At 33.5% G+C, this 72,089-nt stretch overlaps 1 protein-coding gene across 1 annotated transcript; it reads left to right on the top strand.

Annotated features, from left to right (window-relative positions):
* Window positions 1-66,558: 66,558 nt before the first annotated feature.
* LOC120263545 (phosphatidylinositol 4-phosphate 5-kinase 1-like) lies at window positions 66,559-71,039 on the top strand. The gene is made up of 8 exons (XM_039271495.1): window positions 66,559-67,931; window positions 68,016-68,183; window positions 68,256-68,421; window positions 68,759-68,869; window positions 68,976-69,169; window positions 69,263-69,393; window positions 69,482-69,569; window positions 70,347-71,039. Exons 1-8 carry the CDS (start codon window positions 66,979-66,981, stop codon window positions 70,660-70,662), a joined length of 2,127 nt encoding a protein of 708 aa, XP_039127429.1. The 5' UTR covers window positions 66,559-66,978; the 3' UTR covers window positions 70,663-71,039.
* Window positions 71,040-72,089: the final 1,050 nt, after the last annotated feature.

Below are 72,089 nucleotides of genomic sequence, written 5' to 3'. Positions count from 1 at the left end.
TAGAAATGCCTATGATAACATCTTAGCTGTGCAAGAAATTGTTCATTCGATGGAAGTTGATCGCTCTGCCCTCCCCTCCCCACAAGGATGTTAATAAAAATTGATATAGAAAAGGCCTATGATACCCTAAGATGGAGTGCTAATTCTTGCCACTTTAACTAGAATGAATTTTCCTTTGGTTTGGATTTCCTGGATCAGAACATGTCTCTCATCTAGTTCCTTCTCCTTTATTATTAATGGTACCCCCTCACCTTGTTTTTTTCCTCTTCGCGTGGAGTTCGCCAAGGTGATCCCTATCTCATCCTTCCTTTTTATCCTCGTTTCTCAAAATCTTATCTCTTTACTTAATTTCACCCTCTCTCATGATATGATTCCTGGGTTTGATTGTAATCTCAGCTCCAACTTTGACCATTTGATGTTTGCAGATGACCTCATTCTTATCAATCGAGCTACTTGTCTAGCTACTCGTAACATTAAACTCTACCTCTCAATCTATGCTCACCTTACTGGCCAACATCCCAACCCTTCCAAGTCCAAAATCTATACCCCTTTTTGGTTCAATAAAAGAGTTTCTTCTAAAATTTGCTCAATCATGAGCTTTTCAATTGCCTCATTCCTTTTGACCTACCTAGGCATTCCCATTTCTGCTAAATGACTTGCGGTTTCTATTTTCAATTCTATGATAGACAAAATTCACAAGCTCTGTGCTCGATGGAAAACTTATAATCTCTCGGATGCTGCCAAATCCATACTAATCAACTCTTCCATCTTCTCTATTCCCATCTACTACCTCTCAGTATATCGAATCCCTGATTCTGCCCTCCATGAGATTATTAAAATCGTTAGAGACTTCTTTTGGTTCAAAGGTGGCAATGGAAAGGGCACCCACGATGTCACTTGGAATTGTATTACCGATAATAAAACTGAGGGGGCCTGGTTTCCGTAATCTTGTGCATGCTAAACACTCTCTTATGGCCAAAAATGTTTTCAAATACTTAAATTCCGATAGTGCAATCTGGGTGGATATTATGCATCTTAAGTATAGTTCTTTAAAGGTTTGGTTGGACTCGGCTCCTCCTAATTGTTCCTGGCTTTTTCACGGTCTCAGGCGTACTGCTGTTGTCATAAAACCTTTCTGCTGGATCAAATCAATAAACCCTTCCTATACTTCTTTTCTTTATGATCCCTAGCTCTTCGATATCCCCATTGCCTTCAAGCCCACCTATATTAATGTTAATTCCAACTTTGAGAATGTCTTTATGACTAGCCTGGTCATGGCGGGCCATTGGAATTATATTGCTTTGCATGAGTTCTTCGGTGACACAGTGCTTCATTTGACTACCAGGTTGCCTTCCATTGATGCTGAAAATGTTAACCATTGGGTTTGGTTCCCTAAACCCTCGTCTCTTAAAATTACATCAACTGTTTATCTCCAACTCAATCTTAATGATCCCCTCACTGAGCATTGGTCAGGATGGAGTAAACTTTGGCACATCTCTGTGGCTTCCCGAGTCAAACATTTTTTTTGGCTCCTTCTCCATGGGAGAATTACAACTACTGATTATCTTCACAGTCTTAATCTGGGTCCTAGGAGTACCTGTATCTTTTGTAATATCAATCTGGAATCTGCTGAACACTTATTTTTTGGCTGCTTCAAAGCCCAGTTTGTCTGGAATTTCCTTCGTACTAACACTGGATTAAACTTTTTCTTTCCAGACAATATCTGCTCTGGTGCTTGGATTAGTGATTATGAGCTTCCCAATTATACTATCTCTATCATAGCTCTCACAATCTAGTTCATATGGAAAGCCCGTTGTGATGCTATCTTCATGAATATCTCCCGAATTTCACTCTTATTGCCATTAAAGCAATGTCCCATGTCACTAATTTTTTGCAGGGAGATGCTACAATGGTGGGCATAAGGCTTATTCTTAACAACTTTTTTGCTGCCGATGGCCCTTTCCTCTTCATTTCTACTCGCTGGAATCATGATCGCCAGTCTGGTTCTATGGGTTTTTTCATTGCAAATTCTAACTATTCTATTTTCAATTGCAGGGTGTAGTCCATTGTCTTCTGATTCTAGCTTTGCATTGAATCTACACGCTATGACCAAAGTCCTTCGTTTCCTGATCGAGAAATCAATTCATGTGCAATATATCTTCAGCAGCAATCCTAGGGATCCTCTCTATTCTCAATCAACTTGATAACAGAGTTATTTGGCACCTGACCCCTGTAACCCATGATCTTATTACTTTGCTGAAATTGGTTGCGTGACAGATTGTGTCCATCATTCCTTTGTCTTGGATGGAGCCTGTTTCTCACCTTTCTGTTCTTGGCGCCAACCTCCACACACTCTCTCTCTTTACTTGTCGGGTCGGCAATTACCATTCTAGGTCATGAAGACTTTTTCCACTGCTGGCTTTTCTTTCTAGTTGTTTTTCGTTTCTTTCAGTTTCTCTTCAGTCTTTTGAAACTTTGCTGTTGTTATTTTTTTCTTTCTTTCTTAATAAAATTAGCCTTCTGGTTCTTTCAAAAAAAAAAACTCACGGTTATTGTTTAATCATGCAAGTAGATTGCTTGTTGTGTTTGGCCTAGTGTTGATTTCATTACTTGCTTATAGGACCCTCCAAAGGGACTAATTCTGGGGCTCAAATTGGAAAATTTTTGTTGAGTTCTGACATTTCTCAGATAAGTAATCCACTTAAGCGCCTGTGTTTTTTTAAATTTCAGGTAAACTATACTCAGTTTTTCAACTTGGGCTATTTGTTTATTTACTTAATTTGGAAAAATAATTAGCCTCTTAATTAATTGTTCATTATTCATTATTGTTGTTATTTCTTTAAATATTGAATAATTTATTGGCAAATTTTGATCTCACAATATTTATTTATTTTATTATTCTTTTATTTAATTAATTTTTAATTGTGGTTGTGTTGTCTGCTTATCTTGGATTTCTCAACATTAAATTCCAAATTTTTCTTTATGATAATTAAATTGTCTATCTTTTTTATTTATCCTTAATCTATTCCCTTATTATTGTATGTATATCACATAATTTTGTGTCAATTTATGCACTACATAAATTGCTTTTGAAATTATTCACCTAGTTATTTGGAATATATGTATAATTTTGGATTCTGTCTGCAAAATTTTCTAATTATGATTTTTTGTTATCTCCAAGTGAACTGTACTTAACCCTTTCAAGTGGGGGTTAAACATTAACCTTGTCAACAAGAAATTCTAGAAAGATGAGACTGGTCCATTGGTGAAACAATAACAGCCTTTGATATTTAGTTTCGGGTCACTAAGGATAAATATATGACCTCTGTTATTTTGGCTTGAGTCACTATGGGTAAACAAATGACCTTTGACATCTATAGTGAATTTGGAGACATTCTTTTGATTGAAAATATGTGACTTTATGTTTTGCATTACTAGTTTAAGTATTCCCCGACTGTTATATTTGTAGGTTAATGATTACATTTGACCTGATTATGCTACCTACCTGCTTTCTTTTAAAAATGTTGGCAAACTGATGTTTTGGTCATAATTATTCTAGTATATTTCAAATTCGAGTTTTGTTTTCCAAATTTGGGTTACTTACCAGGCTAGTGAGCTCATGAAATTGTTTTTAAACCTTTTTCAAATCAGGAGTAATAGATCTAGGGACTTCTTAGCAACCTACCAGTAGTTGTATTTTTTTTCCTTTGGGAATTGTATCTTGAGTTGTTGTTTGTGTTATCGGGACATATGATCCTATATTTTGGACTCCTTTATTTTGGCTATTTCTTTATTTGAACCTATGATGTATTTCTTAAGTTGTACCTGTATTCAGTATTTCTGTTAGTTTGTTACATTGTTCACTCCGAGTTAGGTTCTGAGGCCTTACAGGCTTAATGGGTTCACGCCCTATGAAACTATGGTCGTTTATCCGTGTGTCGGGTACGGGGTGTGACAGAAGAGGAGAAACAGAATAGGATACCAACTGAGAACAATCATAAGGAATAAGCTATATCTAACCCCCATTGCCTTTTTTTTCTCCATCGAGAGCCTTATGGATCTTGCCATCCCTTCTTCTTTAGCCCGATGGAGATTAATGTTTTTGGAAGTTTAGTAGAGAGAGTGTATATAAAGGGGACTCCATGTCATCGATGATGTGGATGCCACAGTATTCATTATGCGATTTTGTTAAGGTTGCTAAGTTTGTTTAGGATTACTCTTTTAAGATTTATTATTACAAGGGATGCACCTTGAGTAACCATTTGTCCCTCATAGCTTTCTCAAAAACATATCTTGTGGTATCCACATCACAAATTATATGACATCCACGTGACATCTTTACCCTCTCTAAAAAAACCCTAGTGGTAAGGTCGCCTTCACCTCCATCACCAGCGGCTCCATGCTTGACGCCACCTACATAAAATCCATCAAACAAGTCCCCATACAATCTCTTTGTCATCTCTCTCTCTCTCTCTCTCTGATCATCTTCCTTGATCTCCTCATTACCCACAGTGCTTCTAGCATTAATCTTACCACCCTTCTCAAGAAAGTCGGTGACTATACCTCAGTCAAAAATTTGTTGAAGGCACTGGGGGTACCTTCAAGGTTGTCAAACTTGCTTTTTTTTTACTAGGATCAATAAGAGGTCCACAAAATCATATCGTAAGATCTAATCATAAAATCATAATATCTTACTTATACTAAAAATTGGTATTAATACGCGCGCGCACACACACAAATACTTATGAACTAAAATTACACATATTAAAATAAAACTAAAAATCAACCAGTTTGGAAATGATCTTCACAATTAAAATGGGCACAACTAAATTTATTAATAAATTCAAATTCTTCAAAAGGCATAGTATCAAAGAAAATAAAATTCAAATACTTACAATATGTAATGGCCCTACAAAGCCGAATGAATGAGGAAAGTACATGCTCTCCTCCTTGTGTCTACTAATATATAAATATAGAAATAACTTCTCTAGATATATGCAAAACCAAAAATTAGATATGATGCTTGCATATAAAATTAAATCACTAAACAAAATACATAACATTAATAAGACTAACACCACGAAAAAAAAATCAAAAATAACAACATTTAGTCATTTGAGAGTTCACAACATTAACAAGTTCCCAAAATTAACAAAAAAACATAAAAGACTAACAACAATCAAAATGATAAATGAAAAGTGAAACTTAAAAAAAATAATCATTAAACATAATGGTTGAGGGTTCATGGCTTGTCCAAATTAAGAAATACTTAAATAAAGAAAAATAGGGGTTAATTCATCATTAAACAAAGCTGTTTATAGAATTATTGGAAAAAGTTCAATGCACATCTTTGATTCACGAATACCTTAATCATTTTGTTTTCTATTATTTCTGTTTGCATGGGAGGGAGTTGCAATTCTACCCTCTCTAAGGCATTGAGAGTCAGCTATTTCTAATTTCAAGAGTTTAAACTACAAGCACCACACCTTTACAAGTTTTCAATAATTTTTTTAGTCTAAACATGATATTTTTATTTGCAACAAAATTGCCATGTTCTAGGCCTACGACAATTCCTTAGACTAATACGGTAATTTGACATGGAATGGGTTGTGGTGGTGGATGAGGAGGTGAGATAGAGCGTTGGTGGAAGCAGAGGGGAGGAATGTTGGCCGAGTTAGCTTCGGGGTAGGAGAACAAGGAGTTTGAAACCATAATCCTAGTCGGGGGCTTGGGTAGTGGGAGAGGAAAGCCAAAGAGGTTGATGAAGGTCGCAAGAAGGCCATGGTGTTGTATAAGAACGCAAAGTCTTCTCACTAGTTTTATCACATTTTTAGCTGAGTAATGCTAAATAAATCCAACAACCTTCCTAAAAACCACCTCTGAATGACACGACATCCATGTATTTCACATACACTCTCTCCTAGTCAGCTTCTAAAAAATAAAATACTAACAACCATCAAGATGCCTCTCCTCCTTCATCTCCCTTCTCCGATCACAATCATCTTTACATTTGAGTTTACTCACATGTTCAATAAATTTCTAAAATTAAAATAGAAAATTTTAGACTCATATAAGAGCAAAAGGAAAAAAACACATAATGTTAAGATCTCTTTCACCATGACAAATTTTAGCAATATAGTATGATTCACCACCAAATTCAAACATTTTTATAACAAAATCAAACAAAATGTGAATTATTAGAACCAATTTTTTGATGATTTCACTAATAAGCCATCCAACTACTCTATCTTTGCAAACCCCCATCAAAGATCATCAAAAACACTAAAAAAAACCTTTAATTCTACTACGAGAATCAAAACATGTTGAACAATCTCAAATCTCTTAGAGAGAGAGAGAGAGAGAGAGAAGGAGAAGGAGGAAGAGTAGAAGATGAGACAGAGTAGCATACAAACTGAGAGCAAGCGCAAGGAATGAGGTATATCTAACCTCCATCGCCCTTCTTTTCTTCATCGAGTGCCCTACGGTCATTATTTGCTAATATCTACCGATATAGAAAGTGATGTATTTTCTATTATAAACCGTGGCTTCTTTTTTATTTGATTTTATATTTTCTTACAAAGATCAAATTGCTTTCTATTTAGATTTTACTAACCTTGACTTACTTCTGTGGAAACCAGTGGGTTTCTTACATTGGTTGCTGAGCCTTCTGTGTCCCTAATTTCCCATCTATTAATCTACTTTCTTACAAACATCAGAAATGCTTTCTTTTTACTAACCTTGACTTACCTTTCTAGAGATTAGTGGGTTTCTTAGACTGGTTGTTGAGCCTTCTATGTCTTTAATTTCAAATTAATTAATCTATTATAAAAAAGGATCTTATCTACTGATGATGTAATCCACCTCTTGATAATAGTATTCAATGTCTCATGTCTTGTTTGTTGCTGCTAATGTTTGTACAAAGTAAAATCAACTATATTTTTTTTATATAAATATCCAGATTCCATTCTCTCTCATTACAACAATGTAACTTCATTTGATTGGCTTTCATTTATTGTGAATGCGAGAGCTTCACGTCTTTGCACATGTCTGATTTATTCTATACTTTTGACCTATTATCAGTGTTTTTTGGAGTCTGCTTGTAAATTACACTTTGTCTTTCTTCTTGTTTGTTTTAATATTTTTTTTAATTATTATCAAATAATAAGCGCTCTATAATTAATGGTGCATTCATGTAAGTTGAAGTGTCTGAATTTCTTTAGTATTACTATTGTATTTAGGTGTTTATATTTATTGGTTTTTCTTTTGTCAAAATTTTTTTAATCATCATTGGGGGGAGGGAATAATGAACTATATATATTCTTTCATAAATTTTAACGAACTATTTTTTAATAGGAGTGATAGATAAGTTCATTTGAAAAATAACATGTACAGTTTCGTTTGGTTGCAAGCTTTAGTGCAGCTTTTTTTTTAATCTCTCTACCTTGAAGTATTGTTCACTTTGGTCCTACTTTCAAAATGTTCATTATATTCCCCATCCTTTACCTTCTTTTTTCCTTTAATTTTAATTCTTATGTTTGACAATTTTTCCACTTACATTGTCAATACGCTTTCACAGAAAAAAGAAAGTGAAAAGAATGAAGAAAGGGATAGAATGAGAATTTGACTCCCTGTTAACATAGTGGTTGAGGGTTCATGGCTTGTCCAAATTATCAAAATAAACAAATAAAGAAAAAAATAGGGGTTAATTCATCATTAAACAAAAGTTGTTTATAGAATTATTGGAAAAAGTTCAACGCACATCTTTGATTCACGAACACCTTAATCATTTTATTTTCTATTATTTGGGTTTGCATAGGAGGGAGTTGCAATTCTACCCTCTTTAAGGGATTGAGAGTCAGTTATTTCTAATTTCAGGAGTTTAAACTACAAGTACCACACCTTTACATGTTTTCAATAATTTTTTTAGACTAAACAGGATATTTTTATGTGCAACAAAACTGCCATTTTCTAGGCCTACAACATTTTTTTAGACTAATAAGGTAATTTGGCATGGAATGGGTTGTGGTGGTGGATGAGGAGGTGAGATAGAGCGTTGGTGGAAGCGGAGGGAGGAATGTTGAGCGGAACGCAAGGTCTTCTCACTAGTCTTATCACATTTTTTTAGATGAGTAATGCTAAATAAATCCAACAACCTTCCCGAAAAACCACCTCTCGAATGACACGACATCCATGTCACCTAGACTCTATTTCACATACACTCTCTCCTTGTCGACTTCTCAAAAAAATTAAATAACTAAAATAAAAATAAAAATACTAACCACCATCAAGATGCCTCTCCTCCTTCATCTCCTTTCTCCTATCACAATCATCTTTACATTCGAGTTTACCCACATGTTCAATAAATTTCTAAAATTAAAATTGAAAATTTTAGACTCATATAAGAGTAGAAGAGAAAAAAAAACACAATGTTAAGATCTCTTTCACCATGACAAATTTTAGCAATATAGTATGATTCACCACCAAATTCAAACATTTTCATAACAAATCAAACAAAATGTGAATCATTAATACCAATTTTTTTTTTTTCCTGATTTCACTTATAAGCCATCCAACTTCTCTATCTTTGCAAACCCCCATCAAAGATCATCAAAAACACTAAAAAAAACCTTTAATTCTACTAAAGAATCAAAACATGTTGAATAATCTCAAATCCCTTATAGATAGAGAGAGAGAGAGAGAGAGAGAGAGAGAGAGAGAGAGAGAGAGAGAAGGAGAAGGAGGAAAACGAGAAGAAGAAATAAAGTAGCATACAAACTGAGAGCAAGCTTAAGGAATGAGGTATATCTAATCTCCATCGCCCTTCTTTTCTTCATCTAGTGCTTTCGGTCATTATTTGCTAATATCTACCCATATAGAAAGTGAGGTGTTTTCCACTACAGACCGTGGCTCCTTTTTATTTGATTTTATACTTTCTTACAAAGATCAAATGCTTTCTTTTTAGGTTTTACTAACCTTGACTTACCTTTGTGGAAACCAGTGGATTTCTTAGATTGGTTGTTGAGCCTGCTGTGTCTCCAATTTCCCATCTGTTAATCTACTTTCTTACAAGCATCAAAATGCTTTCTTTTTACTAACCTTGACTTACCTTTGTAGAAATCAGTGGATTTCTTAGACTGGTTGTTGTGTCTTCTGAGTCTTTCATTTCAAAGTAGTTAATCTATTATCAAAACGGTTTCTTATCTACTGATGATGTAATCCACCTCTTGATAATAGTATTCAATGTCTCATGTCTTGTTTGTACAAAGTAAAATCAACTATATTTATATAAATATCCAAATTCCAATATCTCTCATTACAACAATGTAACTTCATTTGATTGGCTTTCATTTATTGTGAATGCAAGAGCTTCACGTCTTTGCACATGTCTGATTTATTCTATACTTCTGACCTATTATCAGTGCTTTTTGGAATCTACTTGTAAATTACACTTTGTCTTTCTCCGTGTTTGTTTTAATATTTTTTTTATTGTTATCAAATAATAAGCGCTCTATAATTAATGTTGCATTCATGTAAGTTGAAGTGTGCCTGAATTTCTTTAGTATTACTATTGTATTTAGGTGTTTATATTTGTTGGTTTTTATTTTCTCAAAATTTTTTTAATCATAATTGTTGTTATTTTGCCCAAGCATAATATTAATGATATATTTCTCTCATGATATTTTGTATTTCAACATGCATTCACCTACTTCTATACTTTGACTACTATCTTTAGAGGTGAAATAAGGAATTGCTTATTGGTGCTAACCATCATTAGAGGGGAAAATAATGAACTATATGCATTTTTTCAAGAATTTTATTAGTTACTATACTTAACTTTATTTTTCTCTAACACACGCGTCAACAATCCAATGATCTTTAATAACATTTGATTAAGAGAGTCAAAATTCATTTTGAAAACTCAAATGCAATTGTTTGCAACCGAACAATGTTTGATGAAGGACAAAGTGCGGATCTTTTTATAATTTACAATGTCTTGAAAACTTCTTTATATGGTCTGCAATGTTCTACAAACTTGTCCATAACCGAACAAAATTGATAACAAGATTTTCGAGAATTATACACTGGTTGTAATTATTGACATTTTTATTTACAATTAAGTTTTAATTACTACTAGGTTAAATGAAAATCGGAGCGGAAAAAAAGAAAAGCTTGTACACCTTATTAACACTATGAATTGCTAATAAAATTTTATAAAAAAATTCATATTTACCTTATACCCTTACAAAAAATTTAAAGAAAAAAAATATTAAACAAATAACTAAATAGGTAAATAAGTAAAAATGATTAATAGGGGAATATATTGACAAAATATTATCTTCAGAGGAATACAGTCCAAATAACCCATTTTTAAAGGGGCTATTAAAAAAATCCAAAAATTTACAAATTAAAAAAAAAATGAAGATAACGTTTGACGGTTAAGATCATTTGGTGGGCCTCCTCGAGATATGAATACCGAAACCCGCCATCTATTTAAACCAATTCCTTCTCTCTCTCTCTCTCTCTCTCTCTCTCTTCTTCTCCGGCGAATGAATGATCGGAGCTCCGGCGATATCTCAACAAGTGTAGGCCAATACTGCGGAGGAGAGAGAGGTGGTGAAGATTTCCAACGAAGGAGACCAGAATCTTGAAGATAACGAAGCACTGGCGCTGGGTAGGCCAAAGTGAAGGAGAAAACACGTCGATCGTTATCGAACGGATGATTTACGGAAGAAGAAGAAGAAGAAGCCCCTTCACATCCCGGAGGTAAATTAGGGTTCTTGATGTTTTCTTTTCTATGTGAATCGCTTATGGTTTTCTTGTTATATGGTTCTCTATTGAAATTGGAATCTTTCTTGTGGTTTTTTAGGGCAAAGGAATTAAGCTGAGGGACATCAAGAAGGGTACATTGATCTTTGTGGATTAATTCTTTTTATTTTTTTTTAATTCGTGAATGTATGATTCATGGTATTTTGAATATTATCAAAATTATGTGATTGTTTATGCCCTGATGTTCGTTCTTAATTGTTGGATTCTTTAGTGTCTTTAAATTTGAAAAGGAGAAAGATTGATGCTGATCTTTGATCTTTTCAAGTTACTCTATTTTAATCGTTTCGCAAAGTTGATGATTCTTGGTAGTTTGAATATTAACAAAAAGATTTGATTTTTTATGCCCTGATGTTTGTTCATAATGTCGAATTCTTTAGTGTCTTGAAATTTGAAAAAGAGAGACTGATGCTTTTTCATGTTATTCTCTTTTTATCTTTTCATAGAATGTATGATTCATAATAGTTTGAATATTTGCAAAATGGTTCTGATTTTTCTTGGCTTGATGTTGTTCATATTATTGAATTCTTTAGTGTCTTCAAATTTGAGAAAGAGAGAGATTGATGCTGCTCTTAAAATTTTTCATGCTATTCTTTATGGGGTGAAGGTGAAGGTAGAGTTTCTATTATGATTGCGTTTCTTGTAAAATTGTTGCTTAATTTTTGTTCAAGTTTGCTATTGATCAATGGAATTATTTCTTTTTCAGGACAAAGATCTAAAGAGAAATATACTAGATTTCTCTGGGTTTTTTATGGGGTCCTCAAGAGGAGGTAATTTTTTTCTTCCTATTTGTGGTGATAGTTTTTGATTTTTCTTATCAGGCGAGTGTTATATATTCAGATGGTTGATTTACCTGCTAACAATGAGTTACCTGTTGTCAATGATATGGATGAGAATGCAGTTCTACAGATGCTAGAAGAACTTGGTGGCAATGATTTACCTGCTGTCAATGACATGGATGAGAATGCAATTTTTCAGATGATCTGGGGAATGCCATTTTGGAAGGTGATGCAAATCCTGGAAGGCAAGCTGGAGCTTCTAAATCTGAGGATTCCACCATTATTTGTTACCTTGTAAAACTATACAAACATAGAAATAGTCAAGCTTTTTTTCGATAGTAGTATGAGGCAGATTATGGCCTTCTTGTCTTTGACTTCTCTATATATATTGTAATGTTCTCCAGTAAAAGATGTACTCAAAAAATTATTGAATAAATAAAACAAGGGAGGGAAGGAATTGAGGGAGTCTGGTGTTCTTATGGTGATTCCTCTAAATTTCTTATTGCAAATATGAAGAACTTGGTGGCAATATGCCTGCTGAGATAAATAATGCAACTGATGATGACAACAATAATGAAAATATTGATCAGAATATGGCTGCTGAGGCAAATGATGCATCTGAGGATAGTGATCGTGATGGTGATGATGATGATGATTTTTATATTCAATGGAGATTATGAAGATGATGATTTTTCAAAGGATACAAAAACTGGTGTAGTTGAGGAAGATGATGGTTGAGAAGATGTCAGACCGAGAAAAAGGAGCTAACTCCAAATCTAATTTTCCTGCAAAGAAAAAGGTAAATTGTTTCTGGTTTGTAGATCATAATATGTGACTTTCTTTCTGAAAATAGTGTTCCCAATCATGATTTGCCAAAGTTGAATTTGGGTTCATAGGTTAACACATTCTTATGAAATTCTAAATATTCAAGGTTGTCGTAATAGCATCTCGATTTGAAATAGAATTTCCCTTCAGTGGTTTAAAATGAAACAATCATTATATCAATATCTTGTTTAGCCCTTTATGTTGACAACTATCAGGCACCTCTCCTTTCTGGCATTTTAGTACACACGCTGAATGTTAACCTTTTATCATCTATGGAAACCATTGTTCATGATTAATCTCTATATAAATCTTTAGAAATGAATTGTACCTTTTTAACATTTGTATGATTGAACTACAAAAGTAAGCCTGTTTGTTCCTTCTGCTAATTATGCCTTATATTCTAAAAATCTAATTACCATGCATCTTCAGGTGAATAAATGCATTTTCTCCTCTTGTGCTGGTATATCTTTGGCGGTATGTCAGTAAATCAATTTATAACTGAAATAGATCTGACACAAACTAAGGATATTATCTTCAAGAAAACAAGGTGTATAGCTGTAGACAGTGAACAGAGACCAGAGTGCAGAATCCAAGAACTCTTGTTTCATATTCAATCAATACAAGAACTCTTGTTTGTACTTCTTTTTTATCTCCAAAAAAAATAAACTTATGATTTAAAATCCAATGCAAGCATGGTAACAGGATTCATTGAAGGAAATAATACATACTGGCAATGCCAGAAGAGATGCTTCGTAAAAGAAAATGCACATAGTTACACAAGTGATGGAAAGAAATTATGGTAGGCATCTCTGATAGCTGTCACTCAAGCCTAAAAACAGTGTTCATATTTTTAATGTGCCAGTTATCTCTGATATCTACCCTTTGATCCACCTATAAACATTGCCATGGTCACCTTTATTAAAACTCTAGCGGTTGCGAGACTAATCCTGATGCTATTTTATACTAAAATGAATCCACAATGCAGCAGATTTATTCTGAAAAAAAAAATTTTGCAAGCCAAATTATCACAAGGATAATTCTTACTATTCAAATAGTTATTCCAATCTTTGGGTAGAATAAACTCTTTTCTAGGCCATTGAATTTCATGGATTCTATACATCAATTATAGGCATGGAAACAAAATAAAGTAAAATGCAATATACTTCAAGTTAGCTTTCAAATTAAATCTTATTTCTCATAAGGTGTTCCAGTGCCTAATGCAGCAAAGAAAGCAAAAACTTTTCCTTGAACAACAATAAATAATAAAGACAATCAGTTTATGCATAACAATGGTGTCATTAGGGCAACAATTTACATGTTTCAGTATATGCAAAACTGAACCAGAGAGCTTCAAAGTAATCAAAATTTATATAGACTTAACTCACTTGAGTGATAAACCAAACAATTCAAAGGCACAATATCACATAGTTCATCCAATGAATTAAACAAGAAAAATCAAATCCATGAAGACGAGACAATAATCACATACATTTGGGTTCATAGGTTAACACATTTTTATAAAATTCTAAATATTCAAGGTTGTTGTAATAGTTTCTCAATTTTGAAATATAATTTCCCTTCAGTGGTTTAAAATGAAACAATCATTATATCAATATCTTTTTTCGCCCTTCATGTTGAGAACTATAAGGCACCTCCTTTCTGGCATTTTAGTACACATGCTGAATGTTAACCATTTATCATCTATGGAAGCCATTGTTCATGATTAATCATCATAGATATCTTTAGAAATGAATTGTACTTTTTTAACATTTGTATGATTGAACTACAAATATAAGCCTTTTTGTTCCTTCTACTAATTATGCCTTAGATTCTCAAAATCTAACCTTGCATCTTCAGGTGAATAAATTCATTTTCTCCTCTTGTGCTGGTATATCTTTGACGATATGTCAGTAATCCAGTTTATAACTGAAATAGATCTGACACAAACTAAGGATATTCTCTTCTTCGCTCTAATTTGTATTTTGTAATTAACTGATCAACTATTCAAATTGCAGGTAACTTGCGTGATTTTTTTTTCTTTCTTTCTTTTCCTGCGCAATTGAGTGTGTGGCCTATAAACGCATAATTACGATGCGATATTGTACAAAGATTGATTTCAATTCCTTTGATTCAATTAATATCATTGCATTATTTTACTGAAATTCACTAGCTAAAATTTTAACATGCAGGTGCACACTTTGCTATATATCTGTCAGATAGAAAGAATGAGATACTGAACACAATCAAAGAGGTAGTAACCAAGATATATCATGATGCCAAATATCCTGGATAACGACTCAGAATCTGTAACTTGTACATTTCTTATATAGGCCTGAATGCAACAATATCTAACATTCAACAATTGCACCGTTACATTTATTGATGGGAGAATGGATCATAGACAACCATTTCTTCAGTTACATGTTCATTAGCATGTTTTTTGCACCCTAGGCCTTCAGCCTTCTTGTAATGTGCATTATATATAACACCTGATGCACACTAAGATCTTTATCTGAAAAACTAATTCTTGTAGACATTGAAATGAATTGCTCAAACAAATACTTGTATTCTTTGTGATTAGTTTGGTGCTTAGAGTTTGTTTTCTCTCTTGTGCATTTTTTATTTAAAAACTGTTATTTTGTTGCACCTCTGTTGTACCATTGTTTTTGTGTGGAAGATGGATGCCAAGGTTAACTTTAGTTATTTTTTTTTGTAATGAGTTATAAAGAAGTTGTCTGATGAAGAAGTGTGTTGTAATTTGTGTGCTGGCTGCCTTGTGTAAAACATATGTTTAGGTTATTGCAGGCTTGAGTTCTTAGAGGATATTTTGAAATACGAGTGATTGATACGTATAGATAATTTTAAAATATCTAACATGGAGATTAGAGTCATGTTTGGTTGTAGGCTTTAGGGTAGCTTTATTTATTTATTTATTTTGTCTCTCTACTTTGTAGTATTGTTCTCTTTGGTCCTACTTCCAAAATGTTTATTATAGTCCCCATACTTTGCCTTCTTTGTTTTCTTTAATTCTCATTTGTGTGTTTGACATTTTTCAACTTAGATTGTTGATACGCTCTCAAAAAGAAAGAGAGTGAAAGAATTGGAAAAAAAAAATGATAGGATGATTAAATGTAACTCGATAGTAAAACTCACAGCAAGCAATAACTATATGTTTGGATTTACAACACTTAGGAAAGAGTGATTAAAATTGATCAGTTTTGTAATAGAAGAGTGATAGTTCATTTTCTTCCCACTTGGAAGACTGAGAGTTTGACTCCCTTTTAACATAATGTTCGAGGGTTGTTGGCTTATCCAAATTATCAAATAAATAAATAAAAATAGGGGTTAATTCATCATAAGACCTAGCTGTCTACAGAATTCTGGGAAAGTATAATGCACAACTTAGAATAACAAACATCTTAATTATTTTGTTTTCTATCATTTGGATTTGCATAGGTGGTAGCCACAATTCTATCCTCTCTACCGCATAGAGTCAGTTATTTCAAATTTCTAGAGTTTTAACCCAAATTGCGACATCCTTACAAGTTTTTAATAATCTTTTTAGACTAAACATGATATTCTTATGTGCAATAAATTGATCATATTCTAAGCCTATGACAATTCCTTAGACTAAGATGGGTATTCTAGCATGGAATGGGTTGTGCAGCTGGATAAGGAGGCAAGCAAGGGCACCGACGAAAAGTGGAAGAGAGAAGTGGTGGCAGAGTTGGCTTCGAGGCAGCAGCAGGAGGAGCTTAAAACCCAAACCCTAGTTGGGGGCTTGGGTAGTCTGAGAGGAAACACAAAGAGGTTGAAGAAGGTCGCAAGAAGGCCATGGCGTCGCACAAGAACGCAGGATTTTTTTTTCACAAGTTTTATCACATTTTTAGAAGAGTAATGCTAAATAATTCCAACAACCTTCCTGAAACCACTCTCAAATGACATGGCATCCATGTCACTAATGACTTGGACCTCTATTTCACATGCACTCTCTCTTCTAGTTTGCTTCTCAAAAACATCGAGATGCCTCTCCCACTTCGTCTCCTTTCTTTCATTGTCGTCATGTGTCCAATAAATTTCTATAATTAAAACAGAATTGTTAGTGTCTATGTTTGGTCTCCTTGATTTGTTCAATCTTGTATATTTGTCATATTTATATTTGGTCATTTGTATATTTGCTATAATTGTATTTAGCCAACTGTACATATAAGGATCTAGGAATATGCTTAGGCATATACAATCTTGTATTCTTATATATATGTTCTCATTATACATGTAGGCTCATCAAGCCTTATTCCTCTTCATGGTACCAGAGCCTGGTTTTTAAATTTTTGCTCTTTTGTTTTTGTCTTGTCCTCTTTTTTCTCCAATGTCGACTGTTGGTTCTCCTTCACCCTCTGGCATTACTTCTATGTCCACAAGAGTTATGCCATCTTCTCCTCATCCTGCATTCTCTTTATCAAATATTCGTCAACATATTCTGGAAACACTGGATTTTTCTAATTATTTAGTTTGCCGTGAACTATTTATTCCTGTCTTGAAAGTTTATCAAGTTTATGATCATGTTGATGATTCTATCACTCCTCTTTCCATCGATGATCCAGGGTATGCACAATGGTTGCAAATTGATAATCTTGTTCTTTCCTGGATTCATTCCACTATTTCTCGTGATATTTTACGATCTATTATTACTCCTAGTAAGCCTCTTAGTGCTCAAAATGCTTGGTTGAAAATTGAAAAATTATTTAGAGACCATGTTGAGTCTCGCATTGTGTCTCTTCGTCAAGAGTTCTATTATTTAGAAAAACGAACTTTATCCATTAATGCTTTTCTTAATAAACTCAGAGTTGTTTGATTGTCGTACTGCTCTTGGAGATAATGTTTCCAATCATGATCTTATCATGCAAATTGTCATGGGCCTTGGTTTAGAATATAATCCTATCACATCTGTCCTTATCACTCAACAACCATTACCCACTTTTGAGGAATGTCGGTCTCTCTTACTTATGGAAGAATCCAAACTTCAAAAACAACAATCTCCTTCTTCTGTTTCTCAACAAGCCTTCCTTGCTTAGGCTCGATCCCTCCCTAATGGTGGTGGGCGTATTGGCAATCGCAATGGACGCGGTGGTCGTGTTGGCTATAGAGGTGGACGTGGTAACTTTCAACCCTTCAAACCAAGGACTAATAATACTTCTCCAAGTTCTTTTTTTACATGCATTCTTGGTCCTCCACCTACTTCAAATACTATAGGAACTCAACATTTTCAGCATTGCGTTCAATGTTACACCTGTGGAGGTTTTGGACATGTGGCTCGACTTTGTCCTTCGGTCCCAAAAGTTGATGTTGGTCCATAGGCATTTACTGTATTTCCTACTGATGAATCCAACACTTATAGTTGGGTCTTTGATTCTGGCGCTTCCACTCATATGACGAATGATCCTGGTAAGCTTTGCCATCTTTCGCCATACTATGGTCCTGACACGATTTGTGTTGGAAATGGTGCCGCGTTACCAATTAAATTCTTTGGGTCTTTTGTTATCCCGATTGGTTCTCGTAATCTTGTTTTGAATGATGTACTTGTTTCTCCTGCTCTTACTAAAAATTTAGTTTCTATTCGAAAACTTACCACTGATAACAATTGTGTTGTGGAATTTAGTCCTTCTGGTTTTTGTGTTAAGGACCTGAAAACGAAGCACAACATTCTTAGCTCCTTTAGCCAAGATGGCCTATATCCTCTTCGCAATTCCATCAACCCACCAAATGCATATGGTCTTGCTGTTGTACGTGTCACTGGTTCCACCTGGCATCGTCGCTTAGGGCATGTAAATTCTAAAGTGCTTTCTCATCTTTTTCAAAACTCTTTAATTTCTCGTAATAAATTTGAAACTTCAGATACATATGTTTGTCATGCCTGTCAATTAGGAAAGCATGTTCGCCTACCATTTAATCAATCTAAGTCACACACTTCTTCTTCTTTTGAATTAATACATTCTGATATATGGGTCTCACCAGTTTCTTCACATAGTGGTTATCGTTATTTTCTCACTTTTTTGGACGATTTTTCTCATTATTCTTGGGTCTATCACCTCAAACACAAACATGAGGTTTTCACCCATTTTCTCCAATTCCATGCTCTCATTAAAAATCAATTTCATGCCACCATAAAAATGTTTCAATGTGATAATGGTACTTAATATTCTAATTCTTCTTTTTGGGATTTTTTCCGAACTAATGGTATTCATTTTTGTTTTTCTTGTCCATACACTTCACAACAGAATGGGAAAGCTGAACGTCTTAATCGTACCATTGGTAATATGATTCGTACTCTCCTCATACAAGCCTCTATGCCTCCTTCTTTTTGTGTGGAAGCACTCCTCACAACTAACCATATTCTCAATCTCTTGCCTAGTTCTTTACTCAATTATAAAACTCCATATGAAACTCTTTACCATAAACAACCTTCCTATAATCATCTTCGGGTATTTGGTTGTACTTGTTATCCTAACCTTCTCTCTCAAGCTTCACATAAATTATCTCATCGATCCACTTTATGTGTCTTCTTGGGATATCCACAACATCATAAAGGATATAGGTGTTATGATCTACATTCTCTCAAAGTTATTGTGTCCCGGCATGTGGTTTTTGATGAAAACAATTTTCCATTGGCTAATTCTTCATCGTCTTTTTCTTCTTCAGGGCTTTCATTAACTCCTTTTCATACATATCCACAAGATTTTATTCCTTCTGTTATTCGAGATTGTCTTTCTTCTTGCATAACCTTACCTTCTAAAGATAGTGGTACCACAGCGGCAGGTCCAAATGTCTGTCCTTCATCTAATAACCAACCCACAACTTCACCACCCTTTTCTACACATGTGCCTAATCCTAATCCCACTATTTTACCCGTGTCCCAATCAAATAACACCCAATCCTCATCTCAAGACCAATCCTTATCCATACGTCATCCCATGGTTACACGAACTCAAGATGGAATCAGAAAACCCAAAGTTATTTTTTCTTTACATGGCACTGTTTCTAATGATCTTCCTCAGGAACCTAAGTCTATACGCGAAGCGTGTCATGATCCATATTGGCTAGCAGCCATCCAAGAGGAGCTTACTGCCTTGGCCCAAAATCAGACATGGACTTTGGTTCCTAGACCACATAATATTAATGTCATTGGTTCTTGTTGAGTTTTCAAGGTTAAACAACGGGCTGATGGTTCCTTAGAAAGGTATAAGGCTCGCCTTGTTACTCAAGGTTTCAATCAGAGACCTGGACTTGATTGTGGTGATACTTATAATCCTGTGGTGAAGCCTGCCACTATTCGTACTGTTCTTACTTATGCTCTTTCGAAACATTGACATATTCATCAATTAGATGTCAAAAACGCATTTCTCCATGGTTTTCTTACAGAAACTGTCTTTATGAAGCAACCTCCAGGTTTCATCAGTGCTACCCATCCAGACTATGTTTGTAAGCTTAATCGTGCTTTATATGGTCTCAAACAAGCTCCGTGTGCTTGGTACCACCGATTTACCTCTTTTATATGCTCCAAGGGCTTCATTAATAGCAAATCAGATTCATCTATGTTTGTGTATCACCGAGGCGATGATATGGCTGTTCTTGTTCTCTATGTGGATGATATTATTCACACGGCTTCTTCTACATCTTTATTATCATCCATCATCACTTATCTACAACAAGAATTTGCTATTTCAGATTTGGGTGACTTGCATTACTTTCCGAGCATATCTGTTACTTGTTCTTCTTCGGGTATATTTCTTTCTCAATCTAAATATGCTCGGGATCTTCTTGATCGGTGTCACATGTCTACTGCCAACTCAGTTTCCACACCAGTTGATTCAAAGTGTAAACTATCATTAACTCAAGGTGATCTTCTCTCTGATGCTACAGAGTATCGCAGCATCGTTGGTGCACTTCAATATCTTACTTTCACGCGTCCTGAACTAGCATTTGCTGTTCAACAAGTTTGTTTGTTCATGCATGCTCCACGGACTAGTCATATGAAAGTTGTTAAGCGGATTTTGCGGTATCTTAATGGTACTATTGATCATGGCCTTTTACTTTCCCCGGGATCTTTAGATAAAATGGTCATTTATTCTGATGTTGATTGGGATGGTTGTCCTGTCACTCATCGCTCTACTTCTGGTTATTGTGTGTTTTTTGGTCTGAATCTCATCTCTTGGTCTTCCAAACGCCAGCCTATTGTTTCTCGATCAAGTGTTGAAGCTGAATATCGGGCTGTTGCTAATGTTGTGACTAAAATTTCATGGCTCCATTCTTTGTTGTCGGAGCTTGGTCATAAACTACCATCTGCAACTTTGGTTTTTTGTGACAATGTTAGTGCGATTTTTTTTGCATCCAATCCAGTCCAAAATACGCGCACAAAACATGTTGAAATTGACCTTCATTTTGTGCGTGAAAAAGTAGCTGCTGGGGCTATTCGAGTTCTTCATGTTCCTTCATCTCTTCAATTTGCAAATATCATGACCAAGGGTTTACCAAATATCTTATTCTCTAAATTTCGCTCCAATCTGAACGTTCAATCCACTCCTGTTCAGATTGCGGGGGGATGTTAGTGTCTATGTTTGGTCTCCTTGATTTATTCAATCTTGTATATTTGTCATATTTATATTTGGTCACTTGTATATTTGGTATAATTGTATTTAGCCAATTGTACATATAAGGATCTAGGAATATGCTTTGGCATATACAATCTTGTATTCTTATATATATGTTCTCAATATACATGTAGGCTCATCAAGCCTTATTCCTCTTCAAGAATATTTCAAACTCATATAAGAATAAAAGAAAAAAAAAGGCCATCTAATTTAAGTTATTTCTATCAAGATCTCTTTCACCACGACAAATTCTAACAATATAGTATGATTCAAGACCAAATTCAAACCTCTTCATAACAAATCATACAAAATGTGAATCATTAGAACCAATTCTTTCCTAATCCCACTGATAAGCCATCCAACTTCTCTATCTCTACAAATCTTCATCAAAGATCATCAAAAACATTTAGGAAAAAAAAAATCAAGAAACAAACCTTAATTACTGTCATTTTCCTTTATTTAAATGATTTCAATACTGTTATCATCTTTTGGTTTATGAAAAGGGAGCTAGCTAATTTAATTGTCTTGACATTGTAGTGATGTGACGACTAAAATTAATGAAAAAACTTGTAGTGTTGGAATTTGATGATATTATGACAAGAATCTAACGTGGTGATGTGATGACTAAAATTGGTGAAGAAACTTATAGAAGTGGAATTTGATGATATTAGGACAAAAGTTTAATGTGTGAGTTCTTACATTTTAGGGTCTGCTTGGATGGAGATTTTTGGGGGTAAAGTAACGGAAGGGTTTTTAAAAACCCATACTTGGGTAGGAGGTTTTAGGGGGAGGTAAGGGTTGAAAGGGGTTAATGAAGGTTTCAAAACCTCTATTTTTCTCTCATTTCTCAACCCTCCAAATTGGAGAACCAATATTTTTTTATTGATCAAAATGCCCATACTCATTTACAAAAATTACAAGATATTTAATTAATTAATAATATAATACTATTAATTAGTATTATAATATTATTTAATTATATTAATTAATATCATTATTAATATTATTATATAATATTAATTGTATAATTGTATTAATTAATATTAGTTAATATTATTATATTATTTAATTATATTAAATAATATTATTATTAATTAATATAGTAATAATTAATGGTGAGATTTCATTAATTAATATTATTATATTATTTAATTATGCTAATTAATATTGTTATATTAATTAATATCATTATTAATATTATTAATAATATTATTAATTATTATAATTATTATATTAATTATATCAGTTAATATTATTATATTTTAATTATATTAATTAATAATATTATTAATTAATAATAATTAATGGTGAGATTTACATCAACAATGAAATGAATGATGTATAAGTTTCATGTAATTATAAATAAAGTTACAGTTTTTGTCTTTCATCCTAGGGGTAATTTAGTAATATTACTATATATCCTTACCTCCAATTATCTTCAAACCAAATACAACAAGATTTCAAAAACTCCATTTACTTTACCTTATCCCAAGCAAGGAAAGGTTTAAAACTTCATTTTACCTTCCATTACCATACTTTATTTTATTTTATGAAACCTTTTTATACCTCCATCCAAACAAGCCATTAAAGTTTTCATGTCCACACAGTGTCCTTTATATTTTTATTATTTTATTATTATTATTATTATTTTTCTTTTTGGATACTTTGACATTCTTTAGCTCACTATAGTATTCTTGTGAGTGTTAATATGGTAGAAAATTTTTTATTAGTCTAAGTTATTATTCTCATTAGGACAAGAACCTTATTTCTTTAACAAAATTGAATTTGTTGATTTCATATATTAATTTCATTATTATTTGATAGAATATGCAGGGAGAAGCCATTTAATGATACTAGGCTAGATTGATCATGTCATTATTTACTCATATTTACCCATATAGAAAGTGAGAGGTTTTCCACTCTAGACCCTGGCTTTTTTTTATTTATTTGACTTTATACTTTCTTACTAATATCAAAAGGTTTTTTTTCTGACCTTGACTCATCTTTGTAGAAATTAGTGGGTATCTTAGACTGGTTGCTTAGCCTTCTTTGTCTTTGATTTCAAATTAGCTAGTCCATCGTCAGAACGGTTTCTTGTCAATTGATAATGTAATCCACCTCTTGATAGTAATAGTATTAATTAATATTATTATTAATTAATAATAATTAATGGTGAGATTTACATAAACAATGAAGTGAATGATGTATAAGTTTCATGTAATTATAAATAAAGTTACAATTTTTATCTTTTATCCTAGGAGTAATCTAGTAATATTACTAAATAACCTTTCCTTCAATTACCTTCAAACCAAACACAAAAGATTTCAAAAACTCCATTTACTTTACCTTATTCCAAAGAAGGAAAAGTTTAAAACTTCATTTTACCTTCCATTACCCTACTTTACTTCATTTTATAAAACCTTCTTATACCTCCATCCAAGCAAGCCATTAAAGTTTTCATGGCCACACAGAGTCCTTTTTATTTTTATTATTTTATTATTATTATTATTTGTGGATACTTTGACATTCTTTAGCTCACTATAGTATTATTGTGAGTGTTAATATGGTAGAAATTTTTTTATTAGTCTATGTTATTATTCTCATTAGGACAAGAACCTTATTTCTTTAACAAAATTGAATTTTTTGATTTCATATATTAATTTCATTATTGTTTGATAGAATATGCAGGGAGAAGCCATTTAATGATACTAGGCTAGATTGATCACGCCATTATTTACTCATATTTACCCATATAGAAAGTGAGGTTTTCCACTCTAGACCCTGGCTTTTTTTTTTATTTATTTGACTTTATACTTTCTTACTAATATCAAAAGGTTTTTTTTACTGACCTTGACTCATCTTTGTAGAAATTAGTGGGTATCTTAGACTAGTTGCTCAGCCTTCTTTGTCTTTGATTTCACATTAGCTCGTCCATCGTCAGGACGGTTTCTTGTCAATTGATAATGTAATCCACCTCTTGATAGTAATAGTATGCAATGTCTCACATCTGGTTTGTTGTTGCTAATGTTTGTACAGAGTAAAATCAATTATATTCATGTAAATATAAAAAATTCTATTATTTTTAGGTGCTTATACTTGGTTGCTTTTCTTTTGTTAAAATTTTTTTTTAATCGTAGTTGATGTTATTTTGCCCAAGTAACGTTAATGGTCTATTTTCAACATGAATTCACTTGCTTCTATACTTTGAAAATTATCTTTAGTGGTGAATTAAGGACTTTCTTGTTGGTGCTAACTATCATTAGGGGGAAAATAAATAACTACATTTGTTTTCTATGAATTTTATTAGTTACTATACTTAATTTATTTTTCCCTAACACACGTGTCAACAATCCAATGATCCGCAATAATACTTGACTAAAAGAGTCAAAATTCATTTTGGAAATTCATATATGTGCAATTATCTGCAACTGAAAAAAGATTGATAAGGGACAAAAAGTGGATCATTTTATGGTCTGCAATGTTTTGAAAACTTATTTATATAATCCAGAATGTTCTAAAAACTTTTCACAACCGAACAAAATTGATAACAAATTTTTGGAGAATTATACATTGGTTGTAATTATTGATATTTTTAATTACTACTAGGTGTGGACCCCGCCAACCTGGTCTCTACACCTTTCATTGGTCTCCTTAAAAAACTTAGTTAAGTGATAACCTTGTTTACCTTACCCCTTAATCCTTTCTTCTTCTTCTTGTCACCATGCTGGGAGTCTTTCTAGAGAGAAGAATTCCCTGAGGAATTCCCGGAAGCCATCTTGTCATGGCCCCCCTTCTTGGCCGAATGTTTTTCACCCCCATGGTCATCTTCTTTCTTCATTCCTCCATCTCTTCTTTCTCTCCACTCTCCCACTTGTTTACTCCTTGGAAGTTGAAGAAGAGGCCATCCATCACCGGAGTTCGAGTCTCCACCGGTGGTCTTGGCATCCGAAGGTGAGGAGAAGAAGAGCAAGTAGCCGCCGGCGTCCTCCAAAAGGCAAGGTAGGCTCTCTCCTCCTCTTGTTGATGGTGGTTGTCTTGTTGCTTATGTTTGCATGGGTTGTTGTTTAAAAATTTTTTTGGTGCTTATCCTTGCATGAAAAAAACCTCTCCTTATGCATGTTGAAACCCACCCTTGTGCCTCTTGAGTATCTTTTAGTTCTTGGTCTCCATGTTACATAAAGTTTTTATTCATGGAACCATCTATATGTTTATACCATTTTTGCTTGAAACCCAAGCCAAAAACCCAAGTTTTTTGCATGCCTAATGAATGTTTAGTTTTTGTAGTTTTTGGCATGTGTGTTGGACCTTATATATTTTTGCACCCTTGTGATTATATATATATATATATATACATGCATGCATGCATGCATTGATCTACTACTTGTGCTAGAAGATTTATTTCCATCCTTGTTTCTCTCACCTATTGTCCTTGTTCCTCTTAATCATTCTATGTTCCCTTCCCACATCATTGTTATTACCACTAGTATTAGTTTTATGTTAGATCTACTTGTAGATACTTTCATATTGTTGTTGTTTTAATGAGGTATTTTTAGACTAGCTTAGCATGAACTTTGGTGCTTGAACTCTTCCGAATATTCATGTATATTTGGTTGGTTTTCCCTTGGATTTTAGGACCACCTTGAGCATCATCTTGGATCACTTTTTGAATTTAGGATCACCAAGTAAGTAATCCCTTAAACTCTTGTATTTAAATTTTGTTGTTTTGATTTATTTTCATGCGAAATTTCTGAAATTTTGTTTGCATTTATTCTTAAAAAAAAAAATTGTTGTGGGAATGCCATCTATTTATGTCTTGTGTTTTTAGAGGAAGAGAAGTTCTATACTTAGTTGGAACCATAGTGCTATTATTTGCCAAAACTTATATATGTTATTTCCTTGTTACTTCCAAACATTTAGCAAAGTAATTATCCTTTTTGAAATCTTGTTTATTCCCAATAACCAAAAACTTAAGATTTATTAAGTGCTTGAATCCTTGGTCCACCTAACATCAACTTGAATTACCTATATATTATTTGGTTATACATTTATCCCTTAAATATCCACTTGCCTTTATGTCCTTGCCTATCTCTTTCCTAAAATTTTTAACATCCTTGTTTTGACAATATTTCCTTTGAAATTATCTTTCTAGCTATTTTGGTTTTAGGTGGTCATTTTTCTTCAATTGATGAGATACATTAGACCTTGTATTTTTACAAATTTTAGTATATTATTGTATTAATGCATTTCTTCCTTGAGATTGGTCGAATAATTATTTATTGGCTTCACTATTATTTATATTTGTGTTATTTTATTTTATTTTTGTAAATCCTTTATTTTCTTGAATTTTGGGAAAATATTTGTGAAATGTTGTTATTTCTCCAAAGTGAGAACCAGGCTTAGGTTTGGAAAAAGTGAGTATTTCCTTTTACATTATTTATTTATCTGTTTATTTAATTATCTACTTTACTTTATTAGATGAATTTTTGGAAAATACTTGTGGATATTCTGTATTCTTGGCTTGGAATTGTATCTAAATTTTTTGTCTCCAAATGAACAATATGCAACCCTGTCAGTGGGGGGTTAAACCCTGACCTTGTCGACAAGTAATTTTGGAAAATGAGACTGCAGTTTCGCACCGTGTCCGTTCGGTCAAATAATCAACGGCCACCTGTTATTCAGTCTCGGATCACCGAGGGTAAATAAATGATTTCAGTTATTTCGGCTCGGGTCTGTCACCGAGGGTAAACAAATGACCTTTGGCACTTTCAGTGAATTTGGAGTCATACTTTGGATATTGTATTTATTGTTTTACCTTTGATTTTGTTTACACTATTTTGTGCTATTGCATTATTTTTTTGTGTGTGAAATTTTCAGACCTGAACTTTTGCTTCCAGTTTGTTTTGGATTACTTACTGGGCTAGTGCGCTCATGGATTTACTTTAAATCCTTTTCAGATCAGGAGCAGTAGACCTAGGGATCTTAGAAGACTTTCAGTAGATGCCTTCTTTGGAATTATGTTCTGTGGCTTATGTATTTGCATTTGTTGTATTATTGTGTAAGGACCTCCTTGTAGGTCGTACTGTATTTCTTTCGCCTTGTATTTGGGTTTGGTTGTAAACCTTCAGTTGTACTCTTATTTAGTATTTTGTCAGTTATTTTCTACTCCTAGTTTGTGTTTAGGTTTTGAGGCCTTGCAGGTTCACTGGGCCCCGCCTTGTGGGTCTGCGGCCGTTTGTCAGCGCACCAGGTTCGGGGCGTGACACTAGGCATCCTTTTTCATATAGAAAAAAACTTATACACCTTATTAAACATTATACAAATAATATTTACTTTATATCGTTACAAAACATATTAAAAACATAATAAATAAATAATTAAAGAGATAAATAAGTAAAATTGATTAATAAGAATACATTGACAAAATATTAATAAGAATACATTGACAAAATCCAACCATTTAAAAATAAAAAAAATAATAAGAAAAAATTTGACGGTTCAGATCATTTGATGGGCCTCCTCGAGATTTGAACACTGAAACCCGCCATCTCATTCGCGCTCTTTTGAATCGATCCATTCCCCAAAACCTTCTCTCTCTCTTCTCCGGCGAATAAATGATCGGAGCTCCGGCGATCTCGCAGCAAGTGCAGACCAAAGAGAAATCCAAAACCTGTTGATTATTACAGACCGGAGGAGTTCCGGAAGAAGAGGACCCTGCGCATCCCGGAGGTAATTTAGTGTTTTTGATGTTTTCTTTTCCATCGGAATTGCTTATGGTTTCTTTTTATATGGTTTTCTATTGAAATTGGAAACTTTCTTGTGGTTTTATGGTAATGGAATTAAGCTGAGGGACATCAAGAAGGGTACATTGATCTTTGTGGATTAATTCTTTTTATCTTTTAATTCCTGGATGTATAATTCATGGTGGTTTGAATATTAGCAAAATGATGTGATTGTTTATGCTCTGATGCTCGCTCTTAATTTGAAAAACAGTAAGACTGATGCTGATCTTGATCTTTTCATGTTACTTGTCACGCCCCGAACCCGGCTCACCAGACCCGGTGCGCAGACAAACGGCCGCAGACCCACAAGGCGGGAGCCCCATAGGCCTGCAAGGCCTCAAAATCTGATCCAGGACAGGCAAAATTATAATAACCCAACTGAGTTACAAGATTACAAACTCTACAAAGTACACGATACTTGGATATAGAAGTCCAAAATACAAAATACAGGGATACACAATAACAAGAACTTAAAATTTACAATAGGATAAGACAACAACTACAGACAATCTCTCAAGATGCACGCCGATCTATTACTTTTGATCTGAAAAAGATTTAAAGAAAATCCATGAGCTCACTAGCCCAGTAAGTAATCCAGAAATTGTCTTAAAACAACAGACTTTACGAATCTCGATTTCAGATATTAAGAATAATTCAAAGTTTAAACATAGTTTAAACAAATACAAAATAAATGGTTCAACAGAGGTATAGTTCTCAAGTAGTAACGCTATTCAAGATAACTAAAATCAAAAGAATACTGGGTTTTCGAACTGCGAATAATTATTACGCCAAAAAAATGAGCATAGGTCTTCAAAACATAATTTAAACAAAACAAAATACAAAGTGAAATATTCTAATAAAGAATATTTACAAATATGATTTATCGGAATTCAAAACCCAGAAATACGATATCAAAAATACAGAAATTTCAAGGCAGGACAAATATTTGTGTTTTTGCAGAAATTCAAAATCAAAAGGGCAAACCCAAAAAAATAACAAATTCAAGAGTATGTCTCCAAATTTACTGTAAGTGCCAAAGGTCATTTGTTTATCCTCGGTGACAGATCCGAGCCAAAATAACAGATATCATTTATTTACCCTCGGTGACCCGAGATTGAATACCAGGTGGCCGTTGATTATTTCACCGAACGGACACGGTGCGAAACTGCAGTCTCACTTTCCCAAAATTACTTGTCGACAAGGTCAGGGTTTAACCCCCCACTGACAGGGTTGCATATCGCTCATTTGGAGATCAAAGCATTCAAACAAAAACTCAAGGTTGAAATGCAGAATATTCATGAATTTTCCAAATATTCAAACAAACAGAAATACACAATTTCATAATCCCAATTTAGGAAAAATAACTGAAAATACAGAAATTACTTACAAAATTAAATAAATAATTTCCCAAATCATTACTAAAAACTAATCACTATGCACATTTATATCTCACAAGCTCTGCATAACAATACTTCTAATATGTCTCATTTCAAAATGCATAACTCCCAGAATTTAACATCAGATGCAAAGATATTTTGTAGTAAGTAACTTAGGAAAATTCTGAACCTTTTCCTTGTTTAATACTTGACCCAATTTTAGTTTCCAAGAATGAGAAAGATCATGTTAAATCTGAAGATTCTGCATATAGATGTCATCATGTGCAAGTCTTTTTTTAATGGGTCATAACTCATAATCTATAAATCCAATAAACATGAAATTTTTGCAAATTGAAGGTCATGGTAATAAGGAATATTTTTCTATACTGAACACTTTTGCCTAATTTTTACATATTAAATCCGGAAATTGGCCTCTAAATCTGCATGTCTACACAATAATACCTCCAAGACATGTCAACTATAATTGATCATATCTTATAGAATATATATCCAATAAATATGAAATTTTTGGCAGGGTAGATAGATCAAAGAAATCATTACAACTTTTCAATTTTAACCATCTGGAAATTGTGCTTCTATGACCTCCGAATTTAGGCCCCAATTCCCATTCAACTCATTATCATAACTTAAAAATTCATTCTAGCAATTTCATGCATGAACATAGAATGTCGAAGTCTCAAATCTGTAATAATCCAGCCCAATAAACCTTGAAATATTGACTCTAAACCACCAAATCATTTAATTTATTTCCCAAGTGCTAACCTCACAATTTTAGTAAGGATACCATCAAGGAAAGGCTATGATCTCCACCCTAGATAGTAAGTTAAAACCTGAAATTCAAGACTCAACCTTGCCACAGGATTGTAGTACCACATTTCTCTTGATGTATTCACATCTAACATTCACCTACTCACCTACATTAACATTTTCTCTAAACACATATATGCCCATCAAATCTGTACATCGACTCAAGATTATTAATAATTAGCATACACCCTTTAAAACATAAAAGCATCCACTATACCTTAACTCAAGAGCTTTGGTCTTATCATCATACCATAATATGATCATAACCACATCGTATAAGAACAAATAGATAATAAGGATCTGGTTACAACCAAATATTCTAATATAAATGATGCATTAACGTTTCAAGATAAGTAGTAGCCATTCTAAAAATAACATACCAAAACATAAATACTAAGTCCATAGCTAATTAAAGCCATAAATCAGAAATACATGAAAATACCTATTCGACAATAGATAATTTTATAATTAATACAATAAGCAAGAATATCATAATAAAATAATAGATAATAATTTTGCCAAGAAAAGAAATTCTTCAAATAATGAAAACATGAGTTCTCGGGTGATTACTTACCTGGTATTGCCTAAGCCCAAAAAAATGAGATCCAAGACCACTCCCTAAAACGATCCTAAAATCCAATGATTTACCAAAGTTAGAACAAAATCACTCTAATCACAAGTTAAAACACTAACCAAATATTTCTTTTACATTCTCTAGAGAGAGAAACCATAATAAAGAAATAAATAAATAAACTAAATAAAATAAGTGTCTTGCATGTATTCTAGCAGGAACTCACCTAGGAAATTAAATGCATCTCAAAAGCTTAACCAATTAACATGTTAAAGTGATCCAATGCTTAACCTCCAATCATTTGACATTTGTCTTGAACCAATATTTCAACTTGATGAGAAATCTCCACCATCCAATCTAAACACATTCCACTACAATGCTTCCCTCATACTCTTAAACTATCACTATTACTAATCCCAAGAAATATACATTGCTTTTAGCTTTGCAATATCATTCCACCAACTTAACAAATGATGTACAACTAGACCTATAGAATAAGGGTATGTATATAACTACTTATACATATCCAACATATGAAAATAAATAAAAATAAAAAAAATAAAAAAAGAATTTCAAAAGAAGGATGAGGGATGCAGTCAACAATTTGAAATCAATATGCAGCTACAACAAACTCACAAGATGGAAGGATAGAGTGAGATCAAAACTCCAAATAGATGTAAAAACCTTGGCCTTAACATGCAGATCATGCATTCAATAATACCATTATTATCTAAGGCAACATGACAATCATCACCCAAGTATTTTCAAGCACTACAACATCTAATAATTAAATAGAAGGAAAGGCTAGGAGATTACATGGAAGATTGACAAAATCAGGAAAAGAAATCTATGCGGTTGAGTCCACAAACTCATCATCGGACGTTCACCGGAGGATTGCCGGAAGTTCGCCGGAGGAGATCACAGCTCTCTCTCTCTCTCTCTCTCTCTCTCTCTCTCTCTAAATGGATAGAAGAAAGGATGCTAAAGGCTCAGGCTCCATTGTCAATAACAAGATGGCAACAAGGACAAGTTTAAGACAAGTTTCATGAAATTATGCAAAAGTTTACATAATTTTGGCCAGGAATCCTGGGCTCTCATGGCTTTTACAAATGAATGAGGACAAGGAAGCTGGGGCCCACATTACTCTCTTTTTATCTTTTCATGGAGTGTATGATTCTTGGTAGTTTGAATATTAGCAAAATGATATGATTTTTTATGCCCTGATGTTTGTTCATAATGTTGAATTTTTTAGTGTCTTTATATTTGAAAAAGAAAAAGACTGATGCTGATATTTGATCGGTTCATGTTACTCCTTTTTTATCTTTTGATGGAATGTATAATTTTTGGTAGTTTGAACATTAGCAAAATGATTAGATTTTTTGTGCCCTGGTGTTTGTTCATAATGTCGGATTATTTAGTGTCTTGAAATTTGAAAAAGAGAAAGACTGGTGCTGTTCTTTGATCTTTTCATGTTACTCTCTTTTTATCTTTTCATGGAGTGTATGATTATTAGTAGTTTGAATATTGGCAAAATGATTTGATTTTTTATGCCCTTATGTTCGTTCTTAATTGTTGAATTCTTTAGCGTCTTTAAATTTGAAAAAAGGAATGATTGATGCTGATCTTTGATCTTTTCTTTTACTTTTTTTTTTTAATCTTTTCATGGTATGTATATATGATTTACAATAGTTTGAATATTATTCAAAATGATTCGATTTTTTATGCCTTGATGTTGTTCATATTGTTGAATTATTTATAGTGTCTTCAAATTTGAGAAAGAGAGAGATTGATGCTGTACTTCAAAACGTCTTAAAAATGTAATCAACTTTTCTGATATCTCTTTCATGGGATAAAGGCCAAGGTAGAGTTTCTTATGTGATGCGTTTCTTGTAAAGCTCTCACTTAATTTTGTTCAAGTTTGTATTGATCAATGGAATTAATTCTCTTTAGGACAAAGATCTAAAGAGAAATATACTGGATTTCTCTGGGTTTTTGTGGGGGTCTTCAAGAGATGTTAATTTTCCTTCCTATTTGTGCTGATAATTTCAATTTTCTGACATGATGTTTGGGGTTGTAAATATATCTCTGATGTTATTCATATGTGAAGTAAAGCTCATTGGTTCAGAATCTCTGTGTAACACTTAATACCTTGTTTTTGAGAGAATCAAATTTCTCTATGTAGAAAGATAGTAGAAGAATTTAGAGAGAAAAGTTGTTAAACGTAAAAAAATCTCAGTTGTTGGATTTTTGTAGCTTGCTTGAAATGAGAAATGGGAAAGCTGAAAACACCAAGGTTGCTTAATTAGGACTATGAAGATTAGGCGATGGGTTACCTGTTGTCAATGATATGGATAAGAATGCAGTTCTGCAGATGCTAGAAGAACTTGGTGGCAATGAGTTACCTGCTGCCAATGACATGGATGAGAATGCAATTCTTCAGATGATTGAAGTATTGACGAATCCTGCACCAAGTCATTGTTGAAGTGCCACAAATGATCTGGGGAATACCAGGTTGGAAGGTGACGAAAATCCTGGAAGGCAAGCTGGAGTTTCTAAATCTGAGGATTTTGCAATTATTTGTTGCCTTGTAAAACTATGCAAACATAGAAATAGTCAAGCTATTTTTCGATAGTAGTATGAGGCAGATTATGGCCTTCTTGTCTTTGACTTCTCTATATATATTGTAATGTTCTCCAGTAAAAGATGTACTGAAAAAATTATTGAATAAATAAAACAAGGGAGGGAAGGAATTGAGGGAGTCTGGTGTTCTTATTGTGCTTCCTCTAAATTTCTTACTGCAAATATGAAGAACTTGGTCGCAATAAGCCTGCTGAGATAAATGATGCAGCTGATGATGACAACAATCATGAAAATATTGATCAGAATATGGCTGCTGAGGCAAATGATGCATCTGAGGATAGTGATAGTGATAGTGATAGTGATGGTGATGATGATGATTTTTATATCCAATGGAGATTATGAAGATGATGATTTTTTGAAGGATTCAAAAACTGGTGAAGTTGAGGATGTTAGAGTATAGTGAGCAAACATATAAAAATTGGTAATTGTGTTATTTTAAAAATTCTATTTTCATGTGTAAATATAAAATTATTTACTTCCCAAAATAAGGAAATTATATTAATGTAAATTATATTTTATTTTCATGTATAATATAATGTTTTATTGCTAAATTTGCCATACATTTTGCAATGCCAATACATCGTTACAAATAATATGTGGTAATCTGTGTCGTAAGCCAATTACATCTTGGTCCCAAAAAGTTTGTGACACATTTTGCGATGTTCTTGGATGATGGTTTTTTTGCGACGCATTTGGTTCTTTCTGCAATATTTTTTGGGTTTTTGTCACACATTGTTGCAATTTGTGTCACAAATTTGCAACACTTTTACTTGTCGCAAATTTATGTGTCATAAATAACATTTTTCTTGTAGTGGAATTGGCTTAAAATTAACATTACTTTCGGAGATGTAGGTTGAGAGACATGCATGTGTAAAAGAGATATGTCTAAATTACATCGAGTAGTACTCCAAATATTGTTAAATTCAAATATGTCAGAGCACTAGGTGTTTCGTCTTCTAAGGAGTAAGACTTTCGTGATTCGGAAAAGAGCAGAAAAAGTTATGCTAAATTTAGTCCTGCAGGATCATGAGCGTTAGTGGGTGTTACTTGAATTATACAAATGTTAATGTCCTTATACATTTGTCATCTAACAAGGTTCCAGAAAGTTTGATTATTCAAATAGGGAGAATTGATCACTCTAGTTGTGTGTTAGTTTATTCTAATGCTCATAGGTTGTCGTTGAATTGCTTGTACGTCCCATTGGAGTGGGTAGTTTTTGTATATCTTTGAAATAACCATGACTAGATGGCAAGGCATAAGTGTTATTCTCACAAGCTATACTATCTTAGTATTTTTGTTTATGTACCTCTCTTAAAACCATATATTATAATGCCCTTGTTGCAGTTATTAATGCCTTGAAATTTTCTTACACATCCTTTAAAAAATTTTAAAATTCTTATTATGGTGATAAACTTGCTTCTTGATTTTAGAATATATCAGGGAATTTGTTTCTGGATGTAAGCTGAAATGATCAAATGTACAAGTGTTTTATTATATCAGTGCAGAAGATCAATTATAATTAATTTAATTATTTGAATATATAGTTTTTTTAGTTATAATTATGTTATATGTATTATGTTCCTCTCACCACTAACTCTTGTTTGGTTTTAAGGAGAGGTTGGAGGAGTGTGGAGTGATAATCTATTTTTTCCCTTTAATCAGAAGGAGTGAGGAGTGAGGAGAGGTGTGATGTGTATTTTACCAATTTGACCTTTTATATAAAATTGATCATAATTATTTTGTTTAAAAATTTAAGATTATTATGTAGTTAACATTAATATTAATATTAGTAATATTATATTTGCATAATATTATTATTATACAATAATAATATTATTAACCTATACAATAATCACTCCTTTTTTATTTTTTATAATTTTATATTATTATTATTATTAATTTTAAAAATACATTATTATTATTAATAATATTAAAATGACACGTTAAGAAAACAACATTTGGATAAAAATCTGGTTGATTAATTTTCAGAAAGTATTTTATTATATAGAAAATATATATTATTATACATGTTTTTTAAATTGTTGTATATCTAATAGTATAAGGGAACACACATATAAGTGAGAATACTATATTGGGGTCTCACGTATGAAATTATAATTTGTTGATGGACATTATTGTGATTATAAAAATTAATATGGGATGTAGAGATCCCAAATGTTTTATAATATGGGATGTAAAGATCCCAAACGGGTCCCAACAATACTCTGTATGCAATTAGGGTTTTAATTAATTGTTATTGCCATCAAAAACGACTACGAGAATAGTTGCTTAAAGCAAAGGAAGTCTAGATCAAGGGCGAAAAGTTCGAGAACATCGTATGTGTGTTAGAGGATTTTACGCTTGTGAGATAACCCTAATCTATCACATATATATCTTTGTGTTCATGTGATCAATCCTTTTGATGATTAATCAGTTGTTGATTAAATAGCAATAGTAAATGATTGTCCTAATTTGATTAGGAAAAATTTAGATTATAGTGATTTTTTTTGGGTTTTTCTTAATGTTGATTTTGGTGAATAGCAAGGACTAAGAAATGATTGTTTTGATTTTTGCATGATAATCTGAGACATAACAATGGATAATTGATATTTTGATCTCAAATGATTATGAGTTCATAATTTTCATTAGGCCATTTATTAGACTCTAAAATTCCACCTGTCCCCTCCCTTTCTCTCTCTCTCTCTATTTATTTTTCTTTATATAAAGATATATATATATATAAACATCATCTTCCTCTTCTTGTTCAATAAGAGTACTAAACGAAGAAAGAAGCAATTAATGGAGCCCTCTTCTTACCTTCACTCCGGCTCCTCACAGCCCAAACTGATGATTATATTTTATGGTCCTATAATCTGCTGCATCCGATCGATCACAAATACCGATATTGCCAGATCAGCCTTGTCAATAACTTTTACAATAGATTTCACTTGTCAAGATTTATACTTTGCAGGAAATAACCGGGCATACATGCAATATCTTAACGAAGAAGAACCATACACAATTGAGTAAAAAGAGTTCAATAAGATGGACATTATGCCTTTTATGACCAATAAGTTATCAGCAGAAGATGCCCTCATAACTATGTTTTTGAACATCAGAACATGGAATAATATTGTCATCTTTGAGACTTGCAGTGAGAAGCGTGAATCAATGTTCTCTAAGCTTTCAGAAATTATCTTCTCTTTGATGGGAATCAAGCAAAAATCTCAATAGATTGAAAGCAAATAAACAATCCCCAAGCTTGCTAGATGAAGGAGAGCAACCTAAACAGAGCAAAATTGCAATCACACAAGACACCAAGTTTTTACATGGAAAACCCTTAAATCAAGGGCGAAAAACCACGGGTCAATCTTGACCAAGCCAAGCTCCACTATGATCAAATTCAGGGTACAAGAGAGTCTCAAGAACGAGCATAAATCAGAAAAATACAACTTGACCAAAACAATAGCTAAAACAAGCTATATACGAAACAAAAGCAATATTCTGTAGCTTCTGTTATGACCCTCATATCTCGAGCTAAGAGAAGCCAAATCACAAACCGTCTGGTGGAAATCAAGCTTTGCAAGTCCCGAACGTGCCCACAAAATTTCAGCTCAATTGGACATCGTTTGATCCTCCAAACACCAGCTTGAAGTTGCTACCCATGTCAAATCCGAACCCTGCGAAAATCTACCATTTTTATCTTTGCGGCTGCTATCTCTCCAGATTTTTTTCACTCTCTTAACCCTAACATGATGGAAAACACTTAATAAAGTGAACCCTAATGGACTTGGACCATTTGGGTTTTTCTCCACATAGGAAGGAAGCCCAATACCCAACATATCTCCCCCTCACGACTATGTGGAGGTAACCGCCATTCCGCCGATCATACGGCAAACCTCAAACTTCCCTCTTGGCAAACTCTTTGTCAACATGTCAGCACCATTGTCATCTGTATGAACTTTAGCCAACTCTAACAACTTGGCATCCAATGCATCTCGTATCCAATGATAGCTCACATCAATGTGTTTTGAGCGGGAATGAAAGGTTTGATTCTTGGCAAGATAAACTGCACTTTGACTATCACAATATAAGATGTACCTCACTTGTGTATAGCCAAGCTCAAGCAAGAACTTTTTAAGCCAAAGCGATTCCTTTTAGGCTTCTGTGATGGCAATGAACTCTGCCTCTGTAGTGGACAATGCAACACACTTTTGCAATCTAGAATGTCAGGCCACAACTCCCCCTGTAAACTTGATCAAATACCCTAAAGTAGACTTTCTAGAATCAACGTCTCCAGCCATATCAAAATCTGTATAATCGACAAGCACAAGCTTCTCACCACCAAAACAAAGATTGAAGTCTGAAGTTCCCATAAGATACCTCATAATCCATTTCACATGCATTCCAATGTTCTCTACCTGGATTTAAGAGAAATCTGCTAACATTGCTAACAGCATAAGCAATGTCAGGTCTAGTACACACCATGGCATATATTAAACTCCCAACAGCAAATGCATAAGGAACACTTTCCATGTCAACCTTCTCGGTCTTAGTTGAAGGACTTTGACTAACACTCCGTTTGAAATGTGCAGCTAGAGGAGTACTTACAGACTTAGAAGTTCCCATGTTGAACCTCTCCAACACCTTCTCAATATATTTCTTTTGAGACATCCAAAGCTTCTTCTCTTTTCTATCTCGCACAATACTAATACCCAATATCTGCTTTGCTGATCCCAAATCTTTCATAGCAAATGAGTTGCTGAGTTGCTTCTTTAACCTGTCAATTTTAGAAAACAATTTCCCAACAATAAGTATGTCATCAACATACAATAACAAGATAATAAAATCACCATTAGAAAACTTGCTCACAAAGACACAATGATCAGAAGTAGCCTTTTTATAGCCTTACTCAATCATAACCGATTCAAATTTCTTATACCATTGTCCTGGAGCTTGTTTCAAGCCATACAAACTCTTTTTCAACATACACACATGATTTTCTTTGCCTTGCACCGTGAAACCCTCAGGTTGTTCTATATAAATTTCCTCCTCCAAATTACCATAGAGAAATGCAGTTTTGACATCTATTTGCTCAACTTCCAAATCAAGAGTTGCAGCTAAACCCAACACAGTTCTAATAGATGTCATTTTCACAACAGGTGAGAAAATCTCATCAAAGTCGATCCCCTTTCTCTGACTGAAGCCTTTCACCACCAATCTAGCTTTATATCTAGGAGATGCTAAATTTCCTTCATATTTCACCCTGTAAATCCATCTATTCTTTAAGGCCCTTTTGCCTTTAGGCAACTTGACTATATCAAATGTATGATTGTCATCCAAGGATTTCATTTCATCTTCCATTGCATGAATCCATTTCTGTTTTTCTTCACTTTCTATGGCCTCTTTGTAACTCTCTGGTTCTTCCCCATCAGTCAAGGTCACATACTCATCAGATGGATATCTGATGGACACATATTTCTCTATGTTAGACCTTCTAAGTGGAACTCGAGGTGGATCTTCAGGTTCATCTTCATGTTCCCCAGGTTGTATCTCCACATCCATTCCTGGAACATCTAATTCATCTCTAACCTACTGATCATCATTCTGAACATCGATATCAATTGTCTCAAGATTTGGTGTAACATGAACTGGCTCTGTATTAATTAACTCATAAGTCTTCAAGGGATCTTTCTGCCCCATCTTATTAATGTCATCAAGCATTTGGTTATCCATGAATACCACATCACGGCTTCTAACCAGCTTCTTCTTCACTGGATCATACAATCTATACCCAAACTCATCATTATGACCATAGCCCACGAAGATGCACTGTCTAGTCTTCTCATCAAGCTTAGACCTCTCATTTTTTGGAATATTAACAAATGGCCTTGTAACCAAATGCTCTTAAGTGGTTATAAGAAACTTCATTTCCAAATCATACTTTATCTGGCACATCACCTTTCAAGGCCACAACAGGACTGAGATTGATCACATGTGCTGCTGCGCACAATGCCTCACCCCAAAACATTTGAGGTAACTTTGCTTCTGAAAGCATGCATCTAACTCTCTCCATCAATGTTCTGTTCATCCTCTCTGTCAGACCATTAAGCTGAGGAGTTTTGGGAGGTATCTTCTCGTGTCTGATTCCATGTTGTCTACAGTCTGCATCAAAAGATCCATAATACTCACCACCGTTATCACTCCTGATGTATTTAAGCTTCTTACCAGACTGTCTTTCAACCAAGGCATGGTATTCTCTGAATTTCTCAAGCACCTGATCTTTGGTCTTCAAAGAGTAGACCCAAAGTTTCCTGGAATGATCATCAATAAATGTCAGAAAATATAAGAAACCACCATAAGAATTTACCTTTAAAGGTCCACAAACATTTGAATGTACTAACTAAAGCAACTTTGACTTCCTCAAAGAGGGATGCTTCTTAAAGGATACCCTATTTTGTTTTCCTGGCATACAGTGAGAACATCTCTCTAATTATGCATTCTTCAATCCTGGAAGCACATTCTTTTTAGCCAAGCTAGACAGTCCTTTTTCACTAATATTACCAAGTCTTCTGTGCCACAAGTAAGATGACTCCATATCTACTGCATTCACAACATCACTAGGAACAACACCCTTCAACCAATACAACTTAGAATCTTTATTTCCATGGGCTACAACCATGTTTCCTTTGGTTAGTTTCCATTTCCACCACCAAAGCAGTTATCATATCCATCATCATCAAGTCTGCCAACTGAAACAAGATTCAAGCGAACATCAGGAGCATACCTTACATCTTTTAGAAGCAGCTTCATACCCATGGTAGTCTGCAGACATACATCTCCAATACCAGCCACCTTTGCAATGCCACTATTACCCATCTTCAATGAGCCAAAATCTCCAGATTTGAAAGATGTAAAGAATTCTTTCCTTGGCGTCACATACAAAGTAGCACCACTATCCACAACCCAACTGAACTCATCAGATACGATGTTGATTATATCAGTCTCAATAGTAAAGACCAAATCATCAGAAGTAGCAGCAGATACAGAATCACCATCTTGATCCTTCTTCTCCTTCTTACCCTTTCCCTTGTTTTCTCGCTTCCATTTGAAACAATTCCTTTTAATGTGCCCCATTTTGTGACAATAATGGCATTCAACATCCTTGTATCTGGACTTGGACTTACTTCTGCTTTTATCTCTACCTTTCTGATTTCTATGAAAATTTCACCCCCAATCTTCATGAAGCAGAACCTCTGGTTGAGAAGAAGAACCCTGAGCCTTCTTTCTCATCTCCTTATTAAGAGTACTACTCTTAACTGACTCTAGAGACACCACACCACCTAGAGTAGAATTTATTATTTCTCATGTAATAGTTTTCCTACAATTATGACAAAATATATAAAACTAGGTTATAAAGAAGCATTGTTAAGTAAATAATGTACAAATCTATCACTAATAAAATACAATCAAGTTAAAATATTTAAACTCACATACCTAAAACAACATAATTACTAGCATTATTTGTCATCAAATTTACAACATTTGTAGGCCCAACCCATTCCATAATCTCTGAAAACAAATTCATCAAATTTATGGTACCCTTAACAATATCTGATGCATCAACATATTTTATAAAGGATATGCCATTAGGACTGTACACCAAAAATTTGATCGAAGTTTTTTTTATCTTTAATCAGTTCAACTATCCCCCATAACTGTGCATACAGAACTAGCTCAAGTGCTTCTAAAGTTATCAACAAGAAAATAGCATTCCTTTTTACAATTATTTAGTAAATAAATCCTCATATCATAATAAGATATATATGAGAATTCAATCCCAGCAATGACATCCAATGTTGCTTGAAAATAGGGTGACCTTAATGCATTAAATGGAATATATGAGTCATAAAACCACCGTCCAGAAGCTATATATGTGCCTTTTTAAAAGAACCACAGGGGCTATGTGCCTTTTGATTTGCTTGCTTGTTAGCAAATGCACTCTTGATTCCAAGTTGAGACTCCATGGTTATCCTTAAAACCACAAATTTTTCAATCGAATCCTTGGCCTTCCTTTTCCTCAAATATTTTTCTATTGTTGCTATTTTTTGTTGTGACTTCATTGGAGGATTAAACTCTTGAATATCATCCTCTTCAACTTCTTCATATGCATCTTCAAATGAATCTTTCTCTTTTTGTTTTAAGGAAGTAAGAAACCCTGAAATTTGCTTGCGAACATGTGGACCCCGCCAACCTGGTCCCTACACCTTTCATTTGTCTCCTAAAAGAAAAAATAAAACTTAGTTAAGTGCTAACCTTGTTTACCTTACCCCTTAATCCTTTCTTCTTCTTCTTGTCACCATACGGGGAGTCTTTCTAGAGAGAAGAATTCCCGGAGGAATTCCCGGAAGCCATCTTGTCATGGCCCCCTCCTTGGCCGAATGTTTTCACCCCCATGGTCATCTCCTTTCTTCATTCCTCCATCTCTCTTCTTTCTCTCCACTCTCCCACTTGTTTACTCCTTGGAAGTTGAAGAAGAAGGCCATCCATCACCGGAGTTCGAGTCTCCACCGGTGGTCTTGGCATCCGAAGGTGAGGAGAAGAAGAGCAAGTAGCCGCCGGCGTCCTTCAAAGGCAAGGTAGGCTCTCTCCTCCTCTTGTTGATGGTGGTTGTCTTGTTGCTTATGTTTGCATGGGTTGTTGTTTAAAATTTTTGGTGCTTATCCTTGCATGAAAAACCTCACCTTATGCATGTTGAAACCCACCCTTGTGCCTCTTGAGTATCTTTTAGTTCTTGGTCTCCATGTTACATAAAGTTTTTATTCATGGAACCATCTATATGTTTATACCATTTTTGCTTGAAACCCAAGCCAAAAACCCAAGTTTTTTTGCATGCCTAATGAATGTTTAGTTTTTGTAGTTTTTGGCATGTGTGTTGGACCTTATATATTTTTTTGCACCCTTGTGATTATATATATATATACATGCATGCATGCATGCATTGATCTACTACTTGTGCTAGGAGATTTATTTCCATCCTTGTTTCTCTCACCTATTGTCCTTGTTCCTCTTAATCATTCTATGTTCCTTCCCACATCATTGCTATTACCACTAGTATTAGTTTTTATGTTAGATCTACTTGTAGATACTTTCAAATTGTTGTTGAAACCCTTGGAGCTTAGTGTTAGCTCAAAGGCTTGTGCTACCATCCTTGTTTGGAGAAAGGTTTGGCCTTGGCATTAGTTTAATGAATGTTAAGTTGCTTAGTTCTTGCTCACCCAAGCATGGTGGAGATTTTTTTTTGGACCATATTTGAGGGTAGAACTAGCATGCTATTTAAAAAAACCATGATATTGTGTATGTTTCCATGTGTACATGTATTCATGTATTTTTGGTTGGTTTTTCCTTGGATTATAGGATCACCTTGAGCTATAATCTTGGATTTCTTTTTGAATTTAGGAGATCACCAAGTAAGTAATCCCTTAAACTCTTGTATTTAAATTTTTGTGGTTTTGATTTATTTTCATGTAGAATTTCTGAAATTTTATTTGCATTTATTCTTTAAAAAAATTATTGTGAGAATGCCATCTATTTATGTCTTGTGTTTTTTTAGAGGAAGAGAAGTTTCTATACTTAGTTGGAACCATAGTGCTTTTTATTTGCCAAAAACTTATACATGTTATTTCCTTGTTACTTCCAAATATTTGGCAAAAGTAATTATCCTTTTTTTGTAACCTTGTTTATTCCCAATAACAAAAAAACTTAAGATTTATTAAGTGCTTGAATCCTTGGTCCACCTAACATCAATTTGGATTACCTATCTATTATTTGGTTATACATTTATCCCTTAAATATCCACTTACCTTTATGTCCTTGCCTATCTTCTTCCTAAAAATTTTTTTAGCATCCTTGTTTTTAGTCAATATTTCCCTTGAAATTATTTTTTTCTAGTTATCTTGGAATTAGGTGGATCATTTTTTTCTTCAATTGATGAGATACATTAGACCTTGAATTTTTTTACAAATTTTTAGTATTTTTATTGTATTAATAATCATGCATTTCATCCTTGAGTTTGGTTGGATAATTATTTATTGGTTTCACTATTATTTATACTTGTGGTATTTTATTTTTGTTGGTAAATCTTTTATTTTTCTTAAATTTTTGGGAAAATATTTGTGAAATGTTGTTATTATTTCTCCAAAATGAGAACCATGCTTAGGCTTGGAAAAAGTGAGTATTTTTCTTTTTACATTATTTATTTATCTACTTTATTTTTATTAGATGAATTTTTTTGGAAAAATACTTGTGTATATTCTCGTATTCTTGGCTTGGAAATGTATCCGAATTTTTTTGGTCTCCAAATGAACAATATGCAACCCCTCGCTGAGGGGTTAAACCCCGACCTTGTCGACAAGTAATTTTTGGAAAATGAGACTACAGCTTTCAGACCGTATCCGTTCGGTGAAATAATCAACGGCCACCGTTATTCGGGCCTCGGGTCACCGAGGGTAAATAAATGATTTCGCTTATTTCGCTCGGGTCCGTCACCGAGGGTAAACAAATGACCTTTGGCACTTTCAAAGTGAATTTGGAGTCATACTTTTGGATATTGTATTTATTGTTTTACCTTTGATTTTGTTTACACTATTTTGTGCAATTGCATTATTTTTTTTGTACAAATTTCAGACCTGAACTTTTGCTTTCAATTTGTTTTGGATTACTTACTGGGCTAGTGAGCTCATGGATTTACTTTAAATCCTTTTTCGTACAGGGAGCGAGAGACCCTGTGGGATCTTAGAAGGCTTCCAAAGAGATGTCTTCCTTGAGATTTATGCCTTAAGACTTATGTCTTTGTATCGCTTGTATTATTGTTTAAGAACCTCCTTGTAGGTCATGTCAGTATTTTTCATTTACCTTGTATTCGAGTTGGTTGTAAACCTTAAGTTGTACTCTTACTTGGTATTCTGCCGCTTTATTTTTCCACTCCTAGTCTCGTGTTAGGGTTTTGAGGCCTTGCAGGGTTCACCGGGCCCCCGCCCGTGGGTCTCTGGGCCGCTTGTCAGCCGACCGAGTTCGGGGCGTGACGGAACATCATCAAGAAATTTTTTACAAGGCGCTATATTTCCCCGAATACAAGTTAGATGCTTTTCTGTAGATCTTTCCCCTATTAAGAGCTCGCAACTTGCCAACGGTGTCCTCTAATCACTCTTGTATTCAGATATTTGAGGCTATTGGCATTTCAAGAATTCCTAAAAGGTTTTTCTTTGAGAGTGCATGGCTTCATGTGGAGGAGTGTAAAGACCTTGTTAAAGTCACATGGGAACAGATGGGTTCGATGGCCATACCTCAAAAGCTGGCCAGTTGCGCTAGTGTCATAGGTAAATGGGGAGCTCTTCAACGCTCTAATTTTCAGCCCAATCTCAGTCGTTGTCGACGTCGGCTTCAAATGCTTCAAGACAAGACTGATCTGGGATCAATTAGACAGTATGTTGATCATAGTAAAGACTTACAGAAGTTATTGTTTCAGCAAAACCAATACTGGTCCCAACGAGCAAAAGCACACTGGTTAAGGGAGGGTGATTCGAATACTAGGTTCTTCCATCAAATGGCTTCCTGAGGAAAAAGGAATAATGCAATTTCTGCTCAAAGATCTAAACGGTGAATGGATTCAGGAAGATAATGAAAGGTGTGACTTTATTAGGTCTTATTTTGGGAAAGAGGAGCGGGGCGAACCCACTAGAGACCCAGGGACGTGCACAAGTCTTGGTGGAACAAGTGGGGACGGGGCCGCGCTCACGTGGGCGCTGGAACCACCCGTACACAACCACTATTCACAACTCCCAGAAATGTGCCCTCAGCCGAGAATCGAAGTCTCACCACTCGGTGAGAGCTCTATCGGCGACCCGTGTACCAATAGACCCGAAGGTCGTTGGCATTAGGTCTTATTTTATGGACCTTCTCAAATCTAATGGGTGTTCTTTGGAGAACCTTAATGGATTCTTTGCTGCTAAAGTGTCCTCAGATCAAAACACTATGTTATTAGCTGAATTCTCTTCACAGGAAATCAAGGAAGCTCTCTTTTCCATGGGAGCCAATACTGCTCCTGGTCCTGATGGTTTTCACCCAGAGTTTTTTCAGTAATTATGGCCGCTAGTGGGGGACGAGCTCACATCTTTTTGTTTGGAATGTCTTTGGTCTGGCAAGTTACCAAGCAATCTCAATGATACCATTATTACTCTTATTCCCAAATGCCACAACCCAGAGACGGTGTTGGACTTTCGTCCAATCTATCTTTGTAATGTGATATATAAATGTATCTCAAAAGTCCTAGCTAATAGACTAAAAAGGGTCCTTCCTTCTATCATCTCGGAGAATCAATCGGCATTTCTTCAAGGAAGGCTCATCTCCGATAATATTATGGTGGCTCATGAGATATGTCATTATCTCAAGCGCAAGTCTAGAGGAAGAAGAGGTGTAGCAGCTTTAAAACTAGACATGTCCAAAGCTTATGAAAGAGTGGAATGGCCCTTTCTATCGTTCATGATGAAGAAGCTTGGTTTTGATGAAGCATGGATCTCTCTAGTTCTTTCTTGTGTTTCTTGGTTTTGATGAAGCTTGGTTTTGAAGAAGCTTGGTTCATGATGATGAAGCTTGGTTTCTGTGCCAAAGTTTGGTGTGGCGGATAGGTGATGGCGCAACGGTTCGAGTTTGGGAGGATAGTTGGCTTCCTATTTTGGGAGCTCCTAGGATTCTCATGCCGGTGGTGGAGGGACTTGAAGACATTAAGGTTCATCAACTCTTCTCTCCCTCTCCGGTTAAAACCTGGAACTTTAATATGTTAAATTCTATATTCATGAGCAGAGATGTGCAAGCTATCATCCGAATTCCCCTTTCAATTCGATCAATTGAGGATCACCTTGGATGGCAGTTTTCTCCTTCTGGTGTTTATTCAGTGAATTCTGGCTACAAAGATGCAATGAACTTAATCCCGCCCGTTATCTCCCGTGCATCTTCAGTTTGGTCTTTTGTGTGAAAGTTACAGATCCCTCCCCGAGTTCAGATTTTCCTTTACCCGTCTTGTCAAACGTTGTCATGTAAGGATATTCTTCCAACAAGCCAGAATCTTGTCAAACGTTGCATCATTTTAGAAATCCAGTGCCCTATTTGTAACGCTGAAGCATAATCGTTATTGCATGTTTTTTTTCTATTACCCGTCTGCACAAACTATTTGGACCCAGAGTGCTTTAGCTCCGGTTCAATTGGATGGGTCTTTCACAACTTCTTGGCTATCCTATTGTGTTGAAAGGGAGACTAAAGAGTGTTGTCAGGCAGTGATCATTCTATGGAGTATATGGAATAACAGAAATACCTTTGTTTGGGGAAAGAAGCCTAGTCCTGATGCATTGGTGGTATCTCAGGGGTTCTCTTTTTTACATCAATGGCAATATCAACGTAGCCTTACAAAGCAGCATACAGATCCTTATTCCAATCTCAGCAGGTCAGTTGAGTCAGCTTGGACGGCCCCTCCAGTGGGCCGGCTAAAATGCAATATGGATGTGGCTCTCAGACAGAATTGTTCTACTGGTAGTTTTGGTGCTTTAATTCGCAATTCTGACAGAATGTTTCAAAGAGCTATAGCTGGTCACATTCCATTGGTTGCTGATTCGACGTTGGCGGAGGTATTGGCTTGCCGAGCTACTCTTAGTTGGCTCCTAAAACTTAGGGTTGATAGGATCGATCTTGAATCTGATTCCTTATTATTAATCCAAGGCCTGAAGAGGAAGGATCATCCTCCTGGTTCTTATTTGTCTATTTTCCTAGAGGATTGTTTGGGGTTGTTATCTTTATTTAGTGATATCAATGTTCGTTTTGTTCACAGATCAGCCAATCAATCCGCTCATGCTTTGGCTAGAGAGGCTGGTTTATGCTCAAATCTTCATGAGTGGTCTCTTGATCCTCCTGGATTCTTGTTGAGTCTTATCCATTCTGATTTGCATTAATAAATGTTTATTTTTCAAAAAAGAAAAAAGAAAATTCCACCACCTTGATATTTTATTCCACAATAAATGCATGAGAAAATCTTTTCTCCTTGAGCATTACTAAACACACTAAAATGTTCCCAAGTGGGATTGGTCTTCAAATGAACATTGACACTTAAACAATAAGATGATTGTGTATTGTTGACCTTTGGATCCTACACAAAGCAAAATCAACCAATATACATTGTGAATTTATAAATTTGACCTTTATTGTGATACATCTTTATGAAATATGTAATCTCCAATATATATTACACACATGATATACTCACAAAACCTTAAACCCTTAAAAAAAATTGAACAATGAAAAAGGAAATGTTAGCAACTTACCATATGTCTTGAGCAAAATTAGACCAATAAAAAATCCCTTTTTAGTTGTTCATCTCTTTCTAGAACCTACAAAGATCTTACAAATGTGAGAAAATTACAAATTATAGAAAATTAATTAATATACTGGAATTCAATTCCTACTCTACATCCAATCAAATAAGCAAGTCTAATATTTGCTCGGTGATCCATTGCTTGTGTTACTTGCGGGAGTCTGAGGGCACGAGTGCCTCAGCGAGGGTCTCGCCGCTCGATCAGCGAGCTAGGGTGAAGGGGACAATGCCCTTTGCAGCATCTTCCAAGGGGATAGCAACCCTTATAGGGCTTTCCAAAGGTAACTCCCCTGGAAGATTTTTTTTTTTTTTTAGCACTTTAGTTAGAGACTAAATTTAATATGTACTTTTTTATTTTTTATTTTTTTGGTATAATAGATAGATGGGATGCATGTATTATGACGCCTTTATAATTCTTATGTGGTAGATACTGATAATCTCATCATGCATCTATTCAGTGTATTCACATGAATTCAAAATCTAACAAAGTTATCATCAAGTAATTCACTAATTCTTTTAAAAAAATCATTATTTACCTTAATCTAACAAAGTGAACAACATCTACCAAACTTCTTCTCAAAAGATCAAGAGTAAGGAATTTTGAAATGTTAAAAAAATTTACAAAAAAAACAAGATCAAAGATAAAAATTATGAATCTATGACCAAGATTTCCAAAGCATGAGTACAAGATTACAAATCAAGAAATCTCAAACATAAGTAAGCAACAATGGAAAGGATAAATAAAATCTAAACAAAACATTATGCAAATCTAGTGTCTTCGAGAGGTTAGTGAAGTCACTGGAGCAAGCAAGAGGTTGGTGTATTCACCGAAGCAAGCAAGAAGTTGATGGATCCGGGCTCAAGAGAGGGCTATTGCGCTGGAGGAGTGAGCTCTTTTAAAGAAATAATAAACAAATAAGCAAATAAACCCTAGCATTATGACCCAGTTGACCTGGCCAAGTCAATCGATTCGCGGTCGAACAGCTGGACTCGTCGAGTTAGCACCAAATTTTTTTCATACCCGGTTTAGTGGAGCATGGCCAATTCCCGGTTTTTCGATTGAACCGGCCGGGGCGATCCTGGTTTGACTACCTTGTATAAAACTAAATAAACGACCACATAATTAATGCGAGCACTAAAAGTTTAGGTGATTTAAACAAGCAAATAGTTTTACTTTTAGATATTTATATATAAAAAACACATTAAGGAAATTTTTTTTTTAAATAGTTTTTTAGTACATTATCGATACTAGTTTAAAATTTGTAACTTTTACGAAAAATGAATCTACAAATACCGTAAATAAATAAATAAAATTCAAAATTATACTAGTATTTTTTCAAATACAACAAACACAGTTAGTTAGGCAGTGTCCACCATGGACGGAAGAAGAGAGGGTCAAGGGTGTGGTTAAGCACCCCTTGGCCCTTACTTCTCTCTCTATTATTTTTAGTTTTTTTTTTAATTTTTAATTTTTAGTTTTTTTAAAATTTCAGATTTTTTTTCAAATTAATACTATAATCTGAAAAATAATATTTTGAAAAAGTATTAACAAAAATTTTATTCTCTTTTATTTTTAGTTTTTTTTAATTTCATATTTTTCCAAATTAATACTACAATATGAAAAATAATATTTTGAAAAAGTATTAACAAAAATTTTATTATTTGACCCATTGATATATTACAAAGTGATCCACGTAGTAAAAAAAATTTCAAAAATCTACTATTTAGCACTTTTGTTTTATACATATTAGTTATATAGTATAAAAATTATATTTTTATAAAAAAAATTTGTTAAAATTTATTATTTGACTAACATATAAAGATATTTTTTAAAAAATATTTATAAAAATATATTGTTTACTTCTTTGATTTGTTACTTGATCGCACCTAAAAAGAATTATGATCATGTTTTTATAACCCTCATTATTTTTTTTATTAAATTGGATGGATCGAACGGTAATGACATGTCATTCGAAGAGTCTGAATATATATATTTTTTTTAATAGAGAAAACTTTCAAAATTTATTTTTAGTTCTTTGAGTCAAATACCCCCTTCGCTGTCCTCATAGTTCCACCACTGGTATCCACAACTAATAATTGATTATTCAATCTGTATACCCTCATCAAAAAATATGAAGTTTGAGACTACAAACCCATATCTACATTAAAAATCCGTCACCACATACGTGAGGCAAAACACTTGAAATTTACACATCTTGAAGCTAATACCACTCACTAGCAATCCTTTGGAAATTTTACTGGAATTCATAGAAAATTAACAGGTTATTTGGGGGCATAAAAAGAAAAAAAAACACACTCGGGCCCAACTGTGAAACACGTGGGCGGGGCCCAGTGGGCCCGACCAAACCTCGATTCCTCCGACCATCGAATCCATTCGTTTGACGTGTCTTGTCTCCTGTCGCGGACACGTGGCGTTTGGTCTGTGGAAGATGGTGGGGAGGCACTGGGGCCCACCATTTTGACAGCGACGTGAGATTAGTGGGCCCCCACAAAAGTTGACCAATGAGTGTGTGAGTGGAGTTCTGTGGGACCCATTACACCTGCCACGTCACAGTCTCCGCCCGGTTTGGACCGTCCGGTCCAAAAGTTTAGGTTTGGACCGGTCGCTTTTAAAAGTGGCTTCTTTTCGGCATTTATCACGTTATAACCTTGTACAAGAATTTAATTCCCCCAAACACGACTCTGCATTCCTAAATTATCATGGGAATGATTTAGGTGAAGTTAGATAGATGTAGTTAGTGTAGTTCATCATTAATATTGTGATATATATCCCAAAAATATATAAAAATATAATAACTTCCCTATAATACCCTCATCTTTTTTTTATAATTACTCATCTCATGCCACGTGTCAAACATCCAATGGTGAACTACACTAACTACACCTATCTAACTTCACCTAAATTATTTCCAATTATCATTATGCTTTTATTTTTTTTTAATATTATCTTGAGTTAAAATTTTAGATAATAAAAATATTTAAATATTTAAATATATATTTTTATTTGGGAAAAGTACAAAAAAAAACCCATGTGGTTTCTGAGTTTTACAAAATAAGGAATGATGAATTTTTTTTTTCGATTCCATGATATGTGGTTTCCCAGATTTGCAAAAAAGGGAAAAACCGTTAACGGCGTTAACTTTTCCAGTTTTGGCAGGGGCAAAATTGTCTATTTATGTAAAAAATCACTATGTGGCTTAAAAAACAAGATTTTTCAACATGATTTTGTTTGATTTTTGGAATTCAAGTTTTTTTTTCTTGTTTAGTGAAATTTTGGAAGAGAAATAAATTTAAAAAATATATTTTTTTTATGTGATATAAGTTGATTTTTAAATAAAATGACGATTTTGCCCTTGTGAGTTAACACCGTTAATTGCTTGATAACGGTTTTTCCCTTTTTTGCAAATCTAGGAAACCACATATCATAGAATCGAAAAAAAAAATTCCTCATTCCTTATTTTGCAAAACTCGGAAACCACATGGGTTTTTTTTGTATTTTTCCCTTTTTATTTTAATCCTAAATATAACTGCATAATTTACTTTGCGTGTATGTTTGTAGGTATGTAATGCAAAAAAATTGTTAAAATCATTTATTTGTGTAAGAGTATTATTTTAATTAATATTAAGCATGTAAAAGTTTGGTCAAATAAAAGTCTTTAAAAGGTATTTTTAAAAAGGTATATATATATATAATTGCAAATTTAATATGGGTATATATAAATCTCATATATAAAAAAACTAAAAATGACCATTTAGTATGTTGGCCCTGGTAATTTTTATTTATTGTTAAAGAGACGGACAAATTTGAATTTCAACTCAGAGAAGGTGAAGACATCTATGTATATGAATAGTAGCACAGTGAAAAATAGGATGCACAATATTAAGCTTAAATTACACCTAAAGAACACCGCACCAATCCGATGAGAGGTAGTACAATGGTTTGGCACTGTTGATATTACTTGTCTTTCTATCTGTCTCTCTCCTTTTAATTCTCTCTCAAATTTTTGTTTATCTGGCATATTCTTGCGAACGTCCCTGGATGATGTTTGCACTTTATATATATATATATAAACCCCTAGTGGATATATTAAAGAATTAGTAAAGAACTCCACTTATTAAGCTTTTTTTCTTAATTTTATTTATTAAATAATGGGAGGTTGTTAAAAGAGTCATGATTATTAAAAAAAAACTCTGGTCCCATGAATAAGATGCTTTGCTGGATGTTAATTTGTAATATTCATATGTTATATAGTTTCTATTAATAGTTAATAATATGAGAGAGAAATGTTCTCATAGGTTGCTTTTGTGTTCCGACGTTCTCCTTTCCATTATCATTGTTTTGACTTTTAGAAAAAAAATTTATTTGTATGTTTTTTAAATATTATCAATATTTACGCAAATGATTTTTAATGCATTAAATATAAAAAAATTAACTTTCATCCACTTTTAAAAAATTCATTTATTGATATACTCTCTCCAACTCATAAAATATATATTCTCTACTCCAAAGTTGCATGACAGGAGAGAATTTACTTTGAAGAATCAATTCAAAAAAGATTAAAGAAACGAAAAGAAGCGAAGTGGTAAATCGATCAACCAAGGATAATGTTAAGAATGAAGAGGATCAAAAGGCTTTATAAACATTTTTTTTTTTCTTACAAAAGCCTGGGTGAGACTAATCGTGAAGAGCCTTGCTCTATGGTGATAATTATAAGATGGAGAGCGGAGCTTCACTTTATAGGATGCAGCTTGAAGCATTTTTTTTTTTAAATAATGAAATGGATAAGCCATAGTGCTCCACATGACCATTGGGCAATGAACATTCTAGCCCACGAGAAACTCGTCGAGGGCGTGTGTGGGTTTCTTAAATATTCTATGCGCTTTCACCTTACTCCTAAGGAGATTTGATCCCTCCATTACCCATAAGCCAAGCGATCTTTGGTGTTAATAGACTATTAACCAGTTGGTGGTTTGAAGGATTTATAAACATGTCAAAAGAGTTATAATCTTTGAAAACTTGAGCTAACGTAGTGAGCATGGGATGTTCATGCAAGAATGAAATAGATCAATACCGAAAAATAAATGGTGTTCACTTACGTGAAACAGGAGAAATGAGGGGAAATGATATCACTTTTAATATTTTGAATATTTATTTGTCAAAGTCATACTTTCTTAAAGTAACCACTTCATGAGTTCGGCGAAAAGATAATCAGATCTTGATTCGTGGCGAGATCAGAATGGTAATGGAATGAGATGCTATGAACTGCTATGTAGATAGATAGATATATGGGCACGATGGAAGAATGATGTGGGATTGATGGAAATAGTGAGACACCTAGATAGGAAAAATAGTTTAGTTAAAAGATAGTATGATCATGATTTGTGGCGAGATTGGGATACCCATGGAACAAGAAGCTCCGAATTGCTGTGTAGATTGGCAGATTATGGACGGGGTGGAAGGAGTTCATGAGATTGACGGAGATATCCATACATTGAGTAGGGAAATGAGTTCAGTAACTTTCTTATGATTCAGAATATATTTGGAAGTGAGAGAAAATAAGTTTTTATAATTAACTCATTTTCTTCACCTTAGTAAAAAAAAGAATATAGTTTTAGTTTAAAATCCACACTAGAACAAATAAACACAAGCAATAAGGAGAAATCAATCCTTCCACTTACCCAAAATTTCATCCAAAATGAACACCATCTCAATGTACACTTTCAGGCACAAAGTCTAGAGTGCCTAAAATTAAGTGAGGCTAATAAAAGAAACTCTCATCAGCATCAATGCAGCCACCTTTAGCTTGGTGTCAACTCAACCGTCCATGAGGAGATTGGTTAGATGCTAAGTCTGACCAAAACTTCTGGGTAAAACAGCTCTATCTTTACTATATCTTGACTAAATTTCTCAGCTAAAGCAAAATCAAATTTCTGCATGAAGAATCCCATACAAACTGTAATGCTTGCACTCATGTACAAAATAAAATAGGCATGGCACAAGGTAATATCACACGTAATGATTTTGTACATTCGAAGATTGAGAAACACCTATGTAACTTTCACATAAAGAGACCTTCATCGTCTCGAAACTTTATATAATAAATCTTAAGGTTTCAAATATAAATAATATAATATAAAGTTTTTATTTTTCCCTAATTGCGCTGTGTTGATCTTCGCTCCTTTCCCTGAATTGATTATTGTGTATCTTTTCTTAGTTAGGTTCAGCTAACGAATAAGTATAACTGTATAAAGCTTGGTGCGAAATTATAAGAATAAATCATAATTGAACTATATATACAATAGATTTTATATATATTAACTTGGAGAAAAAACATTTTCAATTATCTTTCACCAAGTGAGAGATTGAGGATTCAACTTCCTCTCGCAATATTAATAGGATGAATGGCTCCTAAACAAAAACGTTTTCAATATTTAAAATATCTCCATCCCACTCTTAATTATTTTTGCAACACATATACTTTTTGGTTTTTTATTTTAATGTATTTCAAATATTTTAGGAAGATTGCATACTTTAGATTCATTAATTGTGATATATTTATATATATATTTGGAAATACTTTTCTTTTCTGTTGATGGGTCTAATTGAAGAGACCTAAAATCTAAAACTATGATTGAGAAAATCTTCATATTATCGGCCGTGTTTTTTGGTTGATTAGATAATCAATCTAAAGAGTTCCGGAATTATTAAGATATTTCACCCACTCACTACTCAATTATTTGGGACATTTTGTTTAAATTCTAGATTAGTAGACTTTAACCAAATGCACGTTTTAATTCATATTTTAGTTTGTCTTTTATATCATTCATTCTCCTGTTAAACAATAATTTACAATTTTCAAAAACTATTTCTTTATAATTACTTTTTTTTTTTTTTGTGAGGAAGCATAATTGCATTAAACAACTTTGTTTAATTTGGTGCTATCCAAATTTTCAATTTTTGAATTTTAAATTAAAAAAATCCTTATTCAATCCAAGTTTGTTTAATTTGGTTATATTGCGAATCAAAGAACTAAATTAATAAATATGAACATATATAACAAATAACACGAGATTACCTTATTATTATTATTATTATTATTATTATTATTATTACTACGTTTGTTTGAATTAGGATAATGAAGTTATAGTTCACAAGTTTGAAATTGTTCTAGAGAAAAAAAAAATTATGTAAAATTAACCAATTTGACTAGGGGTAATCAAAACCAAGTAGGGTACCTGTTTTTTTGGATTAGAAAAACTTGACCCGGTTTAAACTAAATAAAAAATTTGGTACCCGGTTTAAACTGGATCGGATATCAGATATCCGGATCTAAATTAAATACCATGGATTTGTTTTATATAACAACATTACACAAAAAAAAAAAACAATTATGAAAACTTATAACGTAGCATTAAACTCTCATATTACTCTCCACACAACAATATCATAGCAAAAATAATAAAGAGTTTATCAATCTTAGGCATTACAAAAATCTTCTAAAGTATCAACCATCTCACCAATAATGGTCATTAGTTGGTAGAGAGAGAAATAATTTGAATGGAGGCTAGAGAGAAGAGACGGAGTAATGGCCATTGGGAACGGAGAGGCAGGGATTTGGAATTTTTTTTTCATTTTACTTTTAACCCCTGTAAATTTATATTTATTAATATATATATATATATGAGGTTTTATTTCTTTAATTTAATTGATTAGGCATTTTGATATTTTTTATTTTTAACCCTTATAAAATTTAAATTTATTAATGTATATATATAACTCTTAAAGGTTTAGATGGGGGATTTGGATTTTTTTTTTCATTTTTACTTTTTAGACCATATAAAATTTAAAATTATTATATATAATATAATAAAAATTAAAAACCAAATACCCAATTTTTAATTTCTTCTCACCCAAATCCAACATGGTTTTTATCTAAAAAATTCGGATCGAATACCCGACTTTTTTTTATCGGATACTCAAAAACTTTAGGTCAAAAAATCGAATATTGGATCAGATCATCAGATCAGATTTTTTTGCTCAACCCTAAAATTGACTAAATTAACACTAATCTGAATAAATATTTGAAGATAAAAATATAATTTTTAATTAATTATAGATATTTATTAATAGTAATTTTTTATTAATTGTTAAATACATTATTTAAATAATTTAATTTTATAAATAAAAATTAGTGGGATGACCTTGGAGTGTTTAATTAGGAATTTTGGGACAACCCAACACTCTTAGCAACGAGTTCATCTCCCCTATTTCTGGAACCATAGAATACATTGGTTCCAGCCTATCATATCTTGACACATGTCCCATGTGATATTATTATATTTTTTCTATTGCGAATAGGGACACGTGTTAGTTTCTAATAGGCTGGAACCAGGGAATATATTCGAACCAGGAGAGATGAGTTCCTTAGCAACGGCATAATATAATGTATCATTGATATAGTTCAATCCATGCTAATATCACTCATTAAATTTTCCTTTAAGGGTAGTTTTGTTCACAAGTTTAATGGTTTTTTACAACAATGAGATTTCCACTGTAATGTTGTATGCCTCCGAATATTGCTATAATCTATCATAGCTATATTTGATAAATAACTTATATTACTAGCAATATTTCATTACTATGATGTGTTTAGTTGGTTACAGTAATCAATATGATAAAGTGGTAAATTTTCAAAATACCCATTAACCTAAAATTTTCAACAAACATAAAATAAAAATAGAACAAAATTTTCAAGGAAAATTTAATTAAAATTCCAAACTAAAATTAATATATATCAATTGCAGCATTGTTAGTACACATGATTATTAAATATGAATACAACAAAATAATAAACTATAAATTAAAGATGATAATTAAAAATTGAGGGGCAATTAAGCTATCTAATCATTAAAAATTTAGAGTAATCTATCTACTTTAAGAAAGCTACATTGTAAGGGCAAAATTATTCAAGAATTTTAGCCCAAATGATCATTGGTGATTTAAGATAGACATTTGTTTTGAAGGTAATATGATTGCTAGTGCTATAGTTTTAAACACAATCATATTCCATATTATCATGTGATAGAAATATGTTTTGAAGATAATTCAAGATAGGCATATGTTTTGAAGGTTGTAAGTTTTTTATTATATATTTGTTGTTAATATTTGATTGTTTGGATTTTTAGATACCATCAACAGTACTAATGCTATAGTTTCAAACACAATCATATTCCATATTATCATGTGATTTCCTAGAATAGTTTTATATTAATACGAACCAAAGAGCCTCAATGTTGCTAATGTGCATGAACTAAATTTTCTTTTAGAACATTCAAATTCGCACTGATATATATTATTTCAAGCATGATTAGTTATTATAAGGCAAAGTGCACTTGTTGTCTTTAAATTATGGCCTTTGGGGATTTTGTTCCAATTGGAAAATAGACAATATGAAACCTTGAATGGGGAGTAGTAACAGTTGTATCAGTTTACAGTTGCTAGAGTGAAAATATATATATATATATATATATATTGATAAATTGATAACAAACCATGTCAGGACATGCATAAATATAGAGTGAATATTTCAATATTCTATACTTTTACCTTGTTTGTACTAAGGTTCAAATATATTTTATCAACTAAAAAATAAATATTTTGCACAAAAAATTAGTTGCCAATAAATAAAGATTTCGTAACGTGGTAAAGTGAAATATTCTCTTTATATTATAATGAGCTAGTGAATTATTTTTAAAAGTTAATAAATTATTTTTAAAAATTAATAAATTATTTTTAAAAATTAATAAAATGAATATAAAATTAACGTTTTTAAATAAATCAATATTTTTTAAAATTAATAAAATAGTTTTTAAAAGATAATATGTGATATTTTAATAATATGTGGATGCCAATGCGTCATGGGTGTTGTTGAGTCCATGATATGTCATATATGATCGATGTAAGCCCCTTGTTTACTTAAGCAAATTAAATGCCACGTGCGAGACTCTACAATGGCAAAGTGACTAAAATTGTACTACGTGATTCACATACCACATGGCCTTAGTGCATGAGCTAAAATTGTAACATGTTATATTGTTTTAGGTTAAATTACATAATTGACCATTTAAACTTGTTAGTTCCGGCGATGTGGTTTGTGGTTTAGTGAACACTCACAACACTCAAAGAAAAACTCACACAAACCAAGCAAGAAGGAGACACACAAGATTGGTAACCCAGTTCGGCGTCCTCTTGCCTACGTCTGGGGGGCCAAACCCGGAGAAAAACAATCCACTAAAAGAGGTGAAAATACATGAGTACAAAACACTTGTCACTCACTCACTCAACAATAATGAACACTACCCTCTCTAGATTGTCTGGTGCTCACACACTCTCCTCCAAGAGTTCCCCAAGAGTCACACCTACAATCTACGAGCAAGGTAGCTTATATAGACGCCTCAACGTCCTAAATATAGCACATACCTCTTTTAGAATCTCCGTAGCTACTAATTAAAAAACCTGCCAAAATTAGCTGTTGCAACTCCTGTTGTAACATAAGTTGCAACATGGCCCTAACTGCTGACTTGACTGAGTTCTGGTTACGTTGCGAACGACCTCAAGACCCATCAACCTCCCGGTCATGCTTAGTCCGAGTCGATGCAGCCAAATCTCCCGATCCCAACTGCCGGCAACTAGCCTACCTCCTCAGTTCCTCATCACGCAGTCCCCTCGCAAGGGGCGCACGTCCTTGTGCGTCTTCACGAAATTTGTCAAACTTAGTCTTCAATTCACCTAAATTTGGTCTTCAAAGATTCTCCAAACTTGATCTTCAATTCACCCAAGTTTGGTCTTCAGATCTTGCCTTCAATAGACTTCAATCAATCTTCATCAAGGATTCTTTAAATCATATCTTCAATTGGTCTTCATTCACACCATGAATAGATCTTTCTTTAATTAAGCTCCACCATATTTAGTCTTCAATCAAATCACCTAAACATGGTATTGTCTTCATGTTTCCAAGAATAATTCCACCAAGATCTTCAAGATAGCTTCACCATGATCTTCAAGATATTTGGCCCCATGTTGTAGACATACTAAAAATAGCTCCGCCAAGATCTTCAAGATGTTTGCCTTGCACTCCAAGTCTCCTTGCCATGTCACCATGCTTGCCACATCATCAATTATGCTTTGTCACCTTGGTTGCCACGTCACTTGGTCTAGGTGTCAAATCATGCCAATAAATAATGCGGTTGCACTAACAAAACTATCTATGAGTTTTTTTCATTAAACTAAAAAAAATTATTTTGATCACTTAACTTATAAATTCCTTTTAATCTGATCATCGTCGTCTACGACATTGATATTGATCCGATGTGGCTCCGCTATGTCATCAGGGGCTAATAATGTCGGCACAACCCCAGTTAAATGATTTTTTTTTCTTTCTTTCTTTACCTTTCTCCTATCTTTCTCTTTTCTTTCTCAAATCCCTTGAACCTAATCTACTTCCCTTCACTCCACTATAAACAAATTGGACATACAGTGGAGTATATGTCCTTCTAGTTCTAATGTAAAATCATCTATTTCCCAAACTTAGCAGCCACTAGTCTTATTATTTCTCGTCTTTATGGGAGAATATGCCCTTCTAGTTCTAATATAAAATCATCTGTTTTCAAGTGTATACATGTTATGAATGTGTCATGATGGTGTGAACATTAGAGACAAATTTGGTAGCTTTTGGATAAAGAATCAGTTGTTAGAACCAATGTCTAAAAACTTTGTAAAGTTATTTTGTTTTACCATGAGTTTTTATAATTATGCAAATCAACAATGGTTAGAAAAGATGATGAGCTTAAATAAATGAGAAGAAACAATGCAGAGAGACACATGGAAACATCTTATTGACTGAATGGGACTATATATAGAAAATCTGACCCACATTCAGCAAACTCTCATGAGGGAGATGAAAAATCACACTGTTCTCCCTACAAATTCTTCTGAGAAATGCATAAATGTAATCAATTGCAATCCTTTTAATCAAAGTAGAGTCTCTTCTTGCACTTACAATGGTGTTCCCAAGTATGTGAACCACCCTAGCTTCCTTTCACATGTTCAAGAACTCCAATTCATCCCTAATACTTTGCTTGTCTGCGCAGATGACCTTACTAGCCCTTTTTCCTCTTTCGAGAACCTTCACAGGTGGATTAGTTTGGGTAGTCTTCATGGACTATGAAAGTGAATCACCATTATTGATCAAAAGCAAATCAATGGATCTCTCTGTCTGTTGTTTGCTAAGATTGTACTATTTCCTAATCAGTGTACCCATCCATCATCGTTTCCAATCGGACAAAAAGCAAGAAACTGTCAAAAAGCATCTTCTCAAAGTCCTCATCTTTCTTATGAAGGTCTTTGTACTCAAACCTTGCAACGCAATGAAACATATGGAAATTCTTCGATCCAATCCTTTTTACTAGAAACCTTTTATCCACATGAAGATTAGGTTTAAGGGATTTGAGAAAGAAAGGGGAAAGGGAAAGAAAGAAAAAAGAAAAGAAAAGAAAGTCTTTTAACTAGGGAAGACTTCGTCTAATGTGGTTAGCCCCTGATAATATGACGGAGTCACATCAGATCATCGTTAACGACATAAGCTACGGTGACCATATTGAAAGGAATTCATAAGTGAGTAAAATTGAATTTTCTTTTTAGTTTAGTGACCAATTATGTAATTTAACTATTATTTTATTGGAATACTTAATATAAAAATTAGTTATTAGTTAGAAAAAATAATCATACTTGAATGTAATAATAAAGTCATCTTTAGTGCTCTCTTCATTTCATATTAATGGTCATGGTTGAAAACTTTTTTTCCAAATTATATATAATCTTTAAAATTTTCATAAACATTAATTATTATTTTTTTCAATTTTGCATTTGTTTCTCATTTAGAGAGGTGTGTCTATTAATGAGAGTAAATGACTCTAATAAAAATAAATAAATCTTATCATAATTTTTTTAGATTTTAAAATTTTAATAATAATTTTAATATTTGTGCAAATCTCAAATGTGACAATGAATACAGAGTCGAGGGAGTAATTCTTTATTCATTGCACCTATATATATATATATATATATATATATATATATATATCTTGTTAGAGATATAGATTGACAAATATTTTTCTTTTAGCTTCTAAATAAGAAGGCATATCTGTAGCATCATTTTTAATTTGCTTTGGTAAATAGGAAATAAATTAAGCTTGATCATAACAAAGTTTCTTACGAAAACTATGAGCGCAAGAGTTCTCTAGCTTATATACCTATCATCCGTATTGATGATTCAACACCTTGCGTTATTTTCTTCTTCTTAGTAGCCTATTATGTTTTTTTTTTGATAAGTCAATTATGAGACCAACAATCTCTTGAATTATTGGCATTATGTCCCATATTAAGGTATTTGTGTCTTGCGGAAAAAATGAATTTGAACCTTAGCTCTCTAGGATGAGGCACATGTGTATGAGGTATTGATTCCATACTTATGTACGCTTTTTAACACATAACTTGTCCATATTTTATCAAAGGAAAAAAAGCCAATCTTGAACAAAATGAATTCCCTGGGTTCGTTTCACTCATGCCCACAAATGTTTGTACTTATAATATTGTGGTCGCAAAATCTTTTTTTATATAATATAAAATCTACTCAATTTTTCTCCGATTGCACCTGTGGTCATAATGTCTTATTTTAAGACTTTCCGGTGTTATGCCAGGGCCACATTAGTGCTATATCAACAAACTAACCGAAAACAGCCTTAAAACAGGCCATTATGGCTACATGTGCAAATGGAGAAAAGTTAAGTGATTTTTATATTATAAAAAAAAAATTTTGTGACCACAATATTATAAAGTACAAATATTTGTGGCCATGTATAAAATGAACCTCAACGTGAAACAAGCTTTGAAACAAGCTTAAGCTCAATGGAGAATGTGTTCATTGAAGTACATCTGGATTAAGTTTGCCTAATTAATCATAACCTATTTATAGATAGAAAACCAAGAAGTTAGCACAATAATTTATGAATGTAGGCTTATACTACTTTTATTTAGTAGTTAGGATATGAAATAATGGGATGTGCAGATATATTATCTTATTAGTTATAATCTAGCTACTTCAAAAATTTTCGCTTTATCTTAAGGCATTTTATAAATACAAATCATAAGTTATTAGGATTTTTTATTTTTATTTTTTAATAAGGTGGACAAACTACTCATCTCCACCGGTATTGTAAAAAAAAAAATTATCTCTTAATCTCTCACTTAGTAAAAGAAAAAGTTATTTTTTTTCTAATGTGAAGGTAGTTAAAACCAAGGTTGTCAGACCCGGACCGGCCCAGCCGGTTTAACCGGAAAAACCGGGAACCGGCCATGTGCCCGGCCCGGGTATACCCCATTGACCCGGGCATTAAAAAACCCGGTGTTAACCCGGTGACCCGGCCGGGTCAATCGGGTCACAATGTTTAATTTTTTTTTTACAATATTTAATAATATATTATTATTTTTTCATTAGAAACCACAAAATCGTGTATATTTATTAATATTAATTTATAATCAATAAATAGAATTACAATATATATATATATATATATATATATCATAAATATACCAACAAAAATTTACATTTAGATAAAATATATTAATGTGTTATGTAAATACTTTCTAAAAATTTAATTTATTAAGAAAATAAAACAATAAATGAGTGTAATTTTATTATAAAAATATAAAATTAAAGTATTCTAATTAAATAAAAAATATAAAAAAAATTTAAAACAAAATAAAAACTCAATTGAGATATAAGAATTACTGAATTAAATTTCTTATTTATTTTAACAAAATCAACCAATAAATAAATAAATAACACCGAGAAAAGTTCGATAATTATATATTAATATATTAAATTTGTAAATATTTAAAAAATATAAAAATAAATGACATAATTAGAAAACTCTATTATATATAAGTTCATTTATCAATTTAAATATCAAATTTGAGTAGGTTTTTATAATATAATTATGGATTTAATATTATATTTGCTCATTATTAATTATTATAATATTTTTTATATTTAATTATTGATCCCGGTTTGACCCCGGTTCGATCCAGTCGAACCCATTGACCCCTGACCCCTGGGCTTAGCCGGGTCATTGCCCGGGCCGGGTCTGACAACCTTGGTTAAAACTTTTAGGTTAACTGTGGAGTGTTTGCAATGTCATATTGTCATAATTATTATTTCATTGAATATTTTTAAGAATGGATCTAAAAAGATTAGAAAAAAAATCATATACAACAGCCACCGTGACAATTGCCTAGCTGTTAAGGTGTTTTTTAAGAAATTTTATTAAAACATGAAACACAATTCTTATACTTTATTTTTAATTTAATCTAATTTTTTTCATTTCCAACCCTATGTCCACCATTCAGCAAATTTAAGCTTCCTGTCACCCCATCAATTATTTTATGAACTAATAATTAAGTACTTTTATTATTTTAAAATAAAATTTTAGATGCTAAATGAAAAAAAAAGAGTCAAACATCACATCATCATCCACATAATAATCATAATAAATAAATAAATAATTAAATAAATATAATATGAATAATTCACATATTAAAATACACGCAAACGAAAAATTAATATCTTAATATATTTTTACTTTAATTCTATATAAATTAATATTTAAATTTATCACAATATCCTGTATCAATAAACTTAAAAAACATTGGTAGCGATTATATATTTTCTTGAAGATGTATATATATACACACACATGAACTATATTTAATATCATACAACACATTCGTTTATATCTAAATCATATAAAATATTTATTTATAAATAACAATAATAATTATTGTTATTATTATCATTAATATTATTACAATAAAGTCATTGTCCATTAACATGGAAAAGTCAAAGCATTAGCAATGAATATAAACCTGCAAGTCAAACTGGTCCTCTGTTTTTTTCAGACATCAAAGCACACATTGAGCCATGAACCATGCTAAAACCATTCTACACATTATCATTTATTAGTTATCAATCAGTTTTGAGAAACCCTAGAAATTTGGAGTATAATTCCATTTTATATTAAAAATAGATATCAACATTACAATTCAATAGTAATAAAGAAGACAACTCATTACAACAGAGGAACTTGGACCAGTATTAAACCTTTCATTACTGCAACCTAACATTCTTTTACTACCTTTTTTTATTTAAAAAATTAAATAAACGAAATATTTATAGATGTTGCTATCTATCATCTTGCATTTGTTTGGGAAGATTAAATGTACCACAAGAAGACATTTAATAACATTTTTATATCGCACAAGATAATATTTAATAATATTTTTATATCAAAGCCAAATTTCATATTTTATTGCTCATTTATGAATGTTCGTAGATAATCGTCTAATTTAAATCCAACAGATTTGATTTTAGATGTACAGTCACTCATATGAATAGTTGCATTATTACTGTGCTTATGAATATTGTGATCATAACAGTAACTCAATTAATACAGTCGTTTAACCTCATTTCTACTAGCACTTATAGTGAAGTTAAAAAAAAAAAAACACAACACCTAATAACTACCTGTTTCTCTATATCTCTCTTCACCATACAACTGTTTTCAATTGCGACGTTTTACAAATATCTACAATTGACGTTTTCTAATATTATATAACATTACGGATGTTTTATGAATGTCTACATTTTACATTTCCTAATATTATATAATATATTAGAGTGATACATATGTCCGTCCTTGACCAAGTTAGTGTTACACGTATTTATATGTGATATGCTGTTTTTATTTACATGTTAAAAAAAATCTAGAATATCTAAAAAAAATGTTTTCATTTTTCTTATTTTATATTCAGTTGGCATTCATACCATTTATTGAACTCAAGAGCATGTAAAAAGAAGTTTGAAATAAATTATTAATTAATGAAAATATAAATAAAGTTTGTCCATCATGGCTTCAATTTTACCACAACTAATAAATAAATACTCATAATCATCAATAAGAAAGACCTCAAGTCTAAAATCAAAGGCCTCTTCATTGTTTTTTTCCCCAAAAAATTAAAAAAAGGGAATTAGCCAACCATTTTGCCCTTCAAGGTTTGGTGAATATAATATATATATATATATTATTTGTTTGTTTGTTGTTTTACAATCACTGGGATGGATGATGTGCCAAGTGCATTTGGACTCTTGGTTCTTACATGATATTTTTCAGAGACTTTTGTTTTTTTTAAAGCAGGACATGGTTTATTTTATCATTTAAAAAAAAGGGAATATTTAATATTTATTTATTTATTATTTTAATTTGAAAGTTGGGTAGCTGTTTACAACCTCAATAACATATGAAATTAGGGCTACCAATTTCATATAAATGAGATCCCAAATGTCATGTCACCAAATAAACATTAAAATTACAAAATGTTCTTGTTTCTTCTCATTCTTGAACCCTAATTCAAATCACTAACAACAAAATTCCAGCTATTAATTCATCCATTTCTTTGCCATTTGGAGCTTCAATTTTTTTTTTTATCAAACATTAAATGTCTATTTGTAAATAAATAAGAAAATTATCATGGATCACATATCCAACTAAATATTAATATCAATATTTATAAATAAGTATTTATTAAGACGATTGTAGTTAACCTCAAAGTCCTTACAAATTTATAGTGATCTCAAGACTCTTCTTTTTTTAAATTTTTTTTTTTCTTCTAAAGATAACAATAGTCATTAAATACCAATAAAAATAGAAATCATATATAACCCGGTTAAAATTCTGCTTAACAGGTCAGCAAACACCCCACTAATTTAGATGAGCCTTAATAATATTTCAAAAAAAAAAATGATGCCTTAATAAAACTCATCAAAAATTACTAAAAAAAATCTATAACACTAACCACGTAAAAATAAAAAAAATAAAAAAAATAGAATCTTGTAAATCATTATAAAAGTAGTAGAGTTTTTTTTATATATAAAATACTCTATTTAGTCCCTCTAATATAGTTAAATCTGACTCTTTAATATGATTTGTCCATATGAAATCCTGTATTTTAATTTTTGAGAAATGTAAGTCATAGGGATAAATTATATTAGAGAAAGGGATTTATATTTTTCAAAAATTAAAATACAGAGACTTCCTAGAAACAAATCATATTATAGGGACCAAAGAGACATATTAACTATATTAGAAAAACTAGCTAGGGTATTATACCGTTTTTTTTCCATTATGAAAATTTTTATGAATTGAATGGTAAATTTGCTATAAATTAATATGAGTTTTTTTTCCTTCCAGTGATCACTATATGCATACACACATGTGAATATAACTTGTTAATATATGTATACATATTATATTTAGAGAATACATCAAATATGGAAGATAAAGTTTTGTAATAAACTGTGTAGGCAATGGAAATAGATAAACTTAAATGGGTTGTTACTTGTTAGGTGCTTGTTTGGTTTTTTATAATTTTTTTTTTTTGATAGGTTTTTACTAGTTTTTGGATGCTATGCATCTCATTTTTTTTATTTATTATTTTTTATTTATAAACACAGTAATACTGTTGATCCAAACAGTGATTACAGTTGGATTAAAATCCGATTGTTAGTAGATTTTTAACGTTTTTGGAAGATTTTATATTTCTATATAATAAACAAGAATATTTTTTAATATTTTTATATATTAAAAATATAAAACAACACAAAAATATTTAATTTTGACGGCATATATAGTAAAGAAGAATACACTGAGAGAATAACAAATAATGATAATAAAAAATTGAGAAAGTCGTACAAAGCCAGGCCAGGAGTGGAGAGAGGACATCACATTAGCACCAAAGGGCAATAAAGTCATTTCACATGCTCCACGTCAGACTCCCAAGCACACACAACCCCCTTCGCTTTGGCATTTCCGTCACGTCGCCATACCAACCCAGCCGACGTACAGTTGGCGTCAGGGGTATTCACGTCTTTATACCAATCACTCAAGGTCATTCCAGTCTTTTCACATCTCTCTCTCTCTTTCTCACTATAACGTTTCCCAAAGCTCAAAGACCAAAGCTTTCACACTCTCTCTCTCTCTCTCTCTCTATTTTTCTCAGCTTTTTCTTGTTTTCCATCTTCGTCTTCGCTCAAAGATCCCAGCTTTGGAGGGGTTAGGGCTTGGCGAGCAGCGATTCTTGGCACCCAAATGCGGCAATGACGTCGCCGTTGGAGCTCGAGGAGGAGGCCAAGGAAGAGATCAAGCATAGAGGACGAGCACAGAGCCGGCGAGTGGCACCTGCAAGCACTGTCGAGAAGGCGTTGCTCAACGGGGACGTATATCGTGGAAGGTTTGCCGGAAACGTGCCGCACGGGGAGGGGAAGTATCTGTGGACGGACGGGTGCATGTACGAAGGGGAGTGGCGGAGAGGGAAGGCGGCCGGGAAAGGGAAGTTCTCGTGGCCTTCGGGAGCGACGTTTGAAGGGGAGTTCAAATCGGGGAGGATGGAAGGGATCGGGACTTTCACGGGTCCTGATGGGGGTACCTACCGTGGATCCTGGGTTGCCGATCGGAAGCATGGGTTTGGCCGGAAGAGCTACCCCAATGGTGACTTCTATGAGGGTTCATGGCGGCGTAATGTCCAGCAAGGGCAAGGGAGGTATGTGTGGCGCAATGGGAATGAGTATGTTGGGGAGTGGAAGAATGGGGTCATCTCTGGCCGTGGGGTTCTCATCTGGGCGAATGGGAATCGCTACGATGGGCATTGGGAGAACGGCGTGCCCAAGGGGAGCGGTGTCTTTACCTGGCCGGATGGGAGCTGCTATGTTGGGATGTGGGGGAAGGATCCTAGAAGCTTGAATGGGACCTTCTACCCTGCCGCCACGCCGGCCGTGGTCGAGAGAAGGAGTAGTGGTGCTGCGGATAAGGGTTTCCCTCGCATATGCATCTGGGACTCGGATGGTGAGGCTGGTGATATCACTTGTGATATCATTGATGCCCTTGAAGCTTCGATGTTGTATAGAGATGGGAGCACGTTTGGCCGGAGATCCGCTGGGGATCGGAGGAGCCCGTGCTGCTTCACGAACGGAGAGGTGAAGAAGCCCGGGCAAACGATCTCCAAGGGGCATAAAAACTACAGTTTGATGCTCAACCTGCAACTTGGCATCAGGTTCTTGTTGAAATTGCCTTTCAGTTCTTGTTGAGTGTTTGTTGGTTTTGTTTGCTTGCTCATTTGGTTTGCTTGTATCTGCAGGTATTCTGTGGGGAAGCTTGCATTGACAGAGTTGAGGGAGCTGAGGCCAGTGGACTTTGATCCCAGTGAGAAGTTCTGGACAAGGTTCCCTACCGAGGGGACAAAGATAACTCCTCCACATCATACAGCTGAGTTCAGATGGAAAGATTACTGCCCCATGGTTTTCAGGTGTTTGTTTGATGCACAATGCTTTCATTTAATCTTGAAATTGGATTTTTATCATGCTCGGTGTGTAAACAGGCATTTGCGGAAGTTGTTCTCGGTTGATGCTGCAGATTATATGTTGACGATCTGTGGAAGTGATGCTTTGAGAGAATTATCTTCCCCTGGGAAGAGTGGGAGCTTCTTCTACTTATCTCAGGATGATCGGTTCATGATTAAAACAGTGAAGAAATCTGAAGTCAAGGTTTGATGTTTTCCCTTTATTAGGTTCATCTTTTCTTGAATAAATTGTTAAATTTGTCTGATATGGTCAAATGTTTCTATCTTGAAATCATTATGTATTTGTCGTCCTATGTGATTATTGCATTCATCTTCTTGTATGTTAGTAGGAAGAGTAAATTGGCCTGAGACTTCTAATCAGATGACTTTTCTATGCTAGTGTTCTTTGGAATTTTCTTTGTTGATTTTAAGAAACAGCGGGAAGTTGTTGTCTTCATAAAGAACCTATTCCTTCTTTTGATTTTAATTAAAGCAGTAATTGAAATTTGTAGTTGTTCATTTTTATCTGTTATTCTGCTCAGGTACTCATTAGAATGTTGCCTAGTTATTACAAGCATGTTTGTTGCTATGAGAACTCTCTGGTTACAAAGTTTTACGGCGTGCACTGTGTGAAGCCAATTGGTGGACCGAAGGTATGCACATTTTGTAATAACTTAATTGGTTGTGTTTGTTTTGCTTCATGCATGAGATTGTAAATGAATTCACTCATTGAGTTCTCTTGTGCTAATGCTTAACCAGGTTCGTTTCATTGTTATGGGCAACTTTTTCTGTTCCGAGTACCGGATCCATAGGCGGTTTGATCTGAAAGGTTCTTCTTATGGCCGAACGACTGATAAGCCTGAGGAAGAGATTGATGAGACCACCATCCTCAAAGACCTTGACCTCAATTTTGTATTCCGCTTGCACAAATCTTGGTTTCGAGAGCTTCTAGGGTAATAATATAAACTCTATTTTATCTAGGCCGTGTATTTTCATAAATGAGAATTTATGTTGCCTCTTGCCTGATAATATTTTATGTACTTCAGACAAATTGATAGGGATTGTGAGTTCTTGGAAGCTGAGAGGATCATGGATTATAGTCTCTTGGTGGGAGTTCACTTCCGTGATGATGTTTCAGCTTCTAAGATAGGGTTTTCAAATTCAATGTGCTCTCCAAGTAAGTTTTTTGGTCCTGGTTACTCTACTTTTGTCTGTGAATAATAATACCTGAATTTGATCTAATTCTAAAAATGGTGATCTACCAGAGTACTTGCGCAAGATAAGTTCATGCAAAGGCGGAGGCATGGCTGAAATATGCTTATCAGATTTCGAACATGGTTTGCCAGGCGGAAGGTATGTCTTAGCTTTGAGTTCCTTTATCTTAAGTTCCCTATTAGCGGTTTTTATGGGTCCATTGAAATACAAGAGAAATCAATGTCAAAATCAATCAAGGTGTGGTATCACTAATGAAAGCTATTGCCTTAGTGGATCACTTGGTTAGAAATTTACATGCTTACTCATTGAATAATATTTCTGATTTTAGTTTCTTTCCTTTCAGTACTGCCACTGAATGTTTTGTGGCTGTGCTTTGTTATAGTTTTAGCAAGTTAATAATTTGCAAATATAATTCTATGGCCGAACATCATTCTTGAGACAAAAAATGGATTTGTATTGTATCATAGATTTTCTGTTAAGTCAGCATCATTGTCATGTTCCTTTCATGAATAAGAACCATCTTTCCCTTGTAATATAAGTTTTCTTAGGGGAGGAATGCAAATCTGATCTTTTCTGACAATAGGTCAATTTCATATTGCGTTTACAACAGCTAAAGTTCATTTTCAACTTAGTGGCCGCCAATCAATTCCAAAACCCTAATTTTATTGCAATCATGTTGTTCTCATCATTATGTATCCCTATTGTCCTGTTATTGGTAAACACAAGATAAATATAGCATCACTGGGGGCCTAGCTGTTTGCTTTATAAGCATACAAGAGAGGAAACATGATTCATTAATTACATTCTCTAATGATTCTTATCACTAAACAAGCTTACTCATCAGCGTTTTGTGATATTTTAATTTTCTGATATAATTAACATTCAGAACACAATTCCATTTGTTTTAATTATCAGAAAACCGGTAATGCGTTTGGGCGTAAACATGCCGGCAATGGCGGAGCAAGTGTCAAGGAGAAGTGATACAGAGTCAACCCCTTCCTCTAGAGGAGGTTTTAGGACACCGTCATGTACAAGGAAGGGTGAAGAATATGAAGTGTTCCTCTATTTCGGAATCATCGACATTCTCCAGGACTATGACATTTGTAAAAAGCTGGAGCATGCCTACAAATCTTTGCAAGTTGACCCCACCTCAATCTCTGCAGTAGATCCGAAGCTCTATTCGAAGAGGTTTCGAGATTTTATAGCCAAAATATTTGTCGAAGAAGAGTGATCCCCGCAAAAACAACGAATGATTTGCGAATGCAAATACCTCGAACTGACATACATCATACCATCAAGTAAACAAAGGCTGAAGTAAATAGCATTCAATTCGGCAGACACCAGCATTGCGCCAGCCTATCTTTCAATTCGAGCATCATTTGGCCGGTGAGTTAGCAATACAATATTGCTACAGGTTGGTGGTTGTGGGGGGCTGAAGTTTTGGAAAGCAGAAAAAGATTGAATCAAAATCAGCAGGTGGAAAAAGATTATGATTGTTATTATTATTTTTTTCTTTCTTTCTTTCAGTTCTGAGAGATTTGTAATAAGAATTGGGATGAATGTACATAGAGATTGAAGAAGTGAAATTTAATTGTGAATTACTTTACACTTTTGACACAATGTACTCCAAAAAAAAAAAAAATGCATTGCAGGAATGCTTTTGTTGAGAAGGATGGAGGCATAAAAAGGAGAGAAAAGGGTAATGTATCAACTGATCCAATCTGTGTTTCTTCTTATATTATTACAGCTCACTGAATCCTTTTCTTCTTTACTGTTTCTTGACTGGTCCAACAGGTTTTGTTTTTCTGAGAAGTGGTGGCCAAGCAAAGAAGAATTCAAAAGGTAGGAATGGGAACACATTGGGACATGTGAAGGTACACTCTTTGCACTCTTCCTCTTCTCTCTCTGCCACACTCATTTTCACTGTTACTTTTAATCTTTCTCTCTCTTGTGAGAGTCAAAGTTAATTGTCAGGTCTCTTGGTAGCTTTCTCATTCTTACTTTTTCTTCTTCTTTGTTTTTTGTTTTTAAATAAACCCTTGCTCTGATAGTGAATTATTACATGCATATATATATATATAATAATAATAATGAGTACTGTTTAGGAAGTGGAATAAGAAAGTACTAGTTTGGATACTGAGGATATGGAAACAGAATTGTGTAATGTTATATGTGCTGAGCAGCTGAGAGAGGCTGCATCCTGCATGTTATGTCTCCTAGTGCATTGTGCCAACCTTGAACAGTTGTTGCAGAATCTCTTTTAACTTCTATTTCAAGTTCTTTGTTCACTGCCAAATTGTTCTCCATTTTACTGTAGCTCCTATTCTATTCTATTTTTTTTTTAGTTTTACTTTAATTAAAATAATTGAAGTTTAGGGTAGTAACTCTTGCCAAGTAAAAGTCAGAGAAATAATATTTTTTTATAATATTATTGAGGTGCGTGATTTGTCCATCTTATTAAAAATAATAGTAATAATAATAAATAAATAAATAACTCTGATTAGATGTGATCATATAGTTAAGTATTTAATTTATGGACTTGTTTTTAACAAATATTTTTACTAAGGGTGGTAATGGGACGGGAAATCCCCGATCTCCGCGGGGACTCGACCCGACCCGACGGGGATGGGGATTCCCCGAATCCCTCCCCCATGGGGG

Source organism: Dioscorea cayenensis, chromosome 6, assembly GCF_009730915.1.
Source record: "Dioscorea cayenensis subsp. rotundata cultivar TDr96_F1 chromosome 6, TDr96_F1_v2_PseudoChromosome.rev07_lg8_w22 25.fasta, whole genome shotgun sequence".
Taxonomy (NCBI): Eukaryota; Viridiplantae; Streptophyta; class Magnoliopsida; order Dioscoreales; family Dioscoreaceae; genus Dioscorea; species Dioscorea cayenensis.
This window is presented reverse-complemented; position numbering and strand designations above follow the sequence as displayed.

What these genes read in the sequence shown, in the direction of transcription:
- LOC120263545 (XM_039271495.1), top strand. Translation starts at nt 66,979, where the DNA reads ATGACGTCGCCGTTGGAGCTCGAGGAGGAGGCCAAGGAAGAGATCAAG. An exon ending in AGCCAATTGGTGGACCGAAG is followed by an intron (nt 68,870 to 68,975) that starts GTATGCACATTT and finishes ATGCTTAACCAG; the next exon opens with GTTCGTTTCATTGTTATGGG. An exon ending in TGGTTTCGAGAGCTTCTAGG is followed by an intron (nt 69,170 to 69,262) that starts GTAATAATATAA and finishes TATGTACTTCAG; the next exon opens with ACAAATTGATAGGGATTGTG.